Source organism: Strongylocentrotus purpuratus, unplaced genomic scaffold (assembly GCF_000002235.5).
Source record: "Strongylocentrotus purpuratus isolate Spur 01 unplaced genomic scaffold, Spur_5.0 spur5_scaffold_3, whole genome shotgun sequence".
Classification (NCBI taxonomy): Eukaryota; Metazoa; Echinodermata; class Echinoidea; order Camarodonta; family Strongylocentrotidae; genus Strongylocentrotus; species Strongylocentrotus purpuratus.
The window spans coordinates 31,047,272-31,119,360 of NW_022145609.1; the positions used below are offsets into that span (position 1 = coordinate 31,047,272).

Genomic DNA, 72,089 nt, shown 5'->3' on the forward strand with positions numbered 1-72,089 from the left:
ACAGCTATATATTTGGATGTTTGAAGGGTATACTACAGGTTTTGTTAGCTCAATTGGGTTAGGGGGAATATAAATTTGATACAAAAGGCGATCCCACTCGCATTCAGGGGCGGCGGGGCGTCATTCAAAACCCAACATTACCCCCAACATTGCAATCAATACATTTTCAGGGATGACTTTCAACGCCATACATTGCAGTTGTGAGTGATTGCTGAAAATTCAAAATTAACATTTCAGAGGTCGCATTGCAGCCTATTAGTATACAAGTAATGAATGGTTATGAGTTCAATAGTGCGAAAATTTTCATAAGTTGAAAAGTTAACGTTAATTCTCAACGAGGCGTCAGCCAAGTTCAATAGAATCAACGTTAATCTTTCAACAAATGAAAATATTCGCACTATTGAACGAATGAAAAACATTCATTATTTAATTTATACCACATCGAAGAAGATCTAATAGAACGTTAATCAACAAATTATGCTTTACTCCTTATATTAAAGATACATTTAAGTTGGAGTCAAGCCTTCTAGATTACATTCAGATGGCCTTCGCGTCAGATACACCATGGAGTTACTAGTAACTGCATGGATACACGCAGGGATACGCGCACGGCAGAGAGGTACCAGTCTGCATAATAATCAAAAATGCACGGCGAGTATAACCAAAAATGCACGCCCGTGCAAAAGAACATCTGTTGAATATCATGTGACCAACAATCCTCCCATCAAATGACAAGGATCCACGTATCCTGACGGGGTCTTCAGAAGATCTCCTTATAAAGGAATTTTAGGACCTTTAATATGTTTCTTCAAGAGATATAATATAGAGAGATATAATATAAATTTAAGCGAGCATAACGAGCAAGTTTTTGAGATTTTTTTAAATTAGGGGCAGATGTTAAGGAGGCTATGAACAATCTATTGTTTCGGGGGAGATGAAGGGTTGATGAAAACATTTTGTAATTGCATGTACGGAAATAAAATGCCTCTTTTTGAACGTAAATAGCATGTGGTAATGTGGATGCAGTTACCTTAAGCAGGGAGGTGATAGAGAAGGACTGGAATCAAGCCGCTCTCCTTTGACCCAATGATCCAAGCCGCCGAAACGTTATGCGCTAATCTGCAACTGTTGACCAGGTGGTGAGATAAAAGAGCGGATGAAATATCAGGATTTAGAATTCCTACATCAGAAAATGGTATCTCAGCAAATGTTCGCTGTCCCTAACATTGATTTCTCAACAATTGTTAAATGTGTAATGACTTGAGCACGCGAAGACAAACTTTTATAATTTCATTCTTTTTCTCCATCTACAAAAATACAAAAAGCACGCGAAATAATGCATTAGCAAACTTAAAGTTATCGAAGATTGTAAATCATTGATTAAATGACGGGACATTAAAACAAAATTGGATTATCCTGAAATATTGAGCTTTTGTTAGAATCTAATCTTTCTTTTACCAACTAATGCACACAAAATAAAGGAAGGACGGAGTACTAAATTAAAAAAATTGTTTAATGCACTTTTCCCAATACCATCCCCATACAAAGTTTATAATTTACACTTAAATTTTGCCGGTAATTTAATAAACGTGAAACTGGTGCCTGGCCTCCGAAATTCGCCGCAGTGGAAGAGCGGCTCGGAACATGGAACTTCCAAGCCAAGTGGAAGGTTACGCATCCCATTGTTACGCTTTAGAACTCACGCATGTGTTTGAAAAGAGTTTCCACTCCTTCTCTATCACCTCCCTGCCTTGGGTTTGAAAACTTCTTTATTGTTTAAATTGTTACATTCTTGAACGAAATGCAATTGATTGGCCTGGTATGTCATGGTAGTTTAAAGGGGCAAACGTTTAGTGTAAAAGGGGCTAACTTTTTTGTTATCATGATGAGATATCTAGATGAGGAACATTTGATAGCATTGAAAACGACCAAGATTATATTCTACAATATGAACAGGTCGTTCTCATGAAATTTGAGGCATTATGCTCCCCGAAACTGCTTTTCATCGTGGTGGTAGAAGTGGGAAATTAAGGTAAAAACGGACACTTATCCAAAGGCAGTTATATACAAAAGAAAAGAGACACAATAACGAGGGGGATTGATCATGTTTGAAAGGGGCAGTTTTTAGAAAAGTAAAAAGGGGTACTTAAAAGAATTGAAAAGGGCATTTATTGGAAAGGACAACGGAAACGTGTCGAGGTAAAAAGGGTAGTTATCAGAATTTAAAAGGGGCACTTCTCCTACCTAAAATTGGCTCTCATTACAAATGGTAAGGGGCACTTATTAGATGGAGAAAGGGTCATTCATTATAAGGCAAAAGGGGCACTTGTCAAAGTAAAGGCGGCACCTCCCATCAAATTTGAATAGGTGAACTTATCAGAGGTGAAAAGAGGCACTCATGACAAGGGGCACTTATTAGAAGAAAGAGGGGCACTTATCTGAATTTAAAAAGTGCACTTTGGGGTACTGGGAAATGGGGGACACTGTGTATCCCCCATCTTTGGAACGCCGCCACTCTCACGCATCAGACGGTTTTTATTATCATCAGTGATGAAGTCGTTCCTTATTATTTATTAGCTCCCAGACTATTTCTCTTCAATTCGTCTTCTGCAGAACAGCGCCTGTACTGGACGGAGAGCTACTATGATGTGATCGAGTCGATTGATCTTGATGATCTATCTGATCGAAGAGAACATGTTTACGCTGAGAGTGGTGATTTAGTGGTCTTTGGCATCTCGCTCTATTTCACCTCCATCTACTTCACAGACTTCGCATCTAGAGGTCTCCATGCGGCAGACATTGGAGTTGAGGAAATCAGGAATATTACTCGATTTACAGCAGGAGCGCCTACCCACGTCAAGATTTATTCTGGTAAGAAGCAATCGGAAAACTCAGAAGAAAACTTCGATCAGAGTTAATATGAGTATGAGTTCGATTTTGTTTAATTATTTATTACTAATCATCTTCAGAAACTGAATTTAAAAAATACGTTGTTTTCGTTTTTCATTTAATAATTTAAAACAGAAACAATAATAATGAATAGTAGGATTTTTATCCTGCTACTACTACTATACTACTGCTATTACTACTATTAATGATAATAATACATATAATAATAACAAAAATAATATTAATGATAATGATAATAGATTATTAATATATCCATTAACAAAGATATTAATGATAATAATAATTGTAAATTGATATTGCGGAATTTATATAAACATATACTAGTATAGTAAAAAAAAAAAAAAAAAAAAAAATCCAGTTTTAAAGAAGAGATATTGAGAGCAGGAAATGACACACAGTGGATTGGAAAAGGAAGATAAAAGTGTGGCAATAAAAATCAGTTGATAATATTGAGAAATCAAAGTTGAATATCTTGCTTCTTTGATATGAAAATCGTGATTGTGACCTGAGCCGTTACGTGTTAATAGTCTTTAAAGAAAACATTAGGTTCGTTTTTACTATAAAATCTACAATTCTGGTCGCTATTTCCCAATCGGTTTTTTGACAACGGAGCTTTGAAAGTGAAATTGTTTACTTGAACAGCTTCAAATAAAGATGCTGTCTGTTTGCTTTAAATATAACGCCTTTAATATTTTAATAACGTTGCTCGCATGAATTGTTTTCATTGATTAATTTCCAGACTTAACGTGCACAGAGTCTTGTCCCGATAACAGTCGATGTCAGCTCGTTGCGTATAACACTTCCGAGTGCACTTGTATAGTGGGTTGGACAGGCTTGAACTGCCTTACAAGTAAGTAAATGTATTTACAATTCGGTTAAACTTTAAACGACCTACCTTTATTAGCGTTAAGCCACCCCGAAACTTGCACGAAATTTAGCCCCATTTGCTCTTTTTTGGCACGCATTCGAATCAACAATAAGGCCTAAAAAAAGATGTTGTATTGCCCTTCGTTTTCTCTGGCTGCCTGTCCTAGCAACAAACAACAAACCCCGTTTCCTTGACGATCAGCAATGAATGAAGTATGTTGTCTTCTTTGTTGTTAGGGCAGACAGCCAGTGGAACGGATTCGTTTAATAGAATAATGTAAATGCAAGCATCACTTTAAACAAACAGAACTTTGTTATTCTTGGCTCATTTTTCCTGATTGAGGTGTCATATGAAAGGGCAGAAAATGAACTTTCTGAACATGTGATTTTCTCTTCGAAATTCAAATACCGTTCGTCAAATAACTTTTTGGTACACTTTCTTCAAATTGTTTTAATCACTCATGCGTTACAAATGCATCATATGAGTTACATCAAATGAAAGAAGAGGATCTAAGATTTACAAATATGTGTCGTTTATTAATTATTATTGCGATTAAAGATAAACTTGAGTGCTGGTTTTAAAAAAAATGAATTCTCACAAAATCAAACGAAACTTACACTGAATGTTCAAGATTACAAATCAATGTCATTTGTCGAACAAATTTGGTAGAAATTGTATATTGGCTGAGTAATGAGCATAGAAAGATAAAGAAATCAAGGTAAGTAGGCCCGACACCATTTGTGTAGTCCCATATACATCTTTCCGTGTACAGTGCTTGTTACTTTGCCAAGACTGGGCCAAATTATGATTTTGATGATAGAACCTGGCAGTACACACCAATACTTGCATGCTACATGATCAACTTTTTCTGATCCATTCCACACCTTTTCTTTCACAATGCAATCGCATGACCAGAACTCAACTTTATCTTTAAGTTATGATAAAACATCGATATTTCTCGGTTTTTTTTTTCTGGGACGCACTGTACAATAAGGCACAAAATATACGCAAAACATTATAGTTTGGTGTATATGTGTTTTTCTTCTTGTTCATTAGTGTTGATGGAGATGTTGATTTTTATCTTGTTTTTACTTTGTAGGAATCACATGCACTCTTCCGAACCCTCCACCGATGGCATCTTTCGTCAACCCAAGCGGTAACTACACGGCTAGTACCACTGTGACCGTTACGTGTGACAATGGCAATGACAAAGTTAAGTGGATTTGTAACGGTTATACAGGAAAGTGGGAAGCAGAGCCAATCGACTGCTCCACGCAGTCTTCAGGTATTCTTTATCTCTCTAATAAGATCATGGTAAACAACATCAACACTATTAACAATGATGATAGTTGTGCCAACGATAGCAATAATAATAACAATCATAATAATCATCATCATTATCATAATCATCATCACAGAGAAGGAAGGAGAAGATAAAGAAGAAGATGACGACGAAAATGAAGAAGTAAAGTGTCCCATTTGCAGGCCAAAAAATGAAAAGGTTTAATTCCACCGGCATTTGAAAGATAATACTAATTTAGAACTTCCCTCAAAACGAAAGGGCTTGAAAATGTCTTTTAGTGGGAAAATAATGACTGTTAGTTTTCGAATCAATTAAAGAGTTTGCAATCATTTTTAGTAAGTAGTCTAATTTTACAGACCCTTGTACCAAATGGTCGTACGTTTTGTGCTGCGCAAAGATTCAATCAGTTTAATTTTGGCCATTACAAGAAGTGAATTATTGGTGTGGACAAATGCTCATGTACCCCTTTGTTATTAACCACGTAAAAAAGAAGTCAGTTAGTCTCTCAATAGTGTCTGACAGTAAAGTATAGACAGTAAACCGGTTTCCTTGCATAATGCGAATACTAGGACACTAATACGTTTAAATTTCACAGAGAGGGCATGCGCGACATATTCATAGTTCTTGCAAAACCCTACAGAATTCGTTGTTGGCTGCAAATGGGACATAGTACCTCTAATAAACACGTTAAAATGAATAAAATGCGGAGAATGTCATATGTCTTTTATTAATAGCTTAAATAGGCGTGGGACGTTCGTAATGTTTATTTGTTCTTCAGCCTTTTAATAAATGATTCAATTCCTTGAAACCTCTTTGCTGCAAATATGGGAGATATGGAATTAGGTAAGGTATTTGAGGTTATGAAACCAGCATGTGTCACCTGATACAGATGTGGCAACTAGGCAACAGAAAGTGCTACTTCTTCGCTTCGGGGGAAAGTTCATTTGTGTCATGAAAACGTATTGTTCTGCATTAACTTGATAACAGTATAAATTTTCTACTAATTTAATGATTCCTCAGTCAGTTGAAAATATCACAAATAATGAATCCGATTAAATTTAAGTGTAAAACCCCTTTTATAATATAATTTGTTTCTGAAAACCATGATGCTCAGTCATCTGTGATAGCACAACTCTGAATGAGGTATTATCAGACAAAGTAGAAGTTACTCTTTACAATGAATCGAATTTTAGATAACAGGTGAAAACTTCTCTGAACTTTATTTTAAATCTCCATGAATCTTTAGATTGATCAGTAATGTTCTGGGAAGGTATCTATCAAGATTAAATAAAATCGTCACAATCATTTCACGAAAAATAGACAAGAAAATTATTCCAACTGTATACGCAACAGTGTATATGAGTTGCCTAGTGTGTAATCCAGACATAAATTTGCATAGTGACGATTCGAAACAATGTCCTATTTGTATCATCCAACCAAAATGATATCGAAAAATATACAGTGCACACAATGTTTTCTTTAGAAAAAATAATGGGGATAAATGTATAAATCACTCGTAGTTCGTGCACAATCAGACAATAATATCTGGTTTTCCCAGGTATAATAAGATATAAGAAGCATTTAAGTATGTAAAGCATGGATTCCAATAAGCATGTAATACTTACTATTTTCTGTTTTTTACTCTTTCCCTTTTTCTGTTATGCATGTTTTTGTTTCGAAACAGACACTTATTACAGTTATTGCTGTACTGATAAAATCAAAATCACCATATCATGTTTATAATATATTCATGAAGCATAGCATACTTGCATATTTGGAGCGCGAGGAGTGGCAATGCGCCCAACATGAGCGCTAGCTCTACTAGACTCCACTTTTACTATTATTATTATTAGAATGTTCAGGTATTACATACCTCACAACCTGCTAAAATTTGCAATCTAAAGACCCCCCATGAGTACGAAGTCACAAGTGAAAAGGACTTTTTTGAAAAAGAAAGAAAGGGCACCCATTGATACCTGTAGAAAAAACGGAAACAAAACCAAAGTCCATGTGCTGCACCAGGGGGAGTTGTCACGCGAAAAAGACTCGATATTCCCCAAATGTTCGTGATATTTAACAAACAAATACACAAGATCAGTCAACCACAGGCATCCTGATGGAGGGGGGGGGGCTTGGGGAGCAGTTGACCCAAAAATAAAATTCAAACGTGGTTTATTTCTAATTCGATACCAGTGATTTACAAATGTTCCTGAAATGACATGATTTTCCAGATTTTTTTGTCTCATTTTTGCCCATTATGCCGGAGGTGGCACTCCCGGGCGGGGGGGGGGGGGGCACTGTGCCCCCACTCTTTCAGGTACCACTACAAAACCCTTTTTTTTACATAGTACAAGTACCCCTTTTCTTTTCTAATAACTGTAATTTTCCTCTCTTTTCATCTCTGATGAGAACGTCCTTTTAGGTGCGACTAATTACCCTTTTCACATCGGATATTTTTGCCTTTCCCCCTTTGACTCGTGCCCTTTTTTCTTTTTGATAAAGTTTACCTTTTCCTTCTTCTTCGCTCATGGCTTATCGTCAACGAAACGGAGTTCAGTCTTTTGTCAACTCCGTTTGTTGCCACGGCAGGCAGCAAGTGAAAACGAATTCCTAGAGGTGTCATATGAAAGGGCAGAAATGAACTTTCTAGAAATTTGATTTTCTCTTTGAAATTCAGACACCGCCCTAAAAATGACTTTTTGGTACCCTCTCTTCAAATTACTGTCAATCACTTATGTGTAACATGTGCATCATATAAGTTGCATTAAAAGAAAGAGGATGATCTAAGTCTTACAAATATGTGTCATTTATTAATTGTAATTGTGATTAAGTTATGATAAAACATCGATAATTCTCGGTTTCGCTTTTTTCTGGGACGCACTGTATATATATATATATATATATATCTCTCTCTCTCTATTTCTATCTCAAGCCCTCTCTCTCTCTCGTATCCTTATTCTGGAACTTTGTTGTTCTGTAGTCCACTTACAGTCTCTGGGTCGGTATTTTTTCCACCATCATAATATCAAATTATCATGGTATATCGTATTCATATCATTTATCAGTTTTGTTAATTTTGTAAAGTTAGTACGAATGAATGGAAAATTGCCGTTAAGTTAAAATTAGGTGGGCTTTGTAAAGATGAAAAACTATCATAACGTGCACCATCATTATCTTGAGGTTGATTATCATTGTCATTATTAATGATGTTATTATTACTATTCACATTGTCATCATCATTGTTAGTGCTTTTTTTATCATCATTATCATAATCTACGTAATCATATCAGTATAATTAATATTATTATTATCATGCTTCCAAATATTATTATTTGTAGTAGTATAATCATCATCAATATTATTCTGGCTGATGTTATCACTAATATTCTCCACTCAGCTGACAAAATCTTTATAACGGTCGTGGACGAGGGCAAGATCTTCGTGGGCAATAACAGTGGCTTCGACTTCCACGGCGAGGACATCCGCGAAATCCCACTGAGCGGGGTTAATGCTCCTACAGGCATCGACTACGATCACCGGACCGACAAGATTTACTGGAGTGATCAGGAGGCGGGGACAATCAATCGAGCTTCACTTGATGGTTCGAACCAGGAAATATTGATTGAAGGCATTGGATGTGAGTGTGGCTTAGATATATGTATTCATTCGCTCATGTATTTATTTGACTATTTATGTATATATCCATATATTTATTTATTTTATTTATTCGTTGATTTGAATATTACTTCACTGATTATTTATCTAATTGTTTATTCATTTAGTTTATTTATTCTTGCTTGTTCGTTTTTTTCTTTAAAAAAACAATACGATACAATACAATGCAAATGAAATGTGGACAGTGACGTTTTAATATCGTCAGTCATCTGCCCGTAGAGTTTGTCTAATCATTGTGCTGCAACACCAAGATTAATCAGACTTTATCCGGCTCATTTGTTTATATTATTTGGTCAATAACAGTCTAGCACAACGATTTCTTTACCATCTCTCTAAGTTTTCTTTTTTTTTTTTTTTTATATTCTAACTTTAATCCATTAAGACCCTCAAGGAATCGTCCTAGATTTAATGACGAACAAGATGTTTTGGACTGATATTATGTTGGAACGTATAGTGAGTGCTAGCCTACTCGGGTCTAACCGACGAACCATTATTAGTACGGATCTTTACATCCCAAAGGGAATCACATTGTCTCAAAGAAGAGGGTGAGTGTTTATGAAAAAAATCACCTTTCTTTCTCTCCTAAACAGCTCGGTACATGTCAGGGGAGGCCACACTATGTATAAGTCGACCTCAGTGACTTAAGTGACACTTGAAAATTAGATATCCGACATTGTATGCATGAAATATCCTCGAAACTGAACTAAATGAAACTAGACAGTTTTGTTTTAGGCCTTTAAATCAATTTTTTAAACAGATTAAAAAGTTAACTGTGGTTTGATATTCATTTTGATATGTTTGGAAGAGATTGATCAATAAGATTCTGAGAAGTTCTCACGAATAATTCACAGTGTCACAATCATTTGCTGAAAAGAGGTTTAAAAACTATAGACCTATTCCATCTTTATGGGCAACAGTACGTGTAGGCTGATTAATCCACGTTATGGCAGTATTCGACATCCCGGAGATCACACTTTAAGGAAATGCATTTTATACCAACTGTGTGTGTGTGTGTGTGTGTGTGCGAGTGTGTGCGTGGGGTGTGTGTGCGCGCGCGCGTGTGTGTGTGTGTGTGTGTGAGCGTGCGCGTGTACGTGCGTGTGTGTGAGTGTGTGTGTGCGTACGTGTGTTTATACTATACTCTCTAAATAGAAACCACTCTCAAAGGAGTTATTTAACCACTGCTTTTACAGTCGATGCAACTCCAAAGTCACTTATCTCTGATATGAATCATGTCTTATATCTATACATATAATTCACATACACATTTTACAGATACGTGCATACTTATGTTTGTTATACCTTTTTCTTATGGTAAAAGGAAATTGTACTGGACTGACGAAGGTATATCAACTGCAAAGATTGAGATGTCAAATAAAGACGGATCGGACAGAAGACAGCTGATTACAACACGATTGAAACAACCTATTAGCCTGGCCCTTGATTCTCAAGGTACAAGAAATATCCCCGATGGTACCACTACATGTTCAAAAATGTAAAAACATAATCGTTAAAGGAGTCGAAATTGACCCTCTATGGTGCATAGTATCCAAATACATATTCCACCTAAATGACCCCTTTTTGTGTGAAAACAGGTATAAAATGGCCTCTGAAAATTGCCCTATTTGGGGCTCATCTGTAACACATTCACAAAGAGGTACGTACGTTTTCCCATGTTTGCGAACCTCGTGTAAAAATACGACCATTTTTTCGCGAAATTTTACCCTTTCAAAAAGATACCATATTTTCAACCCACAAAATTTCGATTTCCGCGAACATCCCTGATTACTTATTTTACGTGAAATTAATATACTGTGTACACATAGGCAATATGAATTGATATCACCCGGAGATAGAAAGAGTTTTTACTCTGGTGGTTCAAAATATCATAGATATAAATAGTATATATTTCTTGAATGTTTGTTAGAAGTCACTCCCAAAAATGGGAAATCATATCTTACAGAAAAACATAGAAAAAGAAGTTTGTTATGAGTATGTAAATAGCTGCTTCCACATTATGAATATAATTGCACACATAATATGAATAAGAAAAAATCTTATGATATTGAAACAAGTGATTCAAATTCATTATATTTTATTTTTTTGATCAACACTAGAAAAAAAATATCGACACTAGGGGGGTGGATCGTCTTTTAAAGCCCGACACCACCCCTACATTGCAATCGATACATTATCAGGGATGACCTTCATCGGTTCTAGGACAATTACCCCCTGTACAATCCCCCTAACCAATTACTAATGAGACGATTCCCCCACCCTCCTCAGGACATTTACTTCCCCCCCCCCTGAAAATTATCCCCTTAAACAATTACAGTGCTTCCCGGGGACATTGCCCCCTGAAAATTATCCTCTTGGACAATCACCCCCCCCCCCCTAAAATTTATGTAAAGCAACTTTTTATCAGGGTGGACTTTAATGAACAGGGGTAATTTTCGGGCAGGGGGTTATTGTCCTCGGAGGTGATTATCCTTGAAGGGTAGTTTCCCGGCGGTGATTGTCCAGGGGGTAAGTCAACACCAATTTGCAGCTGTGTGTGATTGCTGCAGTTTCATTTCAGTGAGCGAAGCGAGCGACCAAAAAATTTAAAATTTCCGAGGTCGCATTGCCACTGATGAGACCTTATTATTCAGATGAAATCTTCAAACCTTATGGAATTTTAGTCAAATCACATTATGAAAGAATTGTAAAGACCTTTGATACCTTTACTATGTTGATTGATTGATTGATTGATTGATTTTTATTCGACAAATTTCCAACATACAACAATATACAATAATAACAGATCAAAATTAAGTCAGCTTGAACAGGATAACCCACAAAAGTTCGAGAGCTTATTTCCAGTGGTTTCCCCTAATTAAACAGATAGCCTAATATAAATTCAAGCGAGCGTATAGAGCAGGTTTTGAAGGTATTCGAGAAAAAAAATGCTCTCAGTCGCTTTAAATTAGGGGCATATGTAAAGGAGGCTATGAGATATCTTTTGTTTTGGGGTAGATGGAGGGTGATAAAAGCATCTTTAAATAATATGTACGGAAATAATGCCTCTTTTTAAACATGAATGGCATTTGGTAGTGTGAATGCAGTAACCTTGAGTTTGAAGACTCCTTCATTATTTAGAATTTTACATTCTTAAACAAAATGCAATTGATTAGGTTGGTATGTTATAAAGTGCAAAAGGGCATGCCGTTAGAGAGATGAGAGATCGAGAGAATGCCTATTTTTAGCAATTGAGTAGAATATGTCACGATATATTCTACAAGAGGAACAGTTCTTTATCATTAAATTTGGGGCAGCATGCCCCCTAACCCCCGCCTCCCCCCCCCCCGCCTCCCCCCCCCCCCCCCCGCTACTGCCTTTCTTCATGATAGTACAAATTGGAAAATTAGGTAAAAACGGACACCTATCAAAGGGCAGTTACATAAAAAGGAAAAAGGTGCTCTTCTAAGCAGGGAAAATGGCATTGATTAGAAAGGAAATTGGGCGCGTGTCAAAGTAAAAGTGGTAGTTATCAGAATTGAACAGGAGCACTTCTTCCACGTAGCATGGGCATTAATTACAGATGAAAAGCGGCATCTATCAGATTTGAAAATGGGGAGGGGGCACTGTTCATCCCTGTGCCCCCCCCCCCAACAGAGCCGACTCTGTTCGCATTAGACGGTTTATATTATCATCAGTGATGAAGTCGTTCCTTATTGTTTATTAACTCCCACACTATTTTTCTTCAACTCGTCTTGTGCAGAACAGCGCCTGTACTGGACGGAGAGCTACTATGATGTGATCGAGTCGATTGATCTTGATGATCTAACTGATCGAAGAGAACATGTTTACGCTAAGAGTGGTGATTTAGTGGTCTTTGGCATCTCGCTCTATTTCACCTCCATCTACTTCACAGACTTGGCATCTAGAAGACTCTATGAGTCAGACGTTGTTGAGGAAATCAGGTATTTTTATAGATTTACAGCGGGAGCGCCAACCCACGTCAAGATTTATACCGGTAAGAAGCAATCATGAGTACGAGTTCGATTTTTTTTTTTAAAGCTATTTATTTCTAATAATCTTAAGGAACTGAAGTAAAACAATGTTGTTTTGTTTTTTCATTCAAGTATTTTAAAAAGGAACAATAGTAGCATAATAGCCCTATTACTTTCACTCCTACTACTTATACAAATATTAATAATAATAATAATAATAATAAAGATAATAATAATGATAACATTGATATAGTTAGATATAGATTATTAAAATATAATTAACAGATATGGTAATGATTATAAAAAAATAATATATAGTCGATTATTTCCAGCTTTAAAGTAGAGATATTGAGAGCAGGAAATAAGACACAGTAAATTGGATAGGGAAGATTTAAGTGTGGCATATCAGTTGATATTATTTAGTTGAATATATTGCTTGTTCGATAGAAAAATCTGAATTGTCATTGACCTGAGCCTTTGCGTGTTATCAATCTAAAAAAAAAAATAAGATTATGTTTTTTTTCCTTTTAAATCTAAAAGTCTGGAATCTATTATACCATTCCGTTCTTTGACAACGGAGCTTTAAAAGCGGCATTGTTTACCTGAAGAGCTTTTAACAAGGATGCTGTCTGTTATTTTTCATTGATTCATTTTCAGACTTAACGTGCACAGATTCTTGCCCCGGTAGCAGTCGATGTCAGCTCGTTGGGTATAACACTTCCGAATGCACTTGTATATACGGTTGGACAGACTTGAACTGTCTTTCAAGTAAGTATATGTATTTACAATTTGGTTTAACTATTGATGACCTACATCCATAAGTGCTTAGCCACCCTGACACTCGCACGAATTTTAGCGCCGTGTGCTCTTTTTGGCACGTAGTCGAGTCAACAATAAATATTCTACGCCATGTCGTTCCGGAATTTTTTTTCACGAAATACGCGGTAATATGCCCCATTCGTTAGCATTTAGAGAGACGGCCGATAAAAAAAACCGAGATAAGGCCGAGAGTGACTAGAGAGACAACCGAAAGACAGTTGAGAAACCTCCGAGAGGCAATTGAGAGACAGTCGAGAGATATCCTAGAAACAATCGAGACAGCCGAAAGACAACCCAGAGATAGCCTAGAGACAACCGAGAAAAAGAATCGAGAGACAATCGGGAGACAACAGAGAGACCACCGAAAGACAGCCGAGAGACAATCGAGAGACAATCGAGAGACAACAGAGAGACCACCAAAATACAGCTGAGAGACAATCGAGAGACAGCCGAGAGACCACCGAAAGACAGCTGAGAGACAATCGAGAGACAACAGAGAGACCACCAAAAGACAGCTGAGAGACAATCGAGAGACAACAGAGAGACCACCAAAAGACAGCCGATCGAGAGACAGCCGAGAGACAATCGAGAATCAGCCGAGAGACAACCGAGGAAAACATAGAGATGGTCGTTTCCGAGGACAATGAATGTTCCACGTTTACTATACAAGTTCCACAGGGATAGCCTCTGTCTCCCTGATTTCCTATGCAGTAATGGTAGATACTGAATATACAGTGACGTTGAAGTGTCATTGAACTTGATATTTCATCTGATTCAAGCTCTAAATTCTATCAACTTTATTTCCGTGTACTATTCTTCAATGATTCAGGAACACATGGAACACAAACCTTAAATTTTCCAATAGGTTATTTGAAGAAAAAAAGACATTATGTAATAAGGCATGAAGTATACACAATCTGTAAAAAATAATTCATCCGTCGTTTTTCGCAATTTAAATGGCAAAAATTGTTACTTTGATGTTTCTTTGTTTTTCTTTATGTATGTTAATGTTGTTGGTGTTGTTGATTTGATTATGTTTTTATTTTTTAGGGATCACATGTACTCTCCCAAACCCCCCGACCATGGCGTCTTTCGTCAACCCAGGCGATAGCTACACGGCTAGTAACAATGTGACTGTTAAGTGTGACAATGGCAATGACGAAGCTGAGTGGATTTGTAATGGTTATACAGGAAACTGGGACAAAGAGCCAATCGACTGCTCCACGCAGTCTTCAGGTATTCTTTATCTCTTTAATACGAGGATGGTAACAACAACACTATCAATAATGATGATAACGGTGATAATGATAACAATAATAATAATTATACTCATCATCAAAGGATCATTATCATCATCATCGTAACATTTTTTCTAAGAAGAAGAAGAAGAGAAAAAAAAGAAGGGGAGGACGAAAAACAAGAAGTAGAAGAAGAGGAAGAAAGAAAAGAACAAGACGAAGACAAAAGAGAAGGAGAAGATGATGATGTAGAAGACTACGTGTTCCCAGAGTAGCCTCATTGGTATTAATACTGTTCTTCAAGAGGATCCTGCAATCGTGTTCTTACCCCGATTTTATCGCCTGGCTACTATCTTAGTTTAATAAGACGTCAAGCATTAATCGCTTTTCTTCTTCCCACCAGGGCCCTTGTTCGCTTCTCCTTGGTGACAATTAGCAATTGTAAAATAATTTCTTGCCACGTTTATGACTTGACAGAAATTCGACCATAAAGTTAGGATCGCAAGTCAGCTACACTGAGATATAGAGGAAATTTACGAGATTGCTTTTTTTTTGGACAGCCATTTTGTAAAACATTCTTCAATAACACATTGAAATGAATACAATTCGGAGAATATCTTTTGTTGATAGCTTAAATAGGCGTAGAATGTTGTTTGTATTTTCTTTGTTTAAGCTTTCTTTTTAAACGATTAATTTCCCTGAACCCTCTTGCCTGCCAATTTGAGAGGTATGGAGTGAGGTATGGTATTTGAAGTTATTAAACCAGCATTTGTTACCAAAAACAGATGTGGCAACTAAAGCAACATGAAGTGCTCTTGCTTCGCTTCCGGGGAAACTTCATTTGTGTCGTGAAAACGTATTGTTCTGGATAAACTTGATAGCAATATAAAGTTTCTATAAAATCTAATGATTCCTCAGTAAATTGAAAATATTAATAATAATAAATCCAATTCAATTTGAGTGTAAACCCCTTTTATATATATATATATATATATTATTTTTTTTTTTTTTTTTACTGAAAACCGTGATGTTCAGTCACTGATGTAGTACAGTTCTGAATGAGGTATTATCAGACAGTTTACAAGTTACCCATTACAATGAAACAATTTAGGATCACAGGTGAAAACTTTTTAATGAGAATTGATCAAGATAAATCATCCTTTTTGACATGCACTGTACAGGTATGTTTTCCAAGTTGAACAATAAGGCTAGTTCAGAATTGACATGGTTCTTTGCGGGTAAAGGAATGGAAACTGCGCGCAACAAAGGTCCTACGCGTGTTCACTGAACTGTGTGTTATAAGATAGAAAATGTGACGTGTATTAAACTTTACGTTATCATTGTTACTTAAAAAACGTGGTTTACCGCTGCATATCCGAACTCTAACTAGCTGTGATCTGAACAAGGCTTTTAGAGTAAAGGATAGGAATTGTATGTGTGATTTTGTCCGGATTTTGTCCTTTAAGGGAATTTACTTCTGGTCTTGTTTCAGATCGACCTATGGAAGTTTCAGATTCACCTATAGCATTATACGCGGGGCTTGGCGGTGGAGCAGTGTTCTTCGTGCTGCTTGTGTTTGCATGTGTCTACTGGTATTTATTGGACCTTTTTTCTGTGTTAAACAGACATTGCATGATTCATATAATGGAGATTATCAAGACAAATCATTATGCAAGATTTACGCTGTCGTCCCAAAGTTATATTATTTTTTTCCAAACAAATTTCATTTACTTTTCGATTAATTTTTTTCTTGTGAAGATCAGATTTTATCAGCGGTTCTATTTTGTTCTCCAAAGCTGCATAATACATGCAAGGAAATTTTGGGAAGTGTATTTAATGGCATAAAGAATTGTTGGTTTATACTTAAAGGTACTATGTTCCATTTGCAGGTCAAAAAAATGAAAAGGTTAAATTCCAATGACATTTGAAAAGCAACCCTTATTTAGAACTTCCCTCAAAACTAAAGGGTTCGAACATGGCTTTTTGTGAGAATATAATGACTTTTAGTTGTTGAAACGACATTATGATTACAATCACCTAAGTAATAGTCTTATTTTCAAAAATCTTTACCAAATGGTCGCACGTTTTGTGCTGCACAAAGATTCAATCAGTTTAATGTTGGCCATTACAAGTAGTGGGTTATTGATGTAGACTCATCGGTGTAAGAGGACCAATCAAAGACTCATTGATTTTTTTTCTACGAACAGGAGGAAACGCAAACCACAAAGGTCTTCTGTCGCCACCCCCGTTGAGCCTGCCGCCCCACCTCCGATTGTTGTTTACACTGCAGGAGCCCAGCCTGGCGTAGTCACAATCCCTCATGGCACCAGTTCTGTTAACCAGACAGTTGCCATGTTGGGCAATGGTGATAAGAAGCAGCCCGAGCATGAATGCGCTTCTACCTTGAACATGACGAATGGACCTTCTGGTGCAGCAGCATATCCAGGGCAGCAACCCGGAGCGGAAGAATCGGAAGAAAGTTAAATACTTTGTGTCTTATAAAGAATGTGAAAAATTACCTATAAAAGACTAACTGTTTCTTAAAAATTGTATTCAAAATGTATTATCGATAAGATGCCGAACACATTAATATATATAGTGGATATCAATTTTTAAAATTCAAATGAATTTTCTAATTTTAATCAGAATGTATCAATCGAAATTATACCAAGTGACCTTTGTCATGTTTCTAAATGGTTACATACATACATGTGCATAAACCGTAGTATGTCCATAAGGTTTAGACCATTCTTTTGTTATTTGTATTATCATCATCAGAATTCGACTTTATTGTCCTACAATTAAGGACCTTACAATCTCATTGTAATTCATAATTAGAAGTGAAGAAATTGGCAGTAACATACTGGGATTATCAAGTGCAAATTATTTTTTGGATAAATGTCTTTTTGTTTCCAATTAGTATCATAGTTTGCCTTTTTAAAGACATTTTAATGCCTAAATCAGCCTCCTTTTCGGAGAGGCGCCTGCAGTGACGTCATAAACAGTTGCGCAATACAGCTCCGAAACTAGGCTTTTTTCTGAGCATTCTGAGTCGTCATTTTTAAAGCTAGATTCCAGAATTATTGATGATTTCTAAGAAAAATCATTGTCATGTTCGGAATCCCCGTCAAAGATTATTCTACATGTCTTTTTTTCATTTTTTAGCCCGTTTTGGTTAGAGTGGCCCTTTAATTCAGAACTGAAAAGTACACCTTTTTACTTCCGATAAATTCCCCTTTTGCTTACTAGCGATATCCATTTCCCCATACGAATAAGTGTCCCCTTTTGCCTGTGATAAGTGCCCCCCCCCCCCAAAAAAAAAAAAAAAAAAAAAAAAAATGATTAAATTTCCTGAAACTTCTTTCTAGCAAATTTGAGGGGTATCGAACAAACAATTTTACGATACCATTAGATCTAGCTTGAAAATACCTGCCAGCCATAACATTGCTGGACAACAGGAGAAAACAACTATGATAAATCAAATGTTTTTCCTTAAGTGAGATAAAGACGGAGAAATCCCTCACATCACATACACCATATGCACTTGCACACGTTCATTCATGTTTACTCAACCTCTCACTCAAGCCATTATAGTCTTATTACCATTAACACATTGTTTTGGTTTTAAAGAAAAGGGGACGAAGGAAAACATCTGACAATAATGCGCAATGTGAATGTTAATCAAACATATTATCGTTGTTATTGTTGTATCTATTTATCTGTTTATAGTTATGATTATTATGATTATGTTATTATTTTATCATTGTTTATATAATTATTATTTTTCTTACTCCTCCTCCTCCTCCTACTACTACTACTACTACTTGTACTACTACTTCTACGCTACTAATAGTACTATTATTATTATTATTATTATCATTATTATTATTATTATTATTATTATTATTATCATTATCACTATTTTGTGATTAGTTTATTGGTATTAATTGTATTCTCGTTGTTATTGTTGTTGCTGTCATTATGCTGCAGATATTTCAAAGCAACGGATAAATGTTACAAAGTTTGTAGACCGAATGGTTTGGAATAGGATCCTACCATGCAAACAAATTGAACTCAAATACAAAAGAAGCGGTGGCGGGTAATCTTTGAATTTTAAAGATTTTCTGTATTTCTGTACATACATCTTTCAAGAGCGATTGGCCGATGTCAATCTTTTTGTAGTGGCGTAGGTACATGAGGCATGCGCTTCCTCCTCCCCCCCCCCCCCCCCCCTCCCTCCCCTCCGATCGGTTGGTTAGGGGAGCAAAGGGAGGTGGGGAAGGAACTGCAGAAAAGCGAAGATAGTAACTGCAACCACACTAAACATTGGCTTTTATATTTCATCCACCTAATAAGACCAGTGCTGCTCCTTCGCCGATGGACGTGCCCCGTCATGCCTGGACCGACGCTACACTACTCTTTAGTTGTTTCTTTTTTTTGTACGTTTACCACCGTCTTTTTCGTACTAATCAAGAAACATGAACAAGACTGGATGTATAACATTGCAGTGTTTTTATTCATGTGTGGTAAAATGGTTCGGTATTCACTTTCCCAGAAAGTTACTTTATTTTTTTATCATAAGTGCTTAACGAGTCAATGATTAATCTCAGTAGATTCTCTTCGTACTTCACGTTAAGCTTCTTCTAGATTACTGAGATGCAAAGTTCCATATTTTATCATTTTACGTTTATTATATCGTACTTACTTTAAAAATTGAGGGTATTGAAGGGAGATTAGTAATGACAGCTACCGTAATGGTGTTTGTTATCTCACAATGTACTGTATATATTTCAATTGTTCCTTTTTATTTGTTGCATACAATCATGCTTGTCTCTCATTTTATGGGATGTTTTGATATCATATATTGTACATTTCATATTAGATTAAATGATAGAAAATTGTTTCGGAGATTTGTCCCCTAACTTGTAATGTATTCGGTACAAAATTGAAGCTACCTTTGTTTCTTGCGTCGACCATTAAATGGTTATCTACGTCAAGGCAATTCTTTTTCGTAATGGACAGTACTAGCGTATGAAAGTGCTTTGGTCATATTATTTCATACACCACCGTTTTTAACTCTAAGTTTGAAAAAATGTTGACTCGGCTTATGTGATTGAATCGCTAAAACTTCTTCTCCAAATTAAAAGAAAAGGTTGATTTTTATATATGTACAAAAACCACAGTAGGTTTGTGTTGAGAATCATTTTTTAAAATACTCAGTCTTGTTGAAAATTACTGAAAATCCTTGGAAACACGGACTGCACACAGATATGGATAATGTGCGACCGCTTACCCAATATTTGGTTAATTCTACTCAACGTTTTTAGAGTGTAGAGAAACATCAAGAAATAAAATATTTTGGGAAATTATATTTTTTCCCTTCACCATTCAAACCTTCTCCATAATTAAACTACCGTTTCTGGGTAAGATTTTTCGTGCATGTATTTCTTTGTTTATGTACTTACACATGTACGTCATACGTCTTTCGTTCTTATATTCCAATTTAGACATTTTAATAAATAAGATTAATATCCCCGTAGAACCGTTCAATCCTTAACCCTAATAAGGCCGGGCTATTTGAAGTCTTACTACGGCCGGGGGGGGGGGGCATTATGGCCCCCCCCCTAAGATCTCGGCCGTAAAACGACCGATCTCCGCGAAAATTTGCACGCATGTCAAGTGAAGTGTATAGAACAATATGATAATTTCAATTTTTTGAAAAAAATCACTAATTTGCATATTTATGGTAATTTATGCAAATAACGTCATAAAATCACATTTTTACCCATAAATCATATATTATTCATATTAAAGCATTCTTTTTCACCACATATATTCATTAGACCATTTGGAACAATAATACGACAAAAAAAAATTGAAAGAGCCAGCTTATTCCTTATGTTATCTCTTTTTTTGATAATTTTTTATGTATTTCATTGTTTTTTTTAACTTATGTATGTTATTTTTTTTTTTTTTCATTTCTTCCTACAAGTCAACTATTTTGACTCCCAAAACAACCACCTAAACTTTAAACAAGACCCAATAACCAATGTTTGATCTATTTTTAGGAAAAATGACATTTCCATATGTTTTGTAAACAAATCACAAAAATGAGCGATTTTCGGGCTGACATGCAAAGACAAAAGGTCACGTGACCTTGTAACTATAGGTCCGATTTTTTTTTTTTTTTTTTAAAGATGCGCAAGACTCTAAAGAAAAAAGTCAGCGAGCGGCGAGGCGCCATCCATATGCGTTCTCGAACAATCAGAAAAATCGTGGAGGGGGGGGGCCATAATGCCCCCCCCCCCAGGCCTTATTAGGGTTAACATATAAGTAAAATTATACACTACTTCAACAAACATATTTCTGTTTAGATCATTTACTTTTTTTTGTATCTTTTTATCTTTCATACTTGATGTACGATTACAAATAAAAGAATCTTCTACCAGCTTAACACAACCATCTAACGTGGTATTGTTTTCTTGTTTGGAAAGATAACATGTCCGTAAGGAATTATATATATTAAAGAGAGAAAGGGTGAGAGAGAGAGAGAGAGAGAGAGAGAGATGTGTTAAAAGCCGATAACAAATTTACTTACCTTTTGGGATAAATTTTACTTTTTTGACGGTGACTTTGCTAACGCCGTTTAGGATTGAAGAAAGATCAACCGACAAACTGCGGCCCATTACATCGACAATGTCGGTCTCATGGGCCTCCTTACATCTTTTCCAAGGTTTCACGAGACCGACATGTCTGTCTTGTCGGCCTTCTGAGTGCTTATTATCTGTCGTTTAGAGGACTGTGTGTCTACTGCAATAACCCGTAATTTGGAGACCGTGACAGGTTGGATAGGCTCAGACGCGTACGCAGGGGGGGGGGGGGGTTAACCCCCCCCCCCCTTGAGTTTTTTTATATGTGTATGTTTTGTGTATGCTTTTTGGAAACCCCCCCCCCCCCTTTTTTTGATTTTTTGATTTTGATTTTTGTATTTTGTATTTTTTTAATTTAAAAAAAAATAAAAAAATCGAGACCCCAAAAAAGTGTCCTCTTTTGTTCCCGACTTTTATCGTTAAATTTCTGCGTCAAAAATCAATTCTGAAACTATTTATAACTTAAGGTACCAAATGCAATTACCACTTTTGTCGATTCATTATCTGTTGCATGTATTTGTTCCTCATTCCATCTATTTCTATAAACGTAATATATTATTTCTTGTAATTATGTATTTTCTTGAATATTATTGCAACGCCAGTGGAAATCAAATTTACATGTTATTTAATGCTAAATATATTAGTCATTGCGGATATAGTATCGAAAATAATATCGCTAGTGATATTCGTTTGTCTCGCAATGTGGTCAATAAGGAATCTAAAAGATCACGACGTTTCGTATGCTACTGCGATACTTCGTCAGGTGATAAAAACTATTGTAAGCAAGGGTCTTTTATACTTTACGGGAGGACCGGCGGAGCGGTCTATAATTCGATCGATAATTGGAACAATAACGTCCAATGCCTATTGGTCGACGCACTCGCCGTCCTGCCAGCCAACAAAGGTCGATTCCATTCAGCAGACGGCCCGAGCCAGCGGCCCGTTGATTGGTTGAGTACCGTATGCGTCGGCCAATAGGCCTGGTGCATCAGCCGAACCAGCGGCCGAACCAGCGACCTTGGTGATTGGTCGATCACCGTGTGCGTCGACCAATAGGCATTGGGCGTTATTGTTCCAATTATCGATCGAATTATAGACCGCTCCGCCGGTCCTCCCGTAAAGTATAAAAGACCCTTGCTTACAATAGTTTTTATCACCTGACGAAGTATCGCAGTAGCATACGAAACGTCGTGATCTTTTAGATTCCTTATTGACCACATTGCGAGACAAACGAATATCACTAGCGATATTATTTTCGATACATGTTATTTGTTTGCAAAGACCAAATAAAATATCTTGTATCTTGTATCTTGTATCCAGAACGTTCGCATTGTGTGTATGCAGTTATCCCGCCCTCCGCACTCTTCCCCTCTCTCTTTCTCTCTCTTTCATTCTTTCTCTCTCTCTCTGTCTCTCTACCATTTTCTACTCTTTGCAGTTCTTAAGTTCCAACCATATAAGACTCGTTTTGATTGGTCAATGTTAACCCCGCGTCTCCAAGATGTAAGATCATCACATCTTTGCCGAGCGAAGGTTTTTGGTGAGAATATTCAGTTTGAGAACTGTGTCGCCTATAGTCTCTGCCACGGTCCACGCACCTGAAGGTACTATGTCCCATTTGCAGGCAAAAGAATCAAAAGTTTAAATTCCAACGCATTTGAAATATAATACTTATTTAGAACTTCCCTCAAAACGTAAGGGCTTGAAAATTTCTTTTAGTGGGAAAATAATGACCGTTCGTTGTCGGATCGACTTTAGTGGATGCAATCCAATTAGTAATAGTCTGATTTTCAGACCCTTGTACTGCATGGTCGTACATTTTGTGCTGCGCTAAGATTCAATCAGTTTAATTTTGGCCATTACAAAAAGTGGGTACTTGATGTAGACATTATGCTCATGTACCTTTTACAGCTCATTTTATGTATGTTATTGCCCAAGAAAAAAAGTCAATCAGTCACTCAATAGTGTCTGACAGTCAAGTCTAGAAAGTGAACGGGTTTCCTTGTATAATTTGAATAATAGGACACTGCTAACGTTTAAATTTCACAGATACGACATACGTAACATATTCATAATTCCTGCAACGTTCTACAGAATTTGATATTGGCTGCAAATGGGACATTGTACCTTTAATACAATGCACAGTGGTGCCGGCTGCACAGATACGAGATACGGGATATGTTAGCTCTTGTGTGCACAGAGCATGATGGGCTTTCACATATACACTCCATGGCCCGTACGGCGAGTAAAAACAGACATTTTGGAAATTTTCGGCCGCTATCCGGCCGGTTGCCGTAAAGTTCGTACGGGCGCCGGGACAGTTTTTTAAGCCGTACGGGCGCCGTGAGTTGGCTGCTCCCAATTCTCCCGGCGTTTTTATCTGACCGTTAGGCCGTAGAAGCTCGTACATAGAACTATACATTGTGACATTAAACAAATAGAATACATGTACTGTAAACAAATTTGGTACAATAACATAGGGCAATACTATTGACATAATCTCAGGAACACCACTTTTAATGATAGGAGTAACTCTAGCTATTTTAATTCGATCAGGAAATATTCCTTGTTGCAGATATTGGTTAAATAATGCACATAAAGGTATTTATATCAACTGTAATACACGTTCGACCACTTTAACATTGATTACGTCAAAACTAGCACTAGTCATGGGTTTAAATCAATCTACAAAATGGAAGTGATGGGTCTGAAAAATGCAGTCTGTTCATTATTCTGTATATGACTGGTATAATACATATTACCAATCAAATGAAGGATTAAAATTATACTCGAAATTAACAAAATATTCACTCATTGTTTCACAAATGATTTTATCATCATTTATTGATTCATTATCAGACATGAATTTTTTACATAAACAAATCTCTTATATTGTCCCCCTAATGCATGATTGATAACATCCCTTGTTTTCTTATACTACACTCATAGTCACGCAACCTATTTGAATAGTATTGTTTGTTAGCAAGAATTATAATATTCGTTACTCTATGACGAATTATTTTTTACAAATCTTTTCTGTATTGCGTAGGAATTGCTATATGCATTTTATACACTCAAAAAACAAATCTATAGGAAAATGATCAGAAATGTTTAATAATTATTCCCGATCGGATCGAGCAAGTATCATTGGTTATGATACTATCAAGTTCAAAGGCAGATTGTTTAGTAACACGAGTGGGGTATTTTATGAGAGGAAACATTGAGTAAAGCATTAATATTTCTAAATATTCTATTACAATGTGAACCTTGACAACATGCAATATATATATATTAAAATCAGCCATCATATATGCCTGGAGGAGTACTAATTTATTTTTAGTTGGTAGGCATGATTATTTCTATACCGGGATTTCTGATTTCCCCTTAATCTCTTTTTTTTTCTTTCTCCTCTGTCTATTTTATTCTCTCTCTCTCTCTCTCTCTCCCTCTTTATATGTACCTTTCTTGCTCTTATTTATTTGCTCTCTTTCTTTATCAATTGCTGCCATATATGAATACATGTAATTTAAATACGGTTTATTTTGGAGTTTGTAATGAATATGATATTGTTATAATGTTTTCTTTTCCGTTTTTCTTTTATTGTGTATTATCATAGAAACCCTACATGAGATGCATCCAATGCGATTTAAATCTCTGTCCTGGATTTTATGTCACATCTTTATTATTATGTTTAATGTTTTCATGAATAAAGATGAATAAACAAAAATACTTTTCTCTTTATTTACTATTTATTTATATATTTATCTCACAAACATCAGTAAGAGGTTAAATCAAAAATCCTCTGTTTGGTCAATAGGAGGTCTTTAAATGACAACAAGTAATATAGAAGAGATTCAGCTTTGAATTTCAATAAATATACTTTCAATAAAACGCGTGTTCAAATCTAAATCGGGTCGTTGTTTGTAACTGATGTCAGTCTAAATAAAAATATCAACACCTTCTCTATGCTTGTTCTTTCTATTATTATTAACAAAGTCATAATTTTCAAGATTATACAAAAGTAAAGGAGATTGATCGTTAATCCATGCTTCAGATAAACCAATAGCAGAATGTTGCATTGACAAAGAACTAAACACATACAGATAAATTATCAAAGGTACAACATACGCTTCTACAGTACTATCAAAACATGAACACAATTTAGCCATGCTATCTGGGAGTATGTAATTGACACAAAATTGCCATATGCATATTGGCCCGTCTTTAAATACAAAGAGTTGCGATTGATCCGAATCAATTGTAAATCCTCCAGTCAATCGCAAGTTGGAAGTCTCCTACCTCTTATTTACATAGTTGCGATTAATAACCAATCGCAAATAAGTTACGATTGATATCAACTCTAGGCGGGGCCCTAGTGTGTAATATCATTCTATTTGACCATGATCACTTACAGAATCAGCTGGAGTTGAAGATTCTTGCAAGGTACACAAATCAATTTCAATAAAGTCATAGACATAGACATTCAACAAGAAAACACAAGTTTGTATACAAAAAAAGTATTACAAATTTTACAAAAGTAGAAAAACAATAACATTACAATTCAATATTGAATACATCAAAAAGTATTTACGTATATGTATATTCAAATATATGAAAGACAAATGAGAGAAATGTTACAGGTCCAAAGCAAGCTAGGTTCCTAGCGCATCGATTTAAATATTAAATGACATAAAAGCTGAACTGATAGACATATGCATATTGATGGCACCATAGTAAATAAAGGAAGAAGAAAGAATAAAGGATAATTGATAAGACAGAGAGAGAGGGGAGGAGAAAGGGTACATAGTATAAACATTAACATATAAATTAACAATTTATCAAGGTCATTTTTACAATGATTTTTTTTTCTTTTTCGATGTTGAACCTTCTGATGTCTTGACAGAGACTATGATTAATATACTGCTCTAGAAATAAGTTTCGGGAATAAAGTGTAATACTTAATTTAGAGCACTAACGGATATTTTATTTCTCCAAAATCACATTCTTAAGATAACTGACCATTATCCATTACAGTTATATCAAATTTTTTTACAAATAAAATACCTTTTGGCTTGAAGACGTGAATAATAACAGTTTACTTGCATACAATACTATACAATAAAATGATTATCACTTGCCGAAATGCAGAACGGTGTGTGTGTGTTTTTTTAGCAAAGCTATGTTTTTTCAAAGGAAAAATGGAATTCATTAGATATAACAGACTTTTACTTTAGAAAGGTCTTAATCACTTGTTGAAAACTTTATACTGAATTCTTACTTATTTACTTTACTCTGTACTTTGATTTTTTTGGGTTCACCTTCTTCACTCTACATCATTAATAATCTGTTTATTTCATCTGTATAAAGTTTACATGTATATACAACCGTATCAATAAATTATATTAGTTAAACCAAAAGAATTAAAAAGTTCACAAAGTTATTTTCCCCAGCCTTTCGCAGAACTCAGCATTTTCTTCATTACAAGTAAATTAATTAATTTACCATCATGGACACTTTTGAGAAACAAGTTTAGATATGAAGGACAAAGGCAAGTAAAACCTTATCGTTTAAATAAGGTTGCGCCTTCGAGGACAACTATCCTCGAAATACCTACAAACAAAAAAGAAAAATAACTGAAAAGAAGAAATGTTACGGCCCTGAACACAGCCTGCAATACGATCTGCTAATGTTAATCTTCTAAGGGAGGTCGTTCCAGTGGGGAGTGGTGAACAGGATAATTGTTGTAATATAAAACGCTAAGCTGAATGTATAATATGCAATGGTATAATGCAATGGTTTCCAATGGTTTCCAAGTAAGTTCAACATTCAAATAAACAATGACAGTTCCATAACGTAAATGCATCTGTACTCCATTTATCACATTTTCAATACCTTATGATTATACTGTGCAAAATGGTTTGTTTCTTCTTCATATTTTGAAATTTTTTGATAATCTTACATCCATTACAAAAAAACTAATAATAAGCAGTGCATCAAACATAATTTTTTTTTTTTTTAATAATTTGTATATCCATTTATAATAAAATTCTATTTTTATATATAGCACATTACACGTTACAAAGTTCGTCTCTATGTGGTTATGAGGGGTAATGCTCTCTTTGAAAAGTTCGCCCTGGAACATTTTTGGATAAATCATATGTTCATTGTTGATACGTTTAGGGTGTAGTTATATACATCCATTGACAGTGAAATTGTTTTATCGCTCAATCATGAAATATTTTCACGTTGGTCATCTTGTTATCCAAACGTAAGATTCACAAATTGTGTTATATTCATGGAAGTTTTTTTTCTTCTTCCCAATAGCAAATTATAAAAGGGAATTGAACAGCTGGATATATATATTGAGTCAAAAATGGTAACTAAAGCAAGTTACACATGTAATCATACCTTTGTACATGGTGAGAATATTTGGAGAATTTCTTTTAATCTATCTTCTTTCCAAGTGCACTGTGTTTTATATTCCATAACAAAAATAATTCACAGTTAGTAAGATTCAAAATATAAAAGCCTAATTGAAATGAGAAGACTTAGGAAAACATCATTATAAAGGTAAGTACTTCCACTCAAAGCATTACACGAATGTCGTGACGCTATTCTGCGGCTGCGTGCTCAAAGTAGTTGCTGCTGTAGTCGATGTTATAGCGTCTTGTCTTTGGGCTCTATCTAGACAGGTCAGTCCTAACTGCTTACGAATCACTGGTTTACGAACACAGTAGAGCAGAAAGATGAAGAGTCCTTGAGATGAGAGCATTACAAAGAAGATGGGCTCAACCACCTGGGATAACACAATAAAGATAATTATTACAAAAATGTGGGGGTTGAACCATAAGTTTCATTACGTATGTATACTCAAACAGTTCCCTGTTCAAACACAATACCTCGGGCACATATGCAGTTAACAACTAGATTAGTAATACTTACCAAGTTTTGTAATTGTTTAAGTATGTGAAAAATTGATTTGTTCCGATTTATGTTTCTTACCAATGTGACGTATCAAAGCTTACATCTAAAAGTTTTTAGATGCCCTTCAACCAGTCCCCTATTCATTTCTGAGTTACAAAATACACACAAAAACATCAAATATACAATGGGCATAGGTAATTATATTATTAACTCATTCGTATATGATATACATGTATATTACATTTTATGACATTTCTTACGTTTCTGGTCACAGTATCCTATACAATATCACAAGTTTTACAGTAGAAAAATGGAATTATGTTAGGTTTCTCTTATGGATGTTGCTTCTTTTTTTTGTTGTTACTGCACCTGACTAAATTCTTGGATCATCAGAAAGTATCCAGTGATATATGTGAGACCAAGCAGAAGGAGGATACAGATTGCATTTTGAACACGTTCGATGTTTTCTCTGTATTCTATATTAGAGGACTTCATCAGTTCACGAACGACCAGGGCAAAGATGACGACGTTGAACAGGATGATGATTGTCATGGGAATAAGGAGACCACCGATTTGAGCCAACAATTGTAGAAAACATCTAAAGATCCATTAGAAGTAAAATTGAATAACTTGTGAAAAAAAAATATATGTAGAAAGAAAAATGAAAATCATTTTCAAAATGAACCTGCCACATTTCTATAAAAAGAGATGAAAAGCTGTATGAAAATTAACTTTGCTTCAATAAGTTGGCGTGTAAATTTAAAGAAATTGACTTGCACTATGCTCCGACATGTTGCCTTGATATGGCTCTATTTTTGTTTACTGTTACCTTGTCACGTAAAGGCCCTACCCTCTGTTTTTAAAATACCACAAAACATTGTGACAAATATTTCGGTTTGATGGTTATGATTTCGAGGGGTTCGTAGACTACTCACAGATCTTCGTGCGCGTATTTGTCCCGGGCAATGCCACCAGTTACAATGACGATCATTGCAGGGATACCTTGAATTAAAAAAAGGAAGACAATTATGATTAATTATATTTTCACCCGTCAATTAATAGTTTTAAATCCTTTCCCTTATAGGAGAATAAGAGAAAATGTCAGTTCACAATTGCTCTTGTGTGGTTTAAGCAAAGTGAATGGAAGGGGTGAAGATGGCGATTGATAGTACAATCGCTTCCATAACAAGACAATGGGGGTCATGCGGCATGCAGGCATTTAGATAAGAAGTAGATAGATCTTCTTGCGTTTTTTCTTAGATCAATTTGTGGATCACTCGATGTATAGGTCTTATTCAAATTGAAAACCGTGTTGAACAAGTAGACAACAAAAATGTCCTTTCCACGATGCAACCATGCAACTAAAGTAGTTACTTTGTAAATATATGTTAATGGCAAATTAAGTATCAATAGCGTCGGCAAAATTTACCCTTCCCTTCTCAGATATTCATTTGTTTGCCCCGAAGTGTCGCATATTTCGAAAAAGATGGTTATAAAAGCATTTCACGAAGAAGTAATCTTACATATTGCACTCTTTGATTACAATTCTTTTAAATGCTTGCAATTTAATTTCATGGTTCATTTCATACTAATTATATAAATCATTTGAAATTATGAAACTTCTTTATTTATTTAAAAAACGTATTATTTTGTAATGATCAATTACGATACTACTGATATCAATTTTGAAATTGTCCTACCCCAAGCAACGGCACCAGCTTTGACCATGAATCGTTTATTGCTGGTATCAAACATCTTGACAATGATGAGATAAGTGGTGTATCCCTCCACACCCATCCACGTGATCGAAGACAGAACGAAGAAGTGAACGAACGCCGCAATGCACCCGCATGGAACTTGGTATTGAAGTTTGGCGCTGCCCAGTGATATCATGACAATGAACGATACGTAGAGACAGAGTAACGTCAGGCACAGGCAAATGATGATCTGGTTGGTCTGTTTTTCCCTCAGAACTCTTTCAGTTAACAAAAATATATCATAAATTTGTATTTCATTAATACATTTATAAATGTACTGCATATATAAGTAATTTGCAATACAAATGTTGGTGCTAGGGGTTATGGATTAATGCGGTAGAAAAAGTATGCAGCATGTCAATTTGAATATTTCCTATGCATCAAATATACGATCGCGGGTACTTCACTAGCTTGATTTAACCTTAGATCAAATGATAGTCAAAAAATTAGTACTTACGGCAAACAAGGCTGTTACTCTTACGAGTAGAGAAAAGTGTCGTGGTCGAGTGGTTTAAGCACTTGACTTGAAATTCAAAGGTCATGGTTCGATCCCCAAAACGGCACTAATGACCTTTCGCAAGGCATTCATCTTCATTTTCCACACTCGACCCAGGTGAGGTAAATTGGTACCTGGCAAGAATTAATTCCTTGAAATGATAGAGCGCTGTAACGGCAGCTAGGCTAAAGCTGGGGTAATAATTAATGCGCCTCAGAATAGAATTTCTAGATAGACGGCGCTATAGAAATGCCTATAATTATCATTATTAATTAATGCCATCAGAGGGCAAAATATTGTTTGTTCCATTATCTAAAGGATATTTAATAAAATTCCTGACGCAATGTGATCACGTTTCTGTGTTTACCAAAAAAATAAGGGAAATTTAGATCTATGTACTTTGCTATAATCTAATAGATATTTATGAGATGGATAACTATAAAAATGGTGATAACCTCGACTCTTACCTGTTTGATATATATATTGCGAGGGTGACAAGTAGGCTTACTATCAAAATACCACATCCTATGTACGTTAGAACTGTGTGTGCTTGCTCAAAAGACCGCTCCTCGATGGACATATCCTACAAATAGAATAAATTCATTACAAAAAATATTATCCAGCTCAGATCTAGGCTCAATCATAACATAGATCTATATGAAAACCTAACATGTATGTGTGAGCTCTAAGTTATTTAGGATTGCTCTCATTAATTTGTCGCCGTGGATAGACACACATTATAATAAAATCATGTGTACGCAAAGTAATTGGGTTCTTCAACCAGAAAAAAAGTTCCACTCCTAAAATGAAAACAAGAAAGGGAAAAGAACAAAAAAGAAGACAAGATTGAAAAAATACAAGGAACGAGACAGAAAATAGTTCTAACTATCCACAAATGAAATCACTTCCATTGGTCGTTTCATTCCCTCGTACATTATACATTATCTTTAAAATTAAAGAAGAACTGTAGAACATTACAGAACAGAGTTAGATTACATTGTGAATTAACAGGAGCTTGGTATATAAACACAGTGGCGGGTTTCCCACAAATCCGGGGGTCTTTGGTTAAATGGGGAAGTCTCTTCCCGCAAAGAAATATAATAGCGGCTTCCAACGATAGAGATCGAAGTATTTCCAATTGGGGGGGGGGTAACAATCGTGTTTACTACATCAACTACCAAAAAAAAACATATAGGTGGAAATCTTGCAATCCCATGTGATTCCAAGGCAAAATAAAAGACATACTACTATTTAAAAAAAAATTAAAAGATCTTACCATGAGGACAGCAAAGTGGGTAAGATGGTTACATCCACAAACGATCCTCTCATCAGGAGGAGGAACCCAGCTGCTATCTTTGGGTGATCTAATTCCAGATGATGAAAGAAGCTGACACCCTTCTTGAGACCAGTCACCATAGCCAATATCCCAGTATGAACACAACGGGTTCGTCAGACCAGGCTTGTGAGGAAATTCAAATTTAGACTAAAGTGGTATGACTATTATTGTTTTCATAGTTGTTTAACTTATATGCCATTAACATAATTCAATTCAATTCAATTCAAATGAACATTTATTTTCTTCGATTCAGTTTGATAACATATTTGACATCTGTTCAAACAATACAATTTATGCGTAGGAACATGAATATAATTAAAGAACTTGTATTACAAGGAAGGAGGCGCGAAACCCGATAAGCGGAGCTTGTAATGGGTACGCCCGAATACACAAATACAATTATTCATTATAAATGGAAGAAAGGAAGAAAGGAAGAAAGGGATAGGCAAAGAGGAGAGGAGGATAGAGAGCTTGGAGAAAGAAAAAAAAAGAGAGGAAAAGAAGAGCACTGCAACATGGTAGCAATGGAGTGTATGGCAAGCATAAATAATTACTTGAAGATGACAGAATGCACAGTAATGCACATTCATTTATATCTGTGCATTTTATACTTTGAAAATAAAATTTCTTTAGGGCCTACCTCTATCGGGGTAAAAGTGAACTTGATGGGTTCTGTCAGATTTTCTATTTTCTCGTCCCCGATGCTCAGTGATATTACGGGTGTGTTAGCAGATCGGTTGGTTCCTAGACTCGTTGTTTGCAATGAGTTAGAAATGAAAAGGGCTGGTGTGGAAAAGACATTGAAAGTCACGCGAACAAAGCCGCTTGTCTCAGAACTTTCTTCAGATATCGACGGTATAGCGGAAGAAATAGCAGATGGTAGGATGGCAGCAGCAATGGTGTCTGGTGTTGTAGCTTCATCAAGATTTTCATTTGAAGTTTCGATGTTGATGTCGAATTTCGTCACATTAGGATTGCTGTCTCTTGCTAACGAGAGGACTAGACCGTTCGAGATGTCATCGGTATGCACGCTTTGGACCTAAAAAGTTTAGAAAAACAGAATTAGAAAAATAGTCAAATAAGAACGTTTCTTAGGTCATGAAGAGACATGGTATTCTAATCGGCAAATGAAGTTCATCTTTGCACGTGTCATTGACAGATATCTTATTTTGAGAAGCGGTAGTAGATGTCAACCCGGGATGTCAACTATGTTCACAGTTACTTACATACATGTTGGTCTTTGCTGCACGGCCACGGGGAAAACAATCTGATGTAATAAAATATCAAAACTTCTACGTACCTGCACGGCAATATTGGGTTGTTGAATGCTAAAATTGTCACCGTCCTCTACAGGTACACTTTTGATCTGCTGCTCAAAGACGTTAATGACATCACTAACAGAGGCTGATGCTGATTCAAGTGTTTCTGTGTCAACCTGAGCGATGTTATTCACTATGGCAACAATGGATTCAGTAACCTGTTATTCAAAATCGAGTAAATACATTCAATTACTTATTCTGAAAGCAGTTGCATTATTAGTATGAAAAAAGAACTTTGAGCACAGGTGTAATTGGGGATAAAATGTGGACAGTCGGATTTGACAAGATCTTAAACAAAATGGCAAATTAAAATGTTCACAGTGCCAGAATGGCCTACAAATAGTCTTAATTTTAGTAATATAGCAGAATTGATCAGTGAAAAGATAAACAACTGGGTCGTAAAAACTGTATATGTTTGCATTTACTGGACACGTTTCACAACAAATTGAATTTAAAAAAACAAGATATATACATACCTGTTCACTGTAGTTCGTTCGAGCACTTATATTTGAAATTATATTTGCAATCGAAAAAATGTCATCAGAGGAGATATCATTGATATTACTTGACACCAAACTGACATCTTCACTGAGCTTAGCAACATTCTCATCTGAAACGATAACCTTGGAACAAACGATTTAAATGTCAGTCAAATTGTGTTTGCCTTTAATTGCTCACAAGACAGCCTACGTACATTCTCTCTCCAGTCAGAGAGGGTATTAGCCCACCTGTTTTTACTTCTGAGCATAACAATGGATCCAAAAATGTTCATTTCTATGTCATTCATTGGGATGTTAATGTTCCTTTCTATTTCATTCATTGGGATGTTATAAATATTATTTCATTTCTAGGATGTGTCCAATAACTAATAAATTTCAAATTTACGTTGAAATAGGCTTGATGGAAATTGATGGCTTTCAGTCCCGAATAACTCATACTGAGTGGTCGCATGACTGTGGTGTGACAATTAAAGAAAACAAATCTTGAAATGGATGAAATAAATATATCTAAATATTGAAATTACCTTTGAAAGCTGGGTAAGTAAATCTCCGACATTTCTGAATGGTCCACAGTTATCCGTGGGATCAGGAAGCCACGTACTCTGTGAAATCAGATCACCGACGCATATGGCACGCCCGATTGGTTGGTCAGCTGTCAAACAAATTCACAACAATTTACTATCCCTATACCATTATTGATATTCATGAAATAAAGATTTGATAATTTTTTATGCGAAGTGTTTTGATAAAATAATATGAGTTATCATGACAAATGCGTATAATTAAAAAATACAAATATGTAACTGTAAAAACTTAATTTCTCTAATGTTCATTAAAATATCAATGCAAGTTCCTTCTGGGCAATTTTGGAGAATACGTCTTCTAGAGTGGCCCATTTGTTAATTTAGATCAATTAGACTCAGAATAACCGATTACATTTCAATTTCCTAAAGGGAGAGATAGATTCAGGTAAAACGTGCATGAAAAGTATCCTAATTTACCGTTTGCTGTGTTGAATGGACATACTTCAGTTGAGTTCGCCAACGCTCCTTTCTCATCCTCTAGGAAATTGATTAGTCCAAAACGCGATGACATCCATGTCGTATTTTTACAGATCACTGGGATCCATGAATATAAGAAAACAAAATAAATAAAGAGCAAGCACTTTACGTAGTACCATTTTCGTTTCTGATGAAATGAGACAGTTTGAGATCTGATGATGATCTTACATTTCTATTGAAAACTATAATAAATTAATTCTAAAATACAGAAGCTGTTTTTATTCGATCAATATTATAAAGACTATAAACGTGCTTCAAAACTACATTCAATCAAAATCGAAAAACGAAACCGAGAATTATCGATGTTTTATCAATACTTAGTCACAATTATAAACAATAAATGACACATATTTGTAAAGCTGAGTATTTAAAATAAGACAAATCGAGAATAATCACAAACTCACGTCTTGACAGGTCAATGGAAATGATCTCAACATCCATTTCAAGCCTGCTGGTAAACTTCGCTCCTATGACAGCAAACCACATCTCATTGGAACCTACATAGACATCATCAGGAGCGTAGTGTGTAGATCCATGGATAGTTGTGATGACAGACTGTATGTCAGATGGATCGTTACCTGTTCCTATTTGGACTTCATCATCATAATAGAGATTCAAATATTTGAACACGATTCGAAATCCATACGTAGCATTTGTTTGTAGGAAGATAGTATTGTACAATCGGCTTGTGTTAGAGAACGGTATGTAGATGACATGTGATTTGCTTTTCTGCAGATACGTCGCTGAATTATCTATAAGAAATCATTTTTTAAATGACAAGAAAGAATTGAAGACAAAAGAAAAAAAACGTAAGCAAAGAAATGAAAACGAAACTCCCACTAGAAAAAGTGATGTCACCTTTCCAGGCAGATCAACTGTTGGTTCAGATTAGTAACAGCTCAAGTTCTTTTTTCCATTGTTTACATAATATACCTGACTTAAAGAAATGCACAATACAGATTTTTAGATTACAGGTTTTCATGTGACAATGTTTAACATTATGGGAAAAGACATCAATTTCTTTTAGGTAATCGTGAAAGCGTTGAGAAATTTGAATAAAAGGAAACATATGTTTACCACATAGGAAAGATAATATCAAATTATTTTTGACTTACCACATGCTAATTCATCCTCATAATGATCGCAGTGGTAAAGCCCATCGCAAAGGAGAGTCGATGGCTTGATATTTTGGGGGCTCGAACATGTTAAGAAGGCTAAACAGAGAAAGTAAATTATAAAGAAAAAGTATAATTTTGGTAGCAAATAGTGATTTAAAATTTCACAATTAATTGTGTTGGAACGTGGCAATTCTAAATTGAAGTTAAAACATTCGTTCTCCTATCACAAATCAAGTCAAGAAGAAAAAATAACACTAAAAATGTAGATTAATTCCCCTTCCCCCAACACACACACACACACACACACACAGAAATACCAACGACCCACCATATAGGTTCCTGTCCGGGGGTTGAAACCCAGACCTTTCGTATCCCAACGATAAAACTGCTTCTCGTATTATCCCTTTTTATTGCTTGTTGTATGAACTCTGACGTTGTAAATAATGATTTGTTATTTTTTTCAAACAGACTCCGAACCGACTCCATATCACCGATTTCATTGGCGGATAAAGATAATCATGACGTAATTATTTGCTCGGTCCCAAGTCGGTCCGGAGTAAGTCTTGGTGTGACTAGAGTAAGAAGTACATTGAGCGATGCAATGATATCCAACATAAGCTATTTTATATTAAAATAAGACACGTCGATAATTATTACACACTTACTTGATAAGTCAAAGGAAGTTATCGCAATGGCCTTACGAATACGATAAAAACTACCAGGACGATTAACATGGTGACCATTTGGTCCTATGCCAGCAAACCACATCTCACTGGTATAAACATAGACATCATCAGGACGGTAGTTTATGTATCCATGAATAGTTGTGATGACAGACTGTGTGTCAGACGGATTATGCCCTGACCCTATTTGGAATTGAACGCCATCAGAGAGATACAAATCTTGGAACACAATTAGAAATCCTTTCGTAGCTAACGTTCGAAACAAGTGTAATGTATAAAATCGTATTCGGCCGTAGGAGGTGTCTGAGGAGAGGAAGAATGATCCGCCTTCCTGGAAAGTTGCTGAAAAAGACAAGATAGAAAGAAATGAGTAAAAACAAAAATTCACCGGTAGATGATTTTTTATCAGTACTTCAACGAGAGATTGGTAGATAAAGCTTCATTATCTTACACTGACAGCTAGTCTGCGAGCCTCCCCCGAAAAAACCCTCAATATTATTATCCATACGATTTGACCCCCTTAATTTACCAAGAAGAAAGATCATTCCCCACAAAAAAATTGTCGACCTGACCGTATCTATCAGAGTTTCCGAAACAGAGCTCAAAGTCGGGTCTCTTTCAACCCATCTACCACATGCACGAAATTTCGCAAGGAGAAATTATGACTGGACATTACAAACACGAAAAAGCGACAAAATTTGTCCATCTGTTGATATCAAATGCCCCTTAATTTTTTTCTTTTAAATCACATGGACACAATTTGTATAAGAAAAATCTCTTTTCATTTCAAAATATAAAGACCAGCCTGTCCTAATATGCAGACATACTACTTCATATTGACAAAATTTGGTGCTTGAACCCGACTTCACGGGATCTCTTCAGTCGGTTGGGGGATTAACCCGACAGCTACAGTTAGCCTGCAACACTTTCTATCAATGAATTTGATGGTACTTTGAGCGTTAAAATCGTATGAGTGTAACGGATGACTATTCAGGACCAGTCTTTGGCTTCCATCAAGTTGTGAAAAGTCGATGGAACAAAATTAGAAACCCTAGTAGGCCGGGAGCACACAAGTCAAATACATTAGGTCACTAAAATATCCAACAAAACTCTACGAGACAGACAATACAAGTCTTTTTTCAAAAGGATGAAGAAGTTTCACCGTTAAAATTCAAGACACTAATGAATTCACAATTTCATAAAACAATGGAGAAGAATGTTAGAGAATGCGGGAAATATGGCCTTCTTTTCCGCATCCGCATTCCGACAAATTCTTTGTTCGTGTATCTTGGACCTGTTTCATAAAACCTTTCATCAAAAACAAGTTACTATAACTTTTAAAGGCTACTAATATTGTTGCATTTGATTGGCTGAGAGCAAATTTTTCATAAAATTTCTAAGTTAGTTACTAATAACAAGATCTATAAAACAGACCCCTTGTGGTACTAACTACGAGGTGTGCTAATTGGGATTTCTTCAAAATTTGCCTATTAAAGGTGTATTCTATATTATGTATTTGATAATAGGCAGCGGAGCCTATTATGCGTCAGAACAATGTGATGTAGTCAAAAATAATGTCAGTATTAAAACTAAGGAGATATTCCAATACTTATACACGACGATTCATCCTCATAGTTGTCACAGTCGTAATATCTATCGCAAACCTTCGTCATTGACACGTTCATGTTCGATCCCGAACAAAGAAAGAAATCTAAAACCATAAAATGAACGATGAAGGTCATTATTTACTCACTTGTTATCATAATACTTCACTCACTTTTTTCATATTACATTTGGGGATTTGTTTCTTTTATTTCAAACAAACAAGATTCTTTTACAAAAGTAACGATATTATATTAATATTGATTGATGTTGATTCATAGGCCTACTCTCACGTGCTCGGAACTGAAACTAACGTACTGTAAATTAATATAATATTCAAGTACCAATTGTCGATCTAAGTCTACGAGTATATTCAGTGCAAACCTTGTGACTATCCCCAAGACCTACACGACCAATTACAGGATAATGAACACAAAATCAAAAGAACATATTCGGCTGTTGAAACATATAAGCCCCTTTTCGTAAAAAGGCTGTAAACTGCGCCTGTTTTATTCCAATACAGAATTATTTAATAGTACACGTTTAATGTATGTGTTCTTGGAATTCTTAGTAGACAGTAAAATAAACATCTTAATTTACCCCAAAATTTGGGCCTATAAACATTGATAAACAGATATATTCTTAACCGGAATACTTGTTTCCAATGTTACTTACCCCCAACTGCATTGTGGATGAGGGATGTCATCCAAAGAATGAGGAGAAGCTTGACGACTGAGTGAGTTTTTTCGAAACACTTCTCCATTTTTATTCCGTTCACGCCACTGCGATTTAATTTTTTTTAAACTGATGATGTAATACGACACAAATATTTGTAATATATATATATATATATATAATAATAATAATAGTAATAATAATAATAATAATAATAATAATAATAATAATAATAATAATAATAATAATAATAGGTAAAATGAAAAATACAATGATGTTAGTACGGGAATTTATATAGCACATTTTTCAGGGGATTCAAAGCGCTATTCCTTAGTCAATCAATAAAATAAAAAGATAAATTCTAGAGGTATGATTTCAGAAGGTTTTTGAAGCAGTGCCGAATATAATCCAGGGTTTATTCCATAGGCGTTGGGCAAAGGATAGAATGGGTTTGAATCCAGCCTGATAATATAGGTCAAGATATGCTTTTGAAAAAAGTAAAATAAACTCATCAGCATGTACGGAAATACATATAATAAGAAAAACAGCAGCAAATATTCATCATATGGAAACGTTTGCTTGTATGTGTCTCATAAAAGAAGTTCACCACAAACTGACTCCCACACGGTGTTGAGTGCTCAGGGGTCACAGGCCACTGGCTTCATCGGGCAGGTAGTTCCATTATGTGAATGGGTAAATTAACTATTACAAAATGAGGGGACACATTAAATTGTACAATAGGGACACACGTTGCAGAACATACTCTTTTATTGACTTACTCACTACATGAAACTATAAAACTAAAATGCATTTTGTATTCTAACAATAGGAGTACAAATAATAATAACAGGTGAATGAAATGCATAAACACCACAAACACCTGGGGAGGAAGCATTCATAAATTTGAATACATATAGTTGATAAACGACTCCGATGAAACTATAAAACTAAAATAAAATTTGCGTTCTGGCAATTGGAGTAAGAATGATAGCAGGTGAATGAAATGCTTCAACAACAGAAACACCTTGGAAGCTAGGAAGCATCCATAAATTTGAATAATTTAGTTGATAAACGACTCCGCATGTGGACGTTTGGTGGAGCAGAAAGCATTGGATTATTAACAACACGAACCCATTTAACAGAATGTCGGAACGTAAATTAAATTTGGCGCGGTTGGAAAATGCATCTTTCTACCCTGCGACTTTTATGGTACGAGCCAGTAAATTAAAACAGTAAAATGGATCTTATTTTAAAATTACTCATTAAATAAAACCCAAAACTTCAGTGATATCAGAAAAAATATGTTATATCTTACTAATAATTAAAAAAGATGTATAAACATTGTGAAAGTGTCGCATTTTACGATAAAAAGACACCGATTTAGCGAAGATGACGTCATTAGTGCGCTTGCATCAGGGAATTCAAGGTCAAAAGGTCAATTCAGACGCTGATAAGTTAATGGTCGAGCCTTTTTGTTTCCTTTATTCCGACAAAATTATACAATCAATCAAAACAAGTTTGATACCAGGAGAAAGCTAACGATAAGTATTTTCATTAACCGCTTGCCCCAAAGTCGCTTGACCACAGTGAAATGAGTGAGAGCTTGCGAGAGCGGCCAAAGTGTGATTGAAACTCGCTGTTTGCTCTTCTCCAACGCAAAAAGACACGACATTGTGCTGGATAAATGTATTTTTTCCGACAAAAGTACAGAAAATTTGCATATGGTCTTTTTATATTATAATTTATGAAATGTTACCCGAGTGAATTCCGGGCGCCCCAATGCTGGAAAGAAACGCACATTTTAGAAAACTTCACTTTTTCATGGAAAAATGCTTGTTTTATGCACACAGGTCAGATTGAGCGGATGATACAACGTTTCCATATGTTCCTACACGAACACTCTTACTTCCCCTCCCCGATACACCATTTCCGCACACCCGGTTCACCCGATGGCATACACCCTGCAACATAGTGGAACATTCTAGTTTGGTAATGACGTCGAACTAGCTACGTTTGTGCTGGCAATCATCCAGCGAGCAAAAATGTGACAACCGGAGCAATATGCTGGGGTGAATCGGTAGCCCGACCACAGCCCGAACTCAGCGAAAGTTCCTCATGCACTAAAAGTGCTACGGTGTGTCTGCATGCTCCCAAATCCGTACGGAGGCGGTACTCACCACGTACGCGTACCCAAATTTTGCCCACGTTTTTGCACGTAGACAGCACGCACTTGCAAGTACGGCGGGTTATGACCACCGCATTAAAGTCTTTGTTAAGTTATGAATTTTTGATCGTGAGATGTTCAGTAAGCAAATGAAAGAGTACCTTATAAGGCCTAAACTGTTTTCTTGAGAAAACAAATATTGTGGCATCAAAAACTGAGAAATATCAGCCCGAAGAGGGAAAAAACAAAAAAAGATACATCTTTTTGTTTAAAGGCTTAATGATTAGTAACAAATTGGTGATATTTCTTTTCCATCGGATTCTGTTCAAACTTTGCAATCTTTTTCTCTTATGATCTTTTTTTTATCAAAACCAACCAAATCAGGGTGGATTCCACTTGTTTCCTTTTTTGTCTGACTCGTAAATAATAAATAATGTGAACATTACAGGAGATAATTCGAGGGGTTATCCAGTGAAAACTTAAAATACTAAAATGTTGTTTAAACACTTAATAAGACAAAAACAAAATTAGGTTGTGTAACCTGTCTTTTCACATTCAGCATCTCAACGGCTCAACCCCCTCCCCTTTCTCTTCCTCCACTACCACTATGTTGTATTGCGGCAGGGGACGGCTTTGCATTCTTAGCGTCGCCTTTCGATAAATTATACGTATATTCTATTTCGCGAAGTCGTAGTAATTTGAGACTTTGCAATTAAGAGAATATTCGATCACACAGGCAAATACAATTTCTGAGCTTTATATTTACCAATTCTCTTCTCTCGTATGAGGGTTATAGCAGGACTAAATCATTTACATGTTTCCCCTTCTAATTTTAGGAAACAAACCTCTCAGATTATGTTATTTAGAAGTTTTACATATCTTCTACATGTACATTGTAATTTATATTCTGCGAGGGAGCGTAGCAACAGAGAAAGAAGATGTTCTAGCCTTAACTCATTATTCACTACATGATGCATGTGTTGTTGTTTTTTTTGTGTGTCTTCCTTTTTACTGCAATTTCCTGGCTGGACGCCCCTGCTTGCAGTATTATACATTTCCTTCCTCATTGTTAATTATTGGATAAGCCTTTGGTAAAAGGGGCTGGTAGGAGTATGAAAAAAGCTCCAATCCTCTCGTAGGAAAATCGTGATTAGACAAATATGTATTCTGCCTTAAAACGATAAATATACAGGATTGAAATAACTGAGAAAAATCAGCCATTTAGACGCTTTAAAAGACAGTCTCTTTTAATGATGTAAATGAAAAACAAATTATAGTACATTTGTATGTGGAATATAATTTTGCTCTCCTCTCTATTTTCTTCTTTCTTTGGGGTCTTTTCCCTCTTTCTTTCTAATTTCCCTTTTCTTTTCTTTGTTTCCTTGTTTTATGACGTGGAAAATGTTTGGGGGCAGTAGCCCCCAAGGCCCCCCCCCCCCAAAAAAAAAAAACATTTAACAAACAAAATACATGTAATTCAAAACAAATCTAAAAAACGGTTTAAATTTGTTTTTATTTTTTTTAAATGCCGACCATAGATTTTCAGATTTTGGGGTCGGTCGCAAAGGGCAATACAACAAGTTTTTATTTTAGGCCTTATGTCTGACTTTATGTATGTTTGATTCCATTTTTATTTGTATTGTTATTAATATGTTTGCATGATTTACTGAATAAAGAACAGATTTATAATTTGTGTTTTATTATAAGTTTTGGTTGGTAATTTTTAATCAGACAATGGTGCGCTTAGAAACACCTGTATTAAGCGCCTAATAAATGTTGTGTATTATTATTGTTTTTATTGTCAGCAGTCAATAAAAGAAAATCCATGTGGCAATTAGGTTCACACGAGAGTCCGTAATATTAAAATGTCGCTCATGGTTTTCAGGCGCGGATCCAGGACTTCTTAGGGGGGGCCCACTTTTTTTTTTTTTTTTGGTCCAAAAAAAATCGTAACGACTCAGCCAGCCGCTAAATAAGCGGGGGGCGGGGGGAGGGAAGAGGACACTATTTTTTTTTTTGGTCTCAAAATTTGAAAATTTGACACTTTGTTCCGTTTGGGGGGGGTGAGGTCATCTTTTTTAGGTCAGCCATTGGCATATTTTGTTTAATTTTTTTTTTTTTATTTAAAAAAAAAAATACACAAAATACACACATAAAAAACCGAAGGGGGGAGGGTCAACCCCCTAACCCACTCTCCCCCCCCCCCCCCTTCCGTACGTGCCTACTCGTCTGAATATAGTTTTTCCCCTCCCGCGCGAAGCGCGGAAGCTTTTACGTTTTATTAAATCATTAGAAAAAGAAGACGATTCGTTGTACAGTTTTTTACTCTTAATCCTCGTCTTAATTCATCCCCCTCTCCCGCGCAAAGCTCGGAAGCTTTTACGTTTTATTAAATTATTAGAGAAAGAAGACGATTCGTTGTACCGTTCTCGACTCTTAATCCTCATCTGAATTCAGTTTTCCCCTCCTCCCTCCCGCGCGAAGCGCGGAAGCTAGTACGTTTCATTAAGTCATTAGAGAAAGAAGACGTTTCGTTGTACCGTTCTCGAGAATAATCCTCGTCTGAATACAGCTTTTACGTTTCATTAAATCATTAGCGAAATAAAACGATTCGTTGTACCGCTATGACTTTTAATCCTTGTCTAAATTCAGTTTCCCCCTCCCCCTCCCACGCGAAGCGCGGAAGCTTTTACGTTTCATTAAATCATTAAAGAAAGAAGACGATTCGTTGTACCGTTCTCGACTCTTAATCCTTGTCTAAATTCAGTTTTCCCTCCGCTTCGACGTTTCATTAAATTTTTAGAGAATGAAGACGATTCGTTGTTCCGCTCTCGAAAATAATTTAGTTTCCCCCACCCGCGCAAAGCGCGGAAGTTTTGACGTTTCATTAATTCATTAGAGAAAAAAGACGATTCGTTGTACCGTTCTCGACTCTTAATCCTTGTCTGAATTTCAAATATGTTCTTTGTCTATTCCCTTTTCTTCCTACGTCCTCTTCCTTTACACTCCTCTTTTTTTTGGCCGGCGTTTATTGGGGGACCACCCCACCGCCCCCTGGCTACGCGCCTGCTGTCAGATGAACATATGTTGATACCTTGTCCGCCCCGGAAGCTCAGGGGTATAAGGTTTTAATTTAAGGTCAGATAAGCATTCAGGGGTCCGCCTTAGCGCCCTAGACGGGGTCCAGGGGGCAGAGCCCCGGAAGTTGAGGAGTTTAGGCATTTAATTACGGTCAGATGAGCATTATTTTGATACCTAATTGTTACAATGGCAGGTCACTAATTGGCTTGGGGTTCAGGGGGCGGAGCCCCGGAATCTCAAGGGTTTTAGGCACTCAATTACGGTCAGATGAGTATCGAGGGGCCCGCCTAAGGGCTCTTGGTTGGGTCCAGGGGGCAAAGCCCCCAGAAGCTCAGGGGTTTTAGGCGTTTAATTACGGTCAGATGAGCATTTTTGATACCTTATTATTTGTGACACTAGCAGGACACTATTTGGCGTGGGGTCCAGGGCCAGAGCCTCCAGAAATCAGGGGTTTTAGGCATTAAATGACCGTCATATGAGCATCTAAGGGCCAGCCTTAGGGCCCAAGGTGGAATCCAGGGGGCAGAGCCCTTAGGATTTTAGGCATTAATTTTAATCATGGTCAGATGAGCATATTTTGATACCCCATTATAATGTGACACTGGCAGTTATTACTATTTTTTCTTTCTCGCTCTCTTTCTTTCTATTTCTCTTTAATATACTTTTTCAAAGAAAGTGTGGGGGAGGGGCTCGAGGATCCCGATCCCCGCCGTTCCGCGTGCCCTGATACATGTAGGCATCTCAAGAAGCATTTTCTGGCCTGGCTGTAAATCTAGGAATTTGTCATTTTCCAACAAACGCATGAAGTGAGGAAAATTATCTCATTTCAGCATTATTTGTTAACCACCGTTATGGAATTATAAATAAACCACGTTTGAATTCTATTTCTCCAACCCACCCCCCCCCCTCCCCTATCAGTATGCCAGTGCCCCCCCCCCCCTCCGATCTACACCTTGTTGGCAGGAAAATTGCAACTGATATCCCTTACCTTTCTTCATTTTCTTTTTTTTTTCCTTTCCCTTTCTCTCCTCTTTCACTTTCCCTTCCCTTCCTTATCTCTCTTTTAGGTTTGCTGGGGGGGGGGGGCACGGTCATTTTGGTCCCCAACCCGCTCCACACATTGTTGGCGGGATTAACCGCAACTGATCTCCGCTTCTTTTCTCCCTTTTCTTTTTTTCTTCCTCTTTTTGTTCCCTTTTAGCTCTCCTCTTTTCCTTTTCCTTTCTTCTCTCTTTTTTTAGCGGGGACGGGGGGGAGGCTAGGGTTTTTTGCCCCCTCCCTCGATCCACAACTTGTTGGCGGGAAAATTGCAACTGATGTCCCCCTTCTTTTCTTTTCTTCTTCCTATTTTGTCCTTCCCTTTATCTACTCTTTATCTTTTTTCTTTTCCTTTCCTTCCTTCTCTTTTATTTTTTTATTGGGGGGAGGGGGAGGCAAGTCCTTCTTCCCCCCCCCCCCGATCTCCTTTTTCCCTCTTTTCTTTTCTTCTTCCTCTTCTTTTTTTTTCCCTTTCTCTCCTCTTTCCCTTTTTTTCCTTCTCTCTCTCTCCTCTTTTTTTCTTCTTTTTTTTTGCGGGGGGGGGGGGGGGCCAAGGCACGCTCGGCCCCCCCCCTGGATCCGCGCCTGGGTTTTAAACTTCTTTGTTTTGGTAGTTAAAGCTAATCCTGAGCTCCAGTATGGGAATCGTATTTTGAGAGAAATGGCTACGATTTATTCTGGTTTGTTTATTTTGCAGTAAAAATATTCTGAAATAAAAACAAACGCACACTGGGCATCATCCTCGATAAAAACCACAACTCCAATTTGTGCACAGTGACCTGTGTTAAGCACATGGCGTCGGGTCTACCTTATATATTCGGATTTTCTTATCTTTCTATGCTCATTACTCAGCCACTATACATTTTCTACCAAAATTGTTTGGCACATGTCATTTATTTGGAATCTTGAACATTCAGTGTAAGGTTCGTTGGATTATGTGAGAATTTAGTTATCTATATATGCCAGAACTAAGGTTCATCTTTAAGGACCAAGCAAAGGCTCACGTTTATTGCCAAGCTTTGAGTTTATTCGAAGTTTTTGAATACGGTCGATCTTATGATTTCATTTCCAAACATGAACTAAAATGATTATAAAATCATGACATACACAAGGCATGGTTGACCAGTTTGAACAAACTAACAGTTAAGAAATATCAAATGCGATTTTAGATTGACACGATAGATACGGACAGTCGTAGGTACTCAATTGCGTGCCACGAGGACGAAATTACCTTCAGGGTTTCGCTATCTTGTCCTTACAAAGGTTGCTTGCTCAGCTCGTACTTTAAACAACTTTTGAACACTTGTTGTTTTGGTCCCATGTATTAAAGCCAGTGTCTTTGGTATTAGTTCTTTGTTTTACATTTCAGTGTTTTAGAAGACAAAAGACTTAGGGACTTCACCGAATGGCTGATTTGCCGCTTAATATTTTCTCACGAATTGGCCTCTTGCCGTCGGCTGGATCTGCCCCTGGCTCATACAAAACCACCTTTGTGAGCATCGTCGAATTTTAAACTCGTTTTTTTTTTTCTATGAGTCATGTATCAAGATCGATCACCCTTGAAGTTACATAGTTTCTCTTTTATTCACTGCATTTGACCTCGTTCATACGAACGAACTGTAAAAACCATGCAAACGTCTATTGTTATTCAAACACATTTGAGAGAGTGGGGCAACTTAAACACATCGCTCATGTTCACTTCTAGTTCCTTTCATGTATCATTGATTACAAATGTACATGCACATTAAATTGACAAAATAGATCACAAATAATTTACAAAAAGGCCTGACACAGGATACGGTCTATCTCTACCAGCTCATCCCTTTATTTATCTGGCTTAAATCCAGATAAACAAATCTCCAATCAAGATCAAATCTACATTCATGTAAAAGAAATCGCTTATCAGGAAATCTCTGAAATAATATGAAACTGAGATTAAAGTAAAAGACAGGATTTACACTGTAACGGGGATCATAACTTGCATGCCCCCTTCCCATGTGACATGCCAATGTACTCGCCCCTAGTTAAAAAATAGTAAGAGAAAATTGTGCCAGGTACGCTACATTTTGGAACAATGAGTCTTTAATCAGTTATGCCTAAATGGTTGAGAGGAAGCATGTCTTCTTATAACATACCCTTCTGGCTCCCTTCCCCTCTTTCTCTAACGTTTGCCAAAAGTTGATTTCCATAAGATTCATCTTACTTTAATATCATGATTGATTCATTCATTTCTTGGGGGACAAGAAATCAATTAAAGTCTTTAGTGAAAATAACATGAGATTTGGATCCATAAGGTGGACAGAGTAAACACAATTTAAGATTTTGTGATAATCAGGGGCCAATAAGGAGAAAGTGGCAAAGGTGCAAGATATCCATCAAAAATGTATTTTAAAAGATATCAAATGAGTTTATTGCGAGGAGGCTAAGCAGAGATGAAATTTATTTTGGACTTATTTAGTAAGGTTACGATATAGCCAAGTGTGTGTTATCACGTATATAAATTTTATGAAAAAACATTATTCTTTGTGCATTCCTTCTGATTTGTTAATGTAAACCTTTATGATTACAATTATGTGGCATTTAGTCGACATGCGGATAAGCTGGAGGCTTCCCTCTTTAGTGAAATGCATGCTAGGATTGCTAGTGGAATCAATCCGTGACCGGAAACGAAGAACTTATTTCTAAATGTGTAATATATTTAATATCTAATACATAACCGGACGACTATACACTAAAACGGGAGTTCTAAAGTAATTCAGACCTCGATCAGATAAGCATTTCAGGACTTATATGTGATTATGCACCGATTGCATACATAGTATCAGTGATGCCCGGGAGAAGCTGAATCACCAAGAGGGGATAATATCAGTTACAAACTCCACATACTTGTAAGCACCAAAGATTATTTATTTCAAGCTTATTGTATAAAGTGCAAAAAGGAAAATCATCGGGAAATTTCAAATGAGATCTCCTTTACAACTGTCTACGGCAAGCTGTTGTATGACCAGATACAACAAAAAGTAGAAGAGACATTGTAGACCAGGTAGCAGCATAAATGTTATCATCAAGTATCAGAAATGTCTTTCTCTTCAAATGAGAACAAATAGGAGTGCGATACAAATTCTGAACCTAAATCGTCCAGTATCTCCCCGTTATCTATCTTTGCAATTCTAATCCCCGTATCATAACAAGTTGCGATTTTTCCAAACTGAGGAGCCTACTGCCCATTGTCCAGACCAATTCAAGCTTGAAATCAAGTTACATATATCAGTATAAACAGTGACTTATAAATGGATTATTGTGCGAGAACCATCAGGAAAAAAAATAAGAGCGGCAAACAAATTCTGAACCTTAAATTTCCCCCAAAATGAGGAGCCTGACGCTCCTTGTCCAAACCAATTCAAGCTTGAAATCAAGTTACATATCTGTATAAACAGTGACGTATATATGGATTATGGCGCCGAGAACAATCAATGAAACTGCGACTCCCGCCCTCATCCCCTCTCCTGCCCAAATTTATCTACAAGCGAGGGAGTTTCGCTTTTTGATCATTGATACATTGTTTTCTCTTCATTCCTCCTTAAATGTTGAACAAAACTAACCAAAGATGTGGAGATAAACATTTGAATCCCACATAAACATTCAGATATTGACGTTACTATATTTAACAAGAGGGCAATGAAACTTATAAGAGGGAGCAAAGAAATGAGAATTGTAATTTGATGTCACATTTGGAACGATTTAAAGACCCTATTTTTCGTCATGAACTATATCTATATTAGGGGGATACGACATCCTGTGGAACATCATTGTGCGAGTCGCAACCGAGCTTTAGAAAATGTTCTATTTCTAATGCATTTTAATTTCTCCACTCACCCTCTCTCTCTCTTCTTACGTTTTGCGCCCCATGTTTGTGCTCTCTTCAAATGCACGTGCCCCCTGCACATATAAAATGCCACTGTATACCAAGGAGATAGTTATTTGTAGCTTTGCGATTGATTGGAGTGCTTTCAATCACAACTTTTAATAGAGACGCTGTACTGCACTCAATCATGTTTTACTGATGATGTACATCGGTTTCTTGGGGAAAGCGATATTTGTAAATTTTAGTTTCGGGTTCAAATTCATTTAGGGAGAGTAAGGGGAATCCGAGAGACACAATCAGGGTAGGGCATTGGCAGGTATATTCCCTTATAGAAATTCAAATAAATTGACAATACTCCTCTTCCCCATTATGACGTGATTCCAAGTTTTGAACGTTAAGACAGTACGCCTCGTTGTGGTAATTGTTTTATTTCATCTTGCCCAAATAATAATATCGAAACGTTAACAAATGATCAGGGGAGCTGGACCCCCCCCCCCCCCTCCCACTGCATCTTACGACTATTGGTGGGGAGATGCGAGTGCAAGTTCTTATTCCAGACTATAAGTATCTAGTATTTAGAGAGTGGTACCGGTCTACCGTTTGAATCCAGATTTTGTATTAGCTTACGCATGGCTGGTTAACTAATTTCTTATGCGAGGCTAATATTTTAGTTAATTTTTACACATAGGGAAGAAATAGTAAAAAATTAACTAAACAACGTGTTTCAATGCAATTTTAACCACTACATTTTAATGTATTGAGAAGATTTCTTGAAAGTAAAAATCGATTGCAATGTACTTTATGAATATTGTTTTGAACACATTTTGTTCTAGAACATCCATCATCTCCATTATTTAAACAGTAAACCATGACTATCACCTGCATTCAGATATTATGTTAGGTATCACTCAACTGATAGTGTAGATCTTTATTTTAATACCAAACCCTACACAACATATTGCACCCCCTATCCCAAGAGATGTCTTTATTTTAATGAGTGAGTATTTCAAAAGAGGGAGGGGTAGGATGAAAGTTCTGAACCACACAATGAACTATGTACACGTTTCATAATTCAAATCATATCTGTCACTTAAAATCAGGTCTTCTTTTATGAATTATTTGGCCGATAGCTAAATTTGGTTCTGACAAAACATTATTTATCGGTTGCAAGGGAAAGTATTACCATAGCACAGGGATTTAAGAGAGAAAATCCTTAACATATGATGAACTGCATTATCTAACATCATACTTCCTATAAAAAAACGTCATATGCTTGAAAATAGCATATATTCGCGATATATACTTTTATTTCGTCTCAATACTTATATGTCACGTACCGTTATGTAGAAGACAGCCCTTAGCAAATAACATTACCATAACGCTCATACCAAAGTGTCAGTTTTAGAGGGCTATAACCTCTTTTATTATGAAAGCAATGAACTATGTCCCCTCAGATTTAGGTGGTACTTTCACCAAATCTCTCCGCTTTGTATAACTTCTGCAGTAGAATTCGTAAATAATGACTAAATACGGAGCACAGCTACCGTACGTATGATGTTTTTTTTTTAATTGTGGATATTGTTGTCGATCTAATTTCATTGTGCTGCTGATTTGACCGTTTATACAGTGTTTTTGTACAGTTTGAAATCAGATCATCAGCAACTTCGCCGCTTCTGTTAGAGGTAGTTTGAACCTCGCATCCCGTTGGAAGCGTGTTACCTGCAGATTTTGTGTGAATTCTTTCACATATAGTTACTTTAAAAATCAAATGGTTCGATTTTTGACATGATTTAGATATTACCCTGTAGGATTTTGAGAAATATAAACAATTAGAGCAACATCTATTAAAATCAACATCAGTTCCCTCGTTGCCATTACACTGACTCAATATGAGCACGGTCACCGTCATCTTACTTTGCTCAAGATTTTCATCTGAAACATATCAAAAATCGAATCATTGGATATTAAAGAAACTATACATTGAAAAATTCCGTCATATCTCCGTAACATATAATTTGTATATCAATATGTATTAACCTAAATATTTAAGTTTTAAAACAGGTTTCCTACTTTGACTTTAAGAGTTGATTCATTTCATTGAATATTTGTGTATATTTTTATATAGTGGTCATCTTTTTACTCAATGAGTTACTCTGAGGATAAATTTGGATTGTGCTCATTTTATCAAATTGTATTTTACCCTGCATTTCTTAGCATGTATTTCCTCATATGTCTATTTCCTACACCTAGGCTTTATACATTTCGTTTGAATAACAATGTTTTCAATGCAGCAAACACATATACAAACATACGCACGCGCACCCTTTCGCCGAAGATTTCACCCTCTTATCTTTTTTAATCCTTTCCTTATATGAAACGGGCCAACCCACATCTCCTCCAACACACAAATGCACATCTCACTCGTGTTTATGACGCACATAGAGACAATCACAGTCTAGATGTCAATACAGATGCTCGTACAAAAACACCTTTGTGAACATCGCATTTGGAATTCGTTTTCTCTATTCGATATGTATCAAGATCAATCTTGTATTCACTGCATTTGACCTCTTTCGTGAAAATGAACTGTGAAAAACATGCGAACGTCTATTGCTATTCATGCATATTTTTAAAAGAGGAAGCGTGCAACAGCGCTCATTTTCAGCTCTAGTTTCTTTTGAAGATATAGACCAGTTTTGGAAACGCCCCCCCCCCCCCTAAAACAATAAAATGGAAGCTCTTATTACCAATCATGTGAAAGAATATGTTTTTACCAATACGTGATGATACACATTTTGCTAAGAAACCGCCTACTAATCGATATATTGGGTAAATTATTATATCTATCCGGACTGGATAGATATCCTGTAGTCCCATATACATCTTTCTGTGTACAGTGCTTGTAACTTTACCAAGACTGGGCCAAATTTCTTGCAGTACATACCAATACTCTATATGCTAGATGATCAACCTTTTCTGATCAATTCCACAACGTTTCTTTCACAATGCAATCGCATGAACAGAACTGGTCTATACCTTTAAGGATATAAAAAAAGTGATTTAAAGGGTTTTTGTAACATTGTTCAGATGAGAGGAAATGGTGCTAAAGTAGTGACTTCAATGCCAGATGTACAAATAAAGATAATCTGAAAGTTTGAGTGAAAACGGACCATTATTAATGATAAACATTTGGAAAAACTGATTTGTACGCTTCCTTAATTTCTGTCAACTTTATTATTACAATTTAATTACATTTTAGGTGAATTTAAATCTTTGCTAAGCATTGAATTGGGTTTAATTACCATTCCAGATATTTAAGTGTTGACGTATTCTTCAAAAGCCTGTCTGATGTCTTATTTTCACGGAAAAACGGTTGGGAAAATTCATAAATGGTTGGGAGAATTTACTATTAATCACTGCGAGAGGTTGTCGCACAGTGACACATTCAAAGAAAACTGTAAATATCTTTGTGGTTTGAGATTTTTTTTCGGGATTTTTTGCATGAAAAAGGGTTAGTACAGTACAAGGAATATAATAAGTAACATTTCATACAAAAATTACGCATTTTTTCATTAACCTTCAACAATAGTACCTAGTCATTTTAATCAGAATACTAAATTACGTTTCGGTCCTGGATGTTTCCGGGTTAGATGAAAATTCCGAAACTCAATTTTGATTACCTTCTGTTTTTATTTTTGAAAAATGTTTGATGTCGCGCAATGATGGCCAAAAATGCCGTTATCAGCTTTTCAATTACTTAGCACTGAAGCTAGTAGATAATAGCAAAGTTAATAGTCACAATGCTTATTTAATATGATAATTATAATGATGTGAAGCAATAGGAAGTAATTTCAAAGCTTTTATTTGGGGGGCAGTGAGATGTGTAAAGTGGGATCGTCGCCTGGGTATCGAATGTTGGCAAAAGCAGTGAATAGGTTAATACAAGAAAGGGGATGACAGGTAGTTTAACACATTTTTATCCTTCGAGAAAAATTGTGCAAAGAGAGTAGCCTCTGCAGACTGAATAGTAGAGTTTGCCAAGAATTATGACCCAATAGGGTAGCCCCAAATGAAGGGGTGTGATCTCACGAATATATTATTCTCGGGATATTCACAGACTTTTTAAAATCAATTCTTCGCTTTTTTTTCTTTTTACAAACAATGTAATTATTTCATTTTATTTAATTTCATTTATCATGTCCATAAAGGATAATTGTATATATTTACATTTACAATTGTGCGTCACAGTAATTTCACAATTACAACATATAATTGAGAATCATAACATTTGCCACAATTTGCAAAATAATAATAATAATAATAATAATAATGTCTAAAATGTATACAGCGCTTTTCTACACATACAGTTTCTAATTACATTTAATCTAAATAATATTATGTAGTAAACATCAACAAGATACGTGAAATGACTATTGTGCTTAATTTAGACGATTTAAACGCTCTTACTTAACTAACAGTGTATCAACAGTAACACAATAATGCCCATGAAAATACAAACATTAATAAGAAACTGCACGAATTATGTAATTTGGAAAATGAACAAATTACAAGAAGTTAGGACATGTACTTATAAATTTGGTACGAAAATGGGGAATTATTTTTTGTTAAATAGGTAAAGGTCTTGTCTCTGCGTTTAAAAGTGTCAAGAGTTGGGTAAATACGGACAGAGATCGATGGGGAGATTATTTACTATTTAGCAATGTCGCCGAATGTTCTTTCAATTTGTCCACTATTCCTCAAATTGAGTTTTTCTTTAACTTTGCTTCAGTTTTTTGCCTGATATTCTTCAAAATATATCTACTAAACATGCCACTAAGTATTCATCAATTATTCAGATTTGGACTCTGATTTAGTATAAGGACGTCAAAAATTCGTCAGCCGCTAATCCCGCTATCGCCAATTTTTCGCCGCTCAGTGACATACAATCTGAAGTATCATCATACTTTGAAATGAGTCAATTGCCTGAATATCGTTATATTCCGGTAGCAAAATGCCCAAACTAAAGGTTAACAAATCTTACATTTTTCAGTTACTCACTCCCTTTGCGAAAAAAAAATAGAAGCAGAATGGTTGATGTTCGAGCAAAAGGCCTCAGTCCTATTGTGGGAAACAGCGCACGTATTATTATAGGATAAACCTTAGGTTTGCAAATGCATGAGGTCAGCAGTGTGTTGAGTTAGAAGGTGGCTGAAGAGTTCTAAAAATCCCTTGTAAGTTGTGATATCTTACCTTTACTCTATGAAGATATTGGAGCGTTTAAATGATGGAAATTAAGCTTCCACGCAGCTATCCATCGTGACTTTATATGGCAGATAATATCCTATAACGCAACCACAATTCTGTAGCACGACCGAACTGTTCTCGAAGCAAGCTGCAAGGAGAATGATGTCTAGCTGGCAATGATTTGCATAAATATATGATTTGCACGCATGATGCACAAGATCAAAACATTAGGGACTTTTAGATTTGCGTGGATTGATACGTGTGACGTCCATTCAAGGCAGTGCATTAAAAGGACGTCGATCGTAGCATAGACCTATTGGCCCGAATTCACAAAGGAGGTTTGTCGACAAACCGAGTTTTATGTGCGTCATACGACGCGTTTCGACGCGTTTTTACAAATCTTGGTTTGTAAAAAGACAAAAGGAGGTTTGTCGACAAACCTCCTTTGTGAATTCGGGTCATAGTCTTCGTGCGAATCTAAAAGTCCCTAATCTTAGCACATGTACTACAGTGTTCAAACAGAGTGAACTTATCGAATGAGATCAGTTGAGGAGAAGGTTCATTGATTTTAAAAGCTAATTTTATTGTCATTATTGCAAAGGTAAAACTTTGATTGGACAAGGTTATCAAAATTCAATGCTTGGAAATATTATCAATTACAAAACACTTAAAGAGAAGGTTGACTTCTGGGAAGAGGTAAAAAAAAATTGTGAGTGTTATCATTGTTATTATGCAAGTGTGGAAGAACATCAGATTTAAAATGTTCCCTGAAAAGCATGGCTCTTCAAATGCATTAAAATTTTAAATATGGCATGTAACAGCATTAAAATCGGGACATGTTCGTGTTGTCCCACATACATCTTTCTTTCTGTGTACAGTGCTTGCAACTTTACCAAGACTAGGCCAAATTTCTTACCATTTTGATGACTTCAGAACCTTGCATTACACACCAATACGTATATGCTAGATGATCAACCTTTTCTGATCGATTCCCACAACGTTTCTTTCACAATGCAATCGCATGACCAGAACTCAACTTCATCTTTACATACAGCCCCGGCATAGCACCTGAAGAGCTCTCCGATCGCTGCTGAGACGTGTGACGACACATGTTGAACATGATTTTTCACAAGCAGACTATGTCCCATGGCATCTCACACATTTTCAGTGCCTGGTTTTTCATCTTCTCTTCAGTTATTTCTGTTACTTCACTACTGTCAGGATACATTGTTTAATCCATTGCCTCACTCTAAACCCCGAGCATGGTATTATTTTGATGAAAAATGCAGCGATACAAAAATAAAGGAATCCGTCGCTTGTAAACAAAATAAGACGCCGTTGTATTTTCAGCTGCATACACCGCGGTATGTTCGGCGTTTCAAGAGGGATCAAATGCAGTCAATGCTATCATTCCGGGGGGGGGGGGGTAAATTTGAAAGTGTGGTTTCTTTGATTCCTCCATAACCCCGCTCTTGTGTATTTAGAAACAAAATAAGTTATTTATCAGAATCGGTTTCATATCCCTTTTTGAATGGTGTAAAATGCCATCACTTTTATATACACTAAACTCATTATAATTTGAGAAATAATTGTGTTGTAATTATATTCATTCTTTTTCTTTATGCTTTGGCAGAATTAGTTCATATTGTGACGTCATTCAAACATCGTTAATTTTCTGGCGAATCCCTCATATATCCTAGATGCTATGGAAGTGGTTTTCTATGTATTTTTTTTTTAAATCACCCGATATGTAGTTGACCTAAAACTTGTACGATAGCCATCTGTTAGCTCACCAGTTTCTAGTGATATGTTATTAACCATATTTGTGATTTTTTTTGAACGGGCGCTTTCAAAAGGCTGGCTCACACTATGACGAATAGGGAGGTACCGCAAGATATGTTATGCTGCGAATTGCAATTTTGAATTCCCCCCCCCCCCCTATCGTCGTGTGTTACCTTCAATTGTCGCTGACGAATCCGCTAACGACCGCAGACGGCCGAAATTATCAGTCGCGTCCGTCGGCAAATTTTCAGCATGTTGACAATTTTGTGGTGGCAATTAAATTCGTTGTGATTCCGTTCAAATTTTATACGAGACCCCAACCCTAATTTCCTTCACGTTTCTATGCCGTGCAATTTCTTCTCTAGTCGTTTTGAGGTCGTCACATTTTTTTTGTAGTCGTTGTCAACGACCATTGACGGCAAAACAACGGCAAGTGACGTCAAATCTCGAACCCTGACGACACATTGCAGCAAGTAACGGAATTGTAACGACCTTCCTGCGACGATGGATTGCGAATTTTTGCCGGAGGGTGACGGGTGACTGTTGATGGCGGGTCGTTTGAGAATACCTACGGCATTGCAACGGGTTTGTGATTGGTAACGATTTTTTGCAACGATGGTCCACGATCTTAAACTTTTAGTGCGATGTTTATGACGTCAGTTTGATTTCAATGTACTGTCCGGCACGATGCAATTTTAAAGTTCAGATACAATGAAATTGTCCTCCTGTTCTTTGTCGAAGCTGTTTCATCAGCATGGAGGACGAAGCTAGGGTCAGCCTGCAATGTGCCTCGCCGCAACTCACCGTCAGCCGCCGTTCCTTGTCGGCAGCTCCTTGTTGCCGGGCTCCGTCGAGACATCGTCACTCGCCGCCCAGACAATGTCCGATTTTGGTTGCTAGACTCCGTTCCCTGCCGCAGCCATTCGTCCCTGGCCGTCGTGTTGTCGCTGAAGGTCGTTCCCACACGTCAGTGAATCTTGGTTTTCAACTTTTGCCGTCGCTTCGCCGCCAAATGTTGTGATTTTACGTCCGTCGCCTTTCGCGGGGTCTTGTTGCTACTATGTAAGCCAGACTTTACGTTGTTGTGTCACAAAGAGGAAGTTTTTGAAAAAATAAAATAAATGCAAATTCAAATATAATTATTTTACGTGTTTTTTCTGTTTAAAGGAAACCTCACAGGTTCAACTTTGGATGTCAACTGTAGTCTCAGGACTCAGGACTGCTCGTTTTTGACAAGCTCGTTCAAGGTCACTCTCGTACCTACCATTTGAATGACCAGGGGGCGTTTCATGAAACAATAAAAATTAGCCGGTGGTTTTCAATGACTGATATCATGTTTATCGACAATTCTTTTGTCACCGACTATTTTCCAGGCCTGTGATTGGTCAAATTTAGTCAGCGCTGACTAAATTGTCGGTGAACATGATATTAGTCGGTGAAAACCACCGACTAATTGTTTCATGAAACGCCCCCTAGATACCCCATTTTTGCAATTATATTTCAGACTCTTTTATTACAAAATGGCTTCGCTCATCCAAATGTAGTATAAACCATAATTATAATGGACGACTCATGACCTGAATACTACTCGAAATGTTCAAGGGTATGCACACTCTTCATTTTCATTAGAAGAAAATCCAATGAAGTTCTACATTCATCATAATTAAAGAGAATTTCCTAGGCTTCAACATTGTTTATAAGCCATAGCATGCCGGCGTTATCCCATGTTTAGTTTCTAGGCTGGGCGTACGAATGTGTGGGTCACGCCATCTTCGGCTGGCAGCAAGTAGGGGAGTGAGATCGTGAAGGACAAAGCCGGTCAGATCCTGGACTACATATGCCTCTGCAATAACAACTGTGCCAAATTTAAACGTAATCTGTTATTATACGGAAAGGCCCAAACCCGATCGTCACAGAACCCCGGCCAAATTTCTTTGAAATAAAAAAAATGACAGATCATCGCTTTATAATAAATATGACTGAATACAAAGATTATTTAAATGTTAGGTATATTTTGACTCATAGTTTAATCATATATTTACAATTTATTACAGCCAGTGCAATCATAAATTCAATGAAGTGCAAGCCAAACATAATTATTGTGAATGGATATTAGTAGGAAGCTCACAATTACTTTGAAATAATATAAAAGCTTACATCACAGCGAATATCAAGCAAGTTTCTTGATGGAGCCATTATGTTACTTGGGTATGACGTATTTGTCTAAGATTGATTTATATCTTCTGATCTGGTTTCATGGGCATGACATGGTCTTATCCTCTTTCATAAACCAGAAGTATTAAGAAGAAGAAAACGTTTTTCTCACATATCAAGCTTAAATATACAAAACTGTTGAAATAAAGTTTTTTTTTAAATTTTATTTGACCATCCTATAAAATTTAAATTGATATATTTATCTTTTTTCTGTAACTTGGTATTTATATATATATATATTATGTAAAACTAGTGCTACGCGGACATTCTGTCGGTATATCCCCGTGCTACGGGGACTTGCCGCGTTACGGGGACTCGTATATGTCCCCGTAACACAATCCCTTTCTGACGGCTCCAATTCTTGGATTTATTGATTGCCCTTTTATACCAAGTTAGCAGGAGTAAATTGTAATTTAAATCCGCTGGAAATTTTACTGGAAACGCATTTTCCTGTTTTTAAATAAAGTTTACAAAATAGTATTGATCTTCCCAAAGATCATGACGGACTCTCGATTTCAAAGGCAAAAAGCGCCAACTTGCGTTGAAATATGAACAATCTAGGGTTAGCTGCCTAGGGTTAGCTAGCTGGCTAGGGTTACGTTAGGAAAACTCTAACATTTTCGTACAGTATTGATTTTCGCTTGATCGAGCGACCAGGATATCCGACTGCGATGCGCGCCTCCTTGGCCGGGCCGGCCAGCCGGGCTGGTCGACTCGCGGCTCTAGCTAGCTACTAGACTGGACGCCAAACGGTGTCGTGAATGCATGCACATTTTTGCAGGATCGACATGATTGCTGTCGACGTCGATGTCGAGGCAGCTTACTCGACGAGCTGGACGAAGGCTGGTATGTACTTTACCCTGTGTTGTTAGTTTATCATAGACTAGGAGGATAAATTAGAACTAGTCTAGATCTAGACTCTAGCCTCTAGGCCTAGTACAAATCTATCGTTAACAATGCATGGCCTCTTTTCCTTTGCCTTTGCTTTTGGCTCTTATAGTCTTATGAGTTATTAATATTATTATTTTAGTGTTTTTTTTGTGGTGAATTAGATTTAGAAACGACCAAACTGAAAGACTGCTGCTGCGGTAAATATGAAGGAGGGGCCATATGAAAGCGATAGATTTGTCGATCTAAATTCTTTATAGATCTAGAACTCCATGGCCAGGAAGCTCCGACGCCGACGCCAAAGGCGTCGAAAACAGGAATAGGTCTAGACTACTAAACAATACTAGACTAGATCTAGATCCATCTAGTACTACTACTAGTCTCTAGATCTAGTCTAGCTAAACTTGCAGTTACCGTGTTGCACTAGCCGTTGTAGACAAGCGCGTAGCCAGGATTTCATTTTAGTGAGCACGCGAAGCCCGCGTAGCGGCTCCCTAGGGGGGTGGGTGCAGCTTTGACGTTTCATTAAATTATTAGAGAAAGAAGACGATTCGTTGGACCGTACTCGACTCTTAATCCTTATCTAAATTTAGTTTCTTTTGACGTTTCATTAGACTTTAGAGAAAGAAGAAGATTGGTTGTACCGTCCTCGGCTCAACTCTTAATCATTGTTTGAATCAAGCTCCCCTTCCTCTGCGCATAGCGCGGAAGCTTTGACGTTTTTAATTAGATTATTAAAGAAAGAACACAATTTGTTGTACCGTTCTCGACTCTTAATCCTTTTTCTTCCTACGTCCTCTTCCTTTCTTCTTTTTTTTTTTGTTTTTGTTTTTTGGACGGTGTTTTTTTTTGGGGCGACCGCCCCCACCTGGCTACGCGCATGGTTGTAGAACTAAAAGGTTAACTGTACTAGCAGGCAGTAGCAGCACATACCCGTCTTATACTATTACATTAGGTCTGAATCTATGACTGAGTGCATTCCCCCCCCCCCTGGGCATAAGGCGCGCACTTTACTAAGCCACTCGTACTGTAGACCTGATTTTGCGCGTCATGCAATTGATTAAAAAATTTGCCCTCGGGCTTGGCTGACACTGTACAACTACAATGTACATGCTTGAAGAAACCATCGTCTGAAATCTGAATACTTGTTGTAGATGCTTTGAAATCAGTGAAAAGCTTTCTGTTCGACCATTGGCACATACAGTACATGTACGTCAGAGATTGCAAAGCATGTCAGGTAATTTACAAGAACTTGGCCTATCCCATCATTTTTTGCCGCCATAAGAATTAGTATAATGTGGGTATGTTACTATGTTCACGTAAGGATTTATTGGATCCAGGAGGCCAAAATTGCCAAGTTATGTATTAAATCAAATGTCTGTTCACCCTCTAAACAATAATAATAATAATAATAATAATAACCGAAAGCCACAGTTTCATTGCCCTTTAAGGTAAGGTTGATCCAGGCCAGCATCCCATACGTCCCAACACAACATGTAAATCGCTTAAGTTATAACAACAATTCCATGGACGTGGATGTATAGATCTACAGTACCATACAGTACTATACAAATTATGTAATATGGCTCCTGATATCTCGGAAACCTAAATCTAAGCTCATATGGGAGTTTGCTTAATTTCAATTTGGACCTTGAAAACCCTGGGAATGGAAAAAAGCTAAAATGGCCCATTTTTGAGAAACACGTACCCCTTTGCCAAGCTAAGGCTAGATAGTTTGGTAAAGGCAAGCGCCCAAAGTAAACGTACATTGTGTGTGCGCCAATACATTCAAAGCATGGTAGATGCGTACATCCTAGACAATGGACTAGTCTCTATCTGCAGACCCAGGAACAATTACTGTAGTATTGTAATGGGTATTCAAATTATACAATTAGTCTGGAAACTATTTTTTCTGAACTTATTAGTGGAATGGACTGGACTACTAAAATCATTTGAAAGAAAACTTTCTCGCCTTTCCATCTCACTTCTATTTTCTATTTACTTTCCTCAGTCCCTCGAGGACTTTACACATGGTGTACCGTAAACCACTTCCGTGATTAAAACTCATTTGTAAGATTATTGATTACGGGTGGTGTTTCCGTTAAAAGTAGAGACCTGGTATACTGACAAGATTTGACTCAAGTGGTGTGCACCTGGAAATTGTCAGGTATTGCCCAAAATGACATTTGAGTCTTTCATCCCATGCCAAAATCATTGTTAGATATGCCCGAATGATGTATGAAAGTTTCATTGAAAAAGAACTCTGCTTTCCTGGTTAAAACAGCAATAATTTGTGTCAGATTTTACAACAAATTACTGTATGACGTGTATGCGGTTTATTTGACACATGGTACACATGATTAATTCTTCTAGAAAAACTAAATTGAAATAGAAAGACAGCATTGTAATAGCCAATAAACATGTGTCAAATTAACATCTTGATCTTTCTGTGCTGTAAGAGAAACCAGTGCTCATATTAAGATAGCAATGAATGCAGAATGCCATTTTGTGTATATTTTTTTTTGTTATGCATGTCAATGTGAAGAGGCTGTGAAACCTCTCCAAATGCAGGGTAAGATTTTCAAAAATTGTACCCCTCCTTGATTTTGTGGAAAACACTGAAATGCATCTTATCATCCTCACATCACTTGGTGCCATACACAGTGACTCGTTTCTCCCAGAATGTCATCGTTTTCAGCAAATTCTTTTATTGTGATGTTAGGAAGGCCAATCGGCTAGGTCGTTCTAGGCCGCGTCTTATTTTTTCGTACCCCAGCGAGCCCAGATTCCAGTATGAACTGTTCACCTATTCACCTATTCACCTATTGTTAGATATGTCCGTATGATGTGTGAAAGTTTCATTGAAAAAGAACTCTGCTTTCCTGGTTAATACAGCAATAATTTGTGTCAGATTTTACAACAAATTACTGTATGACGTGTATACGGTTTATTTGACACATGGTTACACATGATTAATTCTTCTAGAAAAACTAAAATTCAGTGTAATAGCCAATGAACATGTGTCAAATTAACATCTTGATCTTTCCGTGCTGTAAGAGAAACCAGTGCTCATATTAAGATAGCAATGAATGCAGAATGCCATTTTGTGTATATATTTTTGTGTCATTATGTATAAATGTCTTCTTATTTCTTTACTACAGTAACAAACCTGTGCAGCATTAGATCGTGAGGCTGTTTGAACAACCACATACTTAGACCAGCACTTAGACCAGCTTAGCATCAGGATGCATGTCGATGTGAAGAGGCTGTGAAACCTCCAAATGCAGGGTAAGATTTTCAAAAATTGTACCCCTCCTTGATTTTGTGAAAACACTGAAATGCATCTTATCATCCTCACATCACTTGGTGCCATACACAGTGTCTCGTTTCTCCCAGAATGTCATCATTTTCAGCAAATTTTTTTATTGTGATGTTAGGAAGGCCAATCGGCTAGGTCGTTTCAGGCCGGGTCTTATTTTTTCGTACCCCAGCGAGCCCAGGTTCCAGTATGAACTGTTCACCTATTCACCTATTCACCTATTGTTAGATATGTCCGTATGATGTGTGAAAGTTTCATTGAAAAAGAACTCTGCTTTCCTGGTTAATACAGCAATAATTTGTGTCAGATTTTACAACAAATTACTGTATGACGTGTATACGGTTTATTTGACACATGGTTACACATGATTAATTCTTCTAGAAAAACTAAAATTCAGTGTAATAGCCAATGAACATGTGTCAAATTAACATCTTGATCTTTCCGTGCTGTAAGAGAAACCAGTGCTCATATTAAGATAGCAATGAATGCAGAATGCCATTTTGTGTATATATTTTTGTGTTATTATGTATAAATGTCTTCTTATTTCTTTACTACAGTAACAAACCTGTGCAGCATTTGATCGTGAGGCTGTTTGAACAACCACATACTTAGACCAGCACTTAGACCAGCTTAGCATCAGGATGCATGTCAATGTGAAGAGGCTGTGAAACCTCTCCAAATGCAGGGTAAGATTTTCACAAATTGTACCCCTCCTTGATTTTGTGAAAACACTGAAATGCATCTTATCATCCTCACATCACTTGGTGCCATACACAGTGACTCGTTTCTCCCAGAATGTCATCATTTTCAGCAAATTCTTTTATTGTGATGTTAGGAAGGCCAATCGGCTAGGTCGTTTCAGGCCGGGTCTTATTTTCTCGTACCCCAGCGAGCCCAGATTCCAGTATGAACTCACTTTCATACATAAAAAGAGGTCACAAACAATTGGACTTCGATTATTTATTGCTTTGCCCCACTATTTATAAAGGCAAAAAACTGAATAAACTGAGATTCAAACCCTCACGTCAAATCCAAAGTCCTATTAGTAACACGCTGTCCTTACCGATTGAGCTGAAGATGAGTTGATGACAGATTGATTTGTGGGATATGTATGAAAAAAATATTAGTCTTAAACATATTATCAAATACTTCAGGGAGGATACCCCTATGAAATTTAAACATAACAATTAATATATTCAGTTTTACCAGATGAAACAAGGAAAGAGTTTTTAACTTTACAACAAGGGGAAGTGAGTGGGTATCAAATTTTACTGTTTGATATTATACGTATGGCACGTTTCTGGAGCAAGAATCATTTTTAATGAGCTTTGTATGTATTTCCCCATATTTCATTGCAATAATTTAAATGTGTTAATATAATCGCGTTATAAATATAGCACAATATCTTGAGATGTGAAAAGTTTTTTAAATTTATACAACTCACCGATACTTCTTGATAGCTTAGAGGAAATATAATTTATGTTTATGATAGCAATGCATAAATGCAGAACGCCATTTTGTGTATGTTTTGATATTTTTGTATTATTGTCTTCTTACATGTATTTGTTTACTACAGTACCATACCTGTGCAGCATTTGATTGAGAGGCAGTTTGAACAACCACATACTAGACCAGCACTTAGACCAGCTTAGCAACAGGATGCATGTCAATGTGAAGAGGCTGTGAAACATCCTTAAATGTTGGGTAAGATTTTGCCAGATATATCTCATCACATGTGTCGGGACCCTTGAGAGATTTTGTCCCATGAAGAGTCTTGTGATATCTTAGAGCACCTGTTGATGGATCGATTTGTAACTTGGTATGTTCCCACATTGTGGGTGACAATGATATGATTGATATTCGGATCATGGAATAAAAGGTCACAAGGCTTTATGATAACTGCTAAGGTGTACAATATCATAAGAACCAGTTGACACATTACCAGTAATATGTGTATCTTTTGGATTTTGGAGGCCTTTAGATAAAATGTCTCAGGGCTTATATATATTTACAAACATATTGTATTACTGTGATCACATTATTTAGACAAAATATCATCAAGTTTTGTACCTGTATGTCTCTTGAGGGGAAAATATTTGGTCAGAATTTGGGGACACAAGTTCAAAAGGTCAAGGTCATATGACTGCCGGTATATTATAAATACATGCTAAGACTGTTTATAATGGCAAAATCTCAAGAACTGAATATCAGATTTCAATCAAACTTTGTACCTGAATGTATCTTAGGGGACTTACGTACCTTACCATTTTGGGGTCATGAGGTAAAAGTTCAAGGTCACAGAATTTATAGGTGCGAAATGGCCTTTATTTGTAAAAACTCAAGAAATGAATGTCAGATTTTAATCACACCTGGTACCTGAATTTTATGAAGCCAATGTAGTGGTACAATCTTGGGGTCATGAGGTCAAAGGTCAAGGTTACAGTAATCATTCTAAAATAGCTTGTAATTATGATTTCTCAGGATCTGGTTGATGAATTACCATCAAAGTTGAGTTTACAGATTAATTCAGTGCATGTTAATTTTGGCTTGAAAGCGGAGTCATTATTTTCAACTGAAGATGATCTCTTGCTCCTCAACCCCTTACGATTCTTAGGATTAAATGAATATCGGCCTTACCTTTCCCAGTTTGCATATGTTTTTGTTGTTGATAGAGTGCTTATCAGGGTCAATCTTTTTCGTCTAAAAGACAAATTGGAAGATTAGTCCCAACCATTTGTATTATCTTTATGCATTGATAATTGCCACTGATATGCCCATTTTCTTTCTTTTGCCCTATAGGTATCGATGGATATAGGGTCAACCACACAGTTTATCACCCCAATGCGTCAGAGAAAGGACATCAATACTGAAGTGGGTATGCAAATGGATTCCATCTATTCAAAACCATGAAAGAACCTGCTATGACACAACCAGTAATGATGTTTCCCTCAAGCGGAAAGCAGTAGAGTGGACTTTCGTTTGATTAGTCGCCACTAGCACCACAGAATTCATGTACATTACAGCAGGGGTGTGCATGATCCTAACAGACAGCCATTACCAACATGATCAAGGCCATATTGAATGTTATTGAAATGTATGTTTTCCATAAGTTTCAGTAAATGGAAAGCATTGTCACTTTTTGTTTAAATTCCTATCGCTTAAAGAGGTAGTTCAGTTTTGGTAAAGTGGGTGCTACACAAAATAATTTGTTTGTGAGATAATGAAAATCAAGTGTAAAATTTGAAATTTTGAAACAGCTGAAATATCAATAAATATATCCAGTCAGAATAAATTTGGGCCCCAAATTTATAAGATGATTTTTCTAAAAATTAATAAAATGCTTACACTTTTCAAACATTTTTAAAAGAGGTTTTTAAAAAGTTGTTGATGATTTCTTTATATCATCATTATTTCAACACAACATCACAAGCATAACTTTGTATGAAAAATGGTTCAAACCAATGTTTTTTTAGAGCGCCTTCTTGTGTTTCAATGGCTCTTTTTGAATGATAACAGGTTATTTTTTTCCATAGTCTTCGTAATTTTCTATAACTTTCAAGCATGGTGAACTAATAACTATTAGATTGTAGTGTTGTTGTTTTATGGTAACTAAAGCTTAGCTCTAACAAAATTGTACTACCCCTCTCAAGGGAATGTCCACCATTTACATCGTCTGAATATTTTCTCGTAGATGGATGGGGACGAATTCAATATTCAAATAAAATGTCAGGTCGAACACCTGTTACCGGTATTTGGATTCTACAAATGAAAAACGTGTGTGTAGAAATCATCCCTTCCTTAAACTACACAGCAGCCATTAACCCTTACTGTACTGGGCTATTTTGAGCACCCACTGACTGGGGGGGGGGGGGGGGGCCTGGGAGGCCCCCCCCCCCCCCCCTATGATCTCGGCCGTCGATTGTCCGATGAACACGAAAATTTGCATGTTTGTAGATATTTACGTAAGGAACAAGATGGTATAATTAGTTTTTTCCGAATATGCAAATTTTTGTTGTTAGCCTAATTAATTATGCAAAATGCGCTAATTTTATGCATTTTACAGAAAACGTGTCAAACTCCACTTTTTGAATGTTGAAACTCATTAGTCATATGAAACTTCTTTTCTAACACAAAAAAGTTATTTAAATGTGATTAATAATGACAATTTATTTGGTCTATGCAAATTTTGATGGATTTTAATTTTTTTTTTTGTTTTGATGACATGCGCATACTAATTGTTATGTAACGCCTTACAGGTATATCCGATTTTGACGAAAATTGTATCAAAATGTGCGTAAGACTTGAGGGAAAAAAGTCATGAAACGACAATTCAAAATTCCAAGCGGTTGCGGCGCAATCTCCGAAAATGTCGAGGGGGGGGGGCCTCCCAGGCCCCCCCCCCCCCAAGTACAGTAAGGGTTAAATGTGTTTAATTTGATTTAGCATAATGTTACTACAATGTTGGAGTTTTGACATAAAGATATTGTATGGACAACATTTCTTTCAGGTTTGACACGAACAAGTTCTCGAAAATTGACAATGAAAATTACATATTAGCTATAAGTTTTATAAGTCCTAGATATTTTGTTTAGTATTTGCTTGCACCATTGTTCAATCACAATCTGTGTGCAGTTTATTTGGTGATTGACCTGTGGAGATAAATACAGTTCCTGTTGAAAACTCCTGTTTCACGTTTGACACATGTATGGCATGACGTGCACCAAATTGCACCATGTCAAGTATATATGCAAAATCTTCCTTACCGTGGGAGGGAGGTAACCCCCTCCCCCTCTGGCTCTGCCCCAGCCCTATGTTGCTTCGCTCCCTCGGGACTCATTCTTGGCTGTATGTTGTTGGATCATACATAATGTTGCATATATGGTTTATGTTGGAACTGCATATGACACTAAATACAATAATATTTGCATGTGTGTGTATTGGGGTGCATATGTCAATTATTTGTTTTCTTCGTGAAAAATATATTACAAATTTCTGGTCGATCAAATCATAAACACCCTTACCCAGATATAGTTAATCTTAAGCCTCAATTTCATATCTAGATATGCACCAGATTGCACAATTTCAAGTCCAAAATTGCAAAAAGCTCCCTACCGTAGGAGGGGGACACACCCCTCCCACCCCCTCCCACACCCTCCCCCGCTCAGTCGCTTAGCTCCCTCGCAGTGTCTCACTCTCACCTCTGGCTCAAAGTTGGCAACCCTGGTACTGCATGTGTATTGAATTGATCTCTCCTTGAAAATGTTTGTATAAATATATGTTCAAAATGTCAGAATAAAAATGTAGTACAAACACATAGTTTAATCTTTACCGGGTAATTGTACTAAGTAAACCATATTTCAGTATTTTCGAAATACATTTGTCAATATAATACCAACAAAGTACAAACTCATACAACATGGGGCAAGACAAACTTTACATACTCAGCAATCGTTATGTTTAATGTCCAGCTTTTTGCAATGATCTAGCTAAACATACAGGCCCGAATTCACAAAGCAAGGTTTAGCTCAGACCAAGGTTTAAGTTTAAACCTCCTTTTGTTTCGCCAAACCTCCTTTTGTTATTTATAAACCTGGTTTGTAAATAACAAAAGGAGGTTTGGCGAAACAAAAGGAGGTTTAAACTTAAACCTTGGTCTGAGCTAAACCTTGCTTTGTGAATTCGGGCCACAACGTTCTTGTTCACAGTTGTTATGCCTCCGCCAACACCAGAACTCTTAGTAAGGCATTTTATCATGGATGGAATTAATATCATAGGCTTATTAGTACTTACATACTCGTGAACTAACCAGCTACAAATTGATGTGTGTATTTGAAAATCTAACTTTAGTTCATTTAAACGTACAAAATAAACCTTTTTATATTAAATTCAGCACATTCATGTTCTCTACTTTGGTTTATTATGACTAACATGTCGGCATGATGAAATATGAAGAATGATTATGATAGTGATGATAATGATGATATTGAGGATGAAAATGGTAGTGGTGATGAGGAAGAATATGATGGTGATGGTGAGGGTGATGAAGATGGTGACCATGATGAGGATGATGTTGATCCGACCTTTCCCGGCTAGGCTAGCTGAAAAGGTAACTTTGTGAAACCAATTGGAACTTGTTATTTATATCTAAAGGACAAACGAATGACTGTGCCAAACTTTTTAAGTGGTGGGGTGTAGCCGCCAGACGCCCCCAAAGACCCAAATTTTCCAGCTAGGCTAGACTAGCTAAAGACGTAACTTCGTGAAACCAATTGGAACTTGTTATATATATTCAACATCATCAAAGCATTAAATTAAAACTATGTATAAATATGTCTGAAAATATGAGATATTGGGGGTTTCTAGCTGAAAGGGCATATAGTGGCTAATCGCGTTTATGGAGACTGACATCGGCGCGGGCGTCAGCCGATGTCAGTCTCCTTAAACGCGATTAGTGCACTTGCCATAGAGCTCGACGCATATCAGATAGGCTACAATAATTATTGCTGCTCTCGGGTGTATAAATGGGGAACCGGTAGAAGGTGAAAGCCTTTATGTGAACGATCTTCTCAATGCCCATGAGCCGCTTGGAAGGATTGCTTCCCAGGGAGTTGAGATGGTGCACACAATGTGTGCTGGTTTGCGTTGTTTTCTATGACCGGGCTAATAATATCATTGTAAAGCACGTATCATCCATATTAGGCGCTATATAAATCGAAACATAACTTTTAATCATAACTTATTATAGTTAACAAATATTGGTTTTAGTTATTATTACAATGCCTAGGTTATTTTAGCACTATGCAACTCCGAAACAAAGGGCACTGTTGTAACCAGTATTAGACAGGGCTATGGGGACAATATTTGTATATATATATGATTACTATTTCATTTGTGACCATGAACGTCGATCAAGGGGGTCATCTGACCGACTTCCTGTACTAGTATATTCAGGATTTTGCGCTATATGCACATTCATGTGCATGTGGCTTGTCAAGATTGGTAGAGCGCATGCTTTCTGATAATAGGATCCCGAGTTCGAACCCTTCCCACTGCCTTTTTGACCTTCATCAAAGCAATTTATTATTATTGATGCTTTATACTCGGGTGTATAAATGAATACCCTGTAGAAGGTAAGACCCCTCATGTACAAGATCTTCTCAATGCCCATGAGCCGCTTAGGAGGATTGCTCCCCAGGGAGTTGAGATGGTGCACACAATGTGCGCTGGCTTGCATTGTTTCCTATGACCGGGCTAATAATATCATTGTAAAGCGCTAATCATCCAAAATTGGCGCTATATAACTCGAAATATAACCTTTAATCATAACTTATTGTAGTTATTATAGTTAACTGATATTGGCTTTAGTAATTATTACAATGCCTACGTTATTTAAGCACTTTGCAACTCCGAAACAAGAGGACACTGTAGTAACCACGATTAGACAGGGCTATGGGGACATTATTTGTATATATATGAATAGTATTTTATTTGTGATCATGAACGTCGATCAAGGGGGTCATCTGTCCGACTTCCTGTACAAGTATATACAGGAATTCGCGCTATATGCACATTCATGTGCATGTGGCTTGTCAAGATTGGTAGAGCGCATGCTTTCTGATAATAGGATCCCGAGTTCGAACCTTTCCCACTGCCTTTTTGACCTTCATCAAAGCAATTTATCCACAAGTATTGATGCTTTATACTCGGGCGATAAATGAATACCCTGTAGGAGGTAAGACCCCTCATGTACAAGATCTTCTCAATGCCCATGAGCCGCTTAGGAGGATTGCTCCCCAGGGAGTTGAGATGGTGCACACAATGTGCGCTGGCTTGCATTGTTTCCTATGACCGGGTTAATAATATCATTGTAAAGCGCTCATCATTCAAAATTGGCGCTATATAACTAGAAATATAACTTTTAATTATAACTTATTATAGTTATTATAGTTAACTAATATTGGCTTTAGTAATAATACAATGCCTACGTTATTTAAGTACTTTGCAACTCCGAAACAAGAGGACACTGTAGTAACCACTATTAGACAGGGCTATGGGGACATTATTTGTATATATATGATTAGTATTTTATTTGTGATCATGAACGTCGATCAAGGGGGTCATCTGTCCGACTTCCTGTACAAGTATATACAGGAATTCGCGCTATATGCACATTCATGTGCATGTGGCTTTTCAAGATTGGTAGAGCGCATGCTTTCCGATAATAGGATCCCGAGTTCGAACCTTTCCCACTGCCTTTTTGACCTTCATCAAAGCAATTTATCCACAATTATTGATGCTTTATACTCGGGTGTATAAATGAATACCCTGTAGGAGGTAAGACCCCTCATGTACAAGATCTTCTCAATGCCCATGAGCCGCTTAGGAGGATTGCTCCCCAGGGAGTTGAGATGGTGCACACAATGTGCGCTGGCTTGCATTGTTTCCTATGACCGGGCTAATAATATCATTGTAAAGCGCTAATCATCCAAAATTGGCGCTATATAACTCGAAATATAACTATTAATCATAACTTATTATAGTTATTATAGTTAACTGATATTGTCTTTAGTAATTATTACAATGCCTACGTTATTTAAGCACTTTGCAACTCCGAAACAAGAGGACACTGTAGTAACCACGATTAGACAGGGCTATGGGGACATTATTTGTATATATATGAATAGTATTTTATTTGTGATCATGAACGTCGATCAAGGGGGTCATCTGTCCGACTTCCTGTACAAGTATATACAGGAATTCGCGCTATATGCACATTCATGTGCATGTGGCTTTTCAAGATTGGTAGAGCGCATGCTTTCAGATAATAGGATCCCGAGTTCGAACCTTTCCCACTGCCTTTTTGACCTTCATCAAAGCAATTTATCCACAAGTATTGATGCTTTATACTCGGGCGATAAATGAATACCCTGTAGGAGGTAAGACCCCTCATGTACAAGATCTTCTCAATGCCCATGAGCCGCTTAGGAGGATTGCTCCCCAGGGAGTTGAGATGGTGCACACAATGTGCGCTGGCTTGCATTGTTTCCTATGACCGGGTTAATAATATCATTGTAAAGCGCATCATTCAAAATTGGCGCTATATAACTAGAAATATAACTTTTAATTATAACTTATTATAGTTATTATAGTTAACTAATATTGGCTTTAGTAATATTACAATGCCTACGTTATTTAAGTACTTTGCAACTCCGAAACAAGAGGACACTGTAGTAACCACTATTAGACAGGGCTATGGGGACATTATTTGTATATATATGATTAGTATTTTATTTGTGATCATGAACGTCGATCAAGGGGGTCATTCTGTCCGACTTCCTGTACAAGTATATACAGGAATTCGCGCTATATGCACATTCATGTGCATGTGGCTTTTCAAGATTGGTAGAGCGCATGCTTTCCGATAATAGGATCCCGAGTTCGAACCTTTCCCACTGCCTTTTTGACCTTCATCAAAGCAATTTATCCACAATTGATGCTTTATACTCGGGTGTATAAATGAATACCCTGTAGGAGGTAAGACCCCTCATGTACAAGATCTTCTCAATGC

The 72,089-nt window shown here is 36.6% G+C and overlaps 1 protein-coding gene and 1 long non-coding RNA gene across 5 annotated transcripts; one reads left to right on the forward strand and one right to left on the reverse strand.

Annotated features, from left to right (window-relative positions):
- Nucleotides 1-28,047: 28,047 nt before the first annotated feature.
- Nucleotides 28,048-35,593, reverse strand: LOC105438190 (adhesion G-protein coupled receptor G6-like). Its single transcript, XM_030995884.1, has 11 exons — nucleotides 35,253-35,593; nucleotides 34,789-34,905; nucleotides 34,312-34,439; nucleotides 33,764-33,910; nucleotides 33,269-33,445; nucleotides 32,609-33,007; nucleotides 31,878-32,091; nucleotides 30,080-30,352; nucleotides 29,315-29,381; nucleotides 28,749-28,977; nucleotides 28,048-28,251 (listed from the first exon to the last, which is right to left on the reverse strand). Exons 1-11 carry the CDS (start codon nucleotides 35,332-35,334, stop codon nucleotides 28,048-28,050), a joined length of 2,037 nt encoding a protein of 678 aa, XP_030851744.1. The 5' UTR covers nucleotides 35,335-35,593.
- Nucleotides 35,594-58,571: 22,978 nt separating this feature from the next.
- Nucleotides 58,572-66,294, forward strand: LOC105438515. Of its 4 annotated transcripts, none has more exons than XR_004066223.1 (5): nucleotides 58,572-59,160; nucleotides 62,364-62,490; nucleotides 63,079-63,207; nucleotides 64,098-64,225; nucleotides 65,321-66,294. It is a non-coding gene; the product is annotated as an uncharacterized LOC105438515 (long non-coding RNA). The 4 variants fall into 4 exon arrangements; XR_004066225.1 differs by lacking the exon at nucleotides 58,572-59,160 and adding an exon at nucleotides 61,730-61,774; XR_004066222.1 differs by lacking the exon at nucleotides 62,364-62,490 and having other exon boundaries at nucleotides 58,884-59,160.
- Nucleotides 66,295-72,089: the final 5,795 nt, after the last annotated feature.

Excerpts from the sequence above, each read along its gene's own strand:
- LOC105438190 (XM_030995884.1), bottom strand. The coding sequence starts at position 35,334 with ATGTGGTTTGCTGTCATAGGAGCGAAGTTTACCAGCAGGCTTGAAATG. Across the intron at positions 34,906-35,252 it reads TTCCATTGACCTGTCAAGAC|TGATCTGTAAAAATACGACA; the intron begins GTGAGTTTGTGA and ends CATGGATCCCAG. Across the intron at positions 34,440-34,788 it reads TCCATTCAACACAGCAAACG|CTGACCAACCAATCGGGCGT; the intron begins GTAAATTAGGAT and ends TTTGTTTGACAG.